Below are 72,089 nucleotides of genomic sequence, written 5' to 3'. Positions count from 1 at the left end.
TAACAAAGCTTGTAGGGCTAGCGCACACGCCTGCTCATCATCTTCTTCATCCAGGCCTCTTTCGTGCTCCAATTCGTCTTCAATTGTGGCTGTGTAGTGGCGTTTGCCACCTCCACCTTCGCCTTCTACATCGCCAACTCTTAATTCACCTTCTACATCACAACTCTAGAAATCGTCCGTTAAAAGCCATTCATCCATCACCAACATCTTTCTCGCCATTTTCAGGCTCTTACTCGAGTTCCTCCAGTTGGGGAGGGAGGTGCAGTCGAGCTTCAACAATGGGCTCAATGGGGTGAAAAGTAAAAAATGGATAAAGGGAAAAAAGAATTAAAAAAGATTAAAGTAAAAAGGGAGAAAAGTTATAAAACAAAGGCAGTAAAAAAAAATTTGTACACTTGTATAATACTATGCACAATATACTTGGTATTTCTTTTTATTTTTTATTGCACAGTACTTTTTAGTGATGTAAAGGGACCACCCCGTTGTATAAACCCCCCGTTCCGTTCGTTATGCATTTGTTCATGCATAACGAAACTTCAATAATACTTCCCCTAAAAAAACATGTGTTCTTAGTTGATTCAAGTTTATCGTGTAGACACATAGGCTAAAACAGTGAATTGAAACTAAAATTGATTATAGTTCCAAGTCCCATTTTTGTAAATGCAGAAGTCAGAACTATCATAACAACCGAAAATGGGTTCTACAACTCCAGCAATACTGAGTACTCGTAATGGTTTTGTATCAACCTCACACTTTTCAATCATCTCTTTCCTTCCATTAAACCCCACTAAATCAATTACACTCTCAAATTTTCATCATCAGCAACAAAAACACCATCATTTTCTCTCTCTTCACTTGAAAATTCAAAGAAAAAATTTCATCACTGCTTCATCAATGGCTCCCACCAGGTATTTTAGTATATTAATTAATTAATATTGTTTTCATATCATTGGGTTAATTGAATTTTTGTCTCAAAATATGTAATTAGGAAATTTGAAGAAATTTTGTCTCCACCACTTGATTCTACTTCAGACCCACCTTCATTGTTTGATGGCACAACAAGGTTCTACTCCTAATTTTCCACTTTTTTCAAACAAAAAAAAAAAAAAAAAAAAAAAAAAAAAAAAAAAAAAGGGGGGGTGAAAATTCCATTTTCAAGGTGGATTATTCAATTAATTGTGTTTTGATTTTTTTTAAGGTTGTATATTTCATACACTTGCCCATATGCTCAACGGGTTTGGATTACCCGTAATTGTTAGGTACTCTAATTTTTCTCATTGAGAAAGAAATATTTCCATTTTTGGCATGTTTTTTGTTTTTTCAATAAAATTTTTGTTTTTTTTTTTTTTTTTTTTTTTTTTTTTTTTTTGAGAAGGGACTACAAGATAAAATAGAATTGGTGGCCATTAATCTTAAAAAAGGCCTTCGTGGTACAAAGAAAAAGTCTACCCATCAAATAAGGTACGGAGTAATCTTTTTCATTTCTACCTCTTTGCTCTGGAGGGCTAGTCTTTTGTCAATTGGACTATCTATCAATCATCATTACGTGCACTGTAATGCTAGTCTCCTAAATTTGCAAAACTAGTCTATGGCCCGTGCCATACATGGTTACTAGTAAAGCTAACAATATACTTGTAATTATTACAGAGTATTTATTTGAAGACACTGTTAATATAATTAACTAGTGTGCGGCCCGGGTGTTGCACCGGGTTACCACTTTAATTAAATTGTTTCTTTATGAAATATATTATCATCTATTATGTATGTTATGCATAAATGTTAAACATAATATTACTAATTAACAAAGAGTATAGAAAGCAATTTTTAATACTCTATTGTTTGAGAAATGTTGATTTTATTCCTCTTAATTTTTTTTCAAACTGCTTATCTCGTTTTCATTTTAATTGGTGCGTGTCATTTATAGTTATATTTATTTGTATAGATAACATGAATTATTATTAGATAAGATGGTAAAGAGTTAGATCTTGTATCTTCAAGGTCTAGTGTTCGAAACCCATTAAATGCTTTTTAATATTAATCTATCAATAATAGTTGGAATGATTCGTTAATTAGTAATGACATGTCATTAAGTGATAATGTGGCACAACGCTATGAGAGGGGAATTACGTGACACATAAACGATTTTAGGAACGCTTTTTAATATATAAGTATAGATACTTCTCCATTTTGTTACATTTATGATAGTATAATCAATCCATTAATAAAGACAAAATTACAGATGTACTATGTTTATTTATTTATTTTATTACTTCATCCATTTTGAGTAATTAATACTTCATCCTTTTTGGATTAATATCTTTAGTTAGTTCAACACTAAATTAAAATATATGAATAACATATAATTCGTATTTTATATTTATACTATAACAAAGACATTGTTAGTATCCATATAATACTCTCTACATCCCTATTTAGTTGACAAACTTGAGATAGTCTCCTAAATTTGCAAAATTAGAGGATATTTGTGCTAATGCACGGGATATGTTATTTGCGAAAGAAAATAACAAAAAGCAAAATGTTGGTAGTTATTGGAGTTATTTGCAAAAAAAAAAAAAAAAAAAAAAAAAAAAAAAAAAAAAAAAAAAAATAGGAAAATTAGGAAACTATTGGACAGGTAGGTACTGGTGTGAACTGTGAAGTGCATAAGATTTGTGTATTAGGGTTTTGGAGGATTGTGGTGAAAAATTATAAAAATGACTTTGCAATTATAATATAGATTATTATACTGTACTCTATATTAGGGGTGTTCAAAAACCGGAAAAATGGACAATAACAAACCAAAGTAATTGGTAAGTTTTCGAGTCGAGAAATTAAAATTTCCGGTCTTTAGTCTGGTCAGGTCCAAAATCCTTTGATAACAGTCTTGGATCAGACCGATATTACGGAGTACATTACAAATTTACCCAAGATGATAATCCGGGGCTCCCTCCTTTAAGGGAATGACTAAAATGCCCCCCTACAAGCGAAACCAGCTAGTGCCAAGTGGAGATTGAAAAATTAGAATCCTCTTGCCAAACCAATCTACCCAAATCCCTACTCTTTATCCCTTTCACTTAGCTTGCTCAGTGCCACAACCTGACTACCTCGCCGCACCAAGGTGTCGGACCACCTCATCAGCCGCCTTGTCAGTCGCCGGAACTCCGCCCCATCGCCAATCTAAGCTTTTCTTACCTCCATTTTTTCAACGGCATGTTTTTACCCCATTAATTCCGGCAACTTCGCAATTTATTTTCTTCGAAAATTAGGGTTTTATCATCCTCATTTGATTAAATCCTTAAAACCCCAGAAAAATTAATGCTCATTTGATTAAAACCTTAAAACCCCAGTAAATTTTCCTCATTTTAAAGTTGATTTGATGCATATTCGCCTCACTATCATGCCCAGGCTACCTGTTTTGATGAGCTTGCCTCGATTCAACTTTGGTCAATGCCGCCCAATTTTCTCTCTCCTCCATGGAACCTGCAACAATGGCGGTAATACCCATATTCCAGCTTCTTCTTCTCTTTCTTTCATTAGCAAGAAAACCCTTTTCAGTTATCCCTTTTCCTCCACCTTTGCAGTTTCTGCTGGTGCGGCTTCTTCAACCAAACCTGTTTCTTCGTCGGATGTTCCGGGTAAAAGGATGACATTGAAACAAAGAAAAAATGCTCGAGCTGTGACGCCTGAATACATACTTAAGTGTAAACTTGATATGTGTTCAAAGTTTAATAAGCTTGATGAAGCTCTGCGCCTTTACGATGCTGCTAGAGTTGATGGTACAGAACTATCTCTTCATCATTATAATGTACTTTTTTATTTGTGTTCTAATCATGCTTTGAATGGTATTAGTGATTGTGGTATTGATAGTTTAGAAAGGGGATTTGAGATATTTAGACAAATGGGTATTGATAGAGTTGTTCCGAATGAGGCTACATTTACTAGTATGGCTAGATTAGCAGCTTGTAAGAAAGACCCGGAAATGGCTTTTGATTTAGTTAAGCGGATGAAGGATAGTGGTAATGTTCCGAAGCTTAGATCATACGCGCCAGCATTGTTTGGGTTTTTAGATAAGGGGGATGCCGATGGGGCATACAAGGTGGATGCACACATGATAGAGTGTGGGGTAGTGGCTGAGGAGCCTGAGCTTGCTGCTCTTTTGAAGTTGAGTGTGGATGCTAGGAGGGGAGATAAGGTTTATGAGATGTTGCATCGATTGCGAACTAGTGTGAGGCAGGTTTCTGAAGAGACTACTAAGATAGTGGAATGTTGGTTTAAATCTGAGACAGCTAGTGGTGTTGGGATGGAAAATTGGGACGTGGGCAAGGTGAAGGAAGGTATAATGATGGGTGGAGGAGGGTGGCACGGGCAAGGGTGGCTTGGTAGCGGTAAATGGGGGGTGGTAAAGACCAAGATGGATAAGAAGGGTGTGTGTAGTTCCTGTGGTGAGAAACTTGTGTGCATTGACATTGACCCTAAAGAGACTGAGAATTTCGCTTGTTCATTGAGTTCTTTGGCATGCAAAAAAGAAAAACTGGCTGACTTTTTGAAGTTCCAGCAGTGGCTTCATAGTAATGGACCTTTTGATGCAGTTGTGGATGGTGCTAATGTTGGCCTTTGCGACTCAGAATCTTTTGACTTTAGGCAGCTTGCTAATGCTGTAAATAGGCTACAACAAATTAGCCCTACAAAGAAATTGCCTCTTGTCATTCTTCATCAAAATCGTGTTTATACTGGCCCAGCTGAAACTACTAATATAAAGAGAATGTTGGGGAGCTGGAGGAAGGCTGGTGCCCTTTATGCCACCCCACTAGGTTCAAATGATGACTGGTATTGGTTATACGCTGCTGTTAGATGCAAGTGTTTGTTGCTTACAAATGATGAGATGAGGGACCACTTGTTCCAGCTGCTAGGAAATACTTGTAGCATTTTCCCTCGATGGAAGGAAAAGCATCAGATTAGGATGACAGTCTCAACAAGTGGTCTTGTCCTCCACATGCCTCCACCATATTCAATTGTAACTCAAGAATCTGAAAGTGGTAGTTGGCATATACCTACAGTGACAGGTGATGACCTCGAAATACCTAGACAGTGGCTCTGTGCTACTAGAGCTACTAAGATAAAATCCAAAGTTAAAGCTCAATTGTCCAATTGAGTCTTTAAAGGTTGATCACTTAATGGATAGAGACTAATAAAGAGAGAATGATTGAATTTATTTCTAGTGGTTAATATCCTGGGTTTCTGCTTCACAATGCACAAGCGGTAGTATGTTTGAGATTGATAGCAATGTAGTCTTTGTGATCATATTTTGGGATAGAAATTCCCTTGGCTTGTATTTATTACATCTATGAAGTACTTTATATAAAGAAATTATTCTCCTATTTTTTCAAGCACCACTCTAATATGTGACATCACCGACATGACAATGTCAAGAGTGTTATCATACTTTTGTCTAAATTCTTCCTTCAAATATATTGTTCCATTTCAGTACAAATTGGCCTCTATAGTGGATTATAAAAATTGTTAAGATATGAATGACAAGTTTGTTTTGAAATCATCAAGGGAACAAAGATACTAGGAGTCTAGGATCTTTGATCATAAATCATGGTTATGGGCACTGTGACTGAATGTTGAAGTAGTAGCTCTGTTATACGTATGATTCTTCCAACATTTATCAAAATTCTTTATCAAAAGCCGGCAAATTTCATGTCATAATCAAAAGCAAACCCAACTCTTCCTTCTGACTGGTGTCCAAGTTATAATAGTGAATTTGTCAGTTTCTCTTCTTTAAAATATATCCAATGGGACAAGTTTTGATTATAACAAAAACGTAGTATTAAAATGGTTTCTTGATGAAGCTATTTCTTCTTACTACCACTGTTGCCATTTAAATTAATGTCAGGTTCCATCATTAGAGTACAAAAATGAAGTTAGAGGTGAGAGCCTTGATTTGATGAAGTTTATTGACAGTCACTTTGAAGGGCCTTCCTTATTCCCCAGTGTAAGCTTTGGAAGACAAATCCTTGCGTTTATTTGCAATTAAGTTTATATCTCTCTCTATTAGAATAAATTTTATCTTGCAGGATCCTGTGAAGCAGGACTTTGCTGGCATACTATTTTCTTATATTGACTCATTCCATAAAGCTGTAACTTCTTCTTTCAAGGAGGATGGAGCGAATGCAGAAACTGGTATATTGAAATCTGAACCACGTGTTTTTAAATCATTGTTTATGGCTTTCACAATTTCCTTTGTCATTGACAATTTGACATCAGGTGCTGCCTTTGATTACATTGAAGATGCGCTTTCCAAGTTTAATGATGGCCCCTTTTTTCTGGGTCAGTTCAGTCTGGTATGGATTTATGCTTCAAGTTTACACTTATAATTTGACGCAAATACTTGACGAATGCTCTTCCTCACACTCAATCACTTATAGCAAATATGAGGGTTGCTAAATTAACATCTGAAGAAGCATACTCTTGCAGTCTTGCTATTCACTACTGAATGAACTGTAACCAGATATAAATTTTTGTACCTTTGGATAGTTTACAGGGTCAGAATTCTTCATTTGTATTGACTCTTTTAATGACTTCCACCACAGGTTGATATTGCTTATGTCCCATTCTTTGAAAGATACATCCCCTTTTTGAAAGATGTGAGGAGCTATGATATTACAGCCGCGAGACCTAAGATTGCTATGTGGATTCAGGTATATTAAATTATTGGTGAAAGACAGTTGTATAATTAAGTTTAGAAAGAAGAGAACGCTAAAGAAAAGCTTCTTATACTCCATTTATTTAAAATTTTAACTGCCTAGTTTGACTTGTGAAAATTCTGATGGGGATAAAATGTTATTCTCTGTCATTTCGAGGTAAGAGGTTAATAATTTTCTGTTACAATGTTTTCCTATCATTCTATGGTGGTATTTCATTGGTCATCCTTTACATTGTAGTCATGGACAAGAAGTTTGAAATAGCTTTTAGAGTCATGCCAGATTTGGGTGAGGTAAGTTTCAAGCTAGGTATGGGTTGGGTCCATTTGGGTGCAGGTCATATTCGGGTAAAGTGAATTTTGGTCCGGATTTGGGCTGGCTCTAGTTCGGGTCATCTAGTTTAGGGTACGGGTATTGTCTTTTTTGGGTATGGGTCGCATTGGGTTGGGTATTTTTTGCCTGGTCTACAAGCAGCCAGAGGTTAAACTGGCAACTTGGCAAGAGGCTCACAACCAACTGAACACTGAGGCACTAACCTTGCTAACTTCTTCACTTGTATCTGTGCAAACAATTATTAAATTTATCTCACATTCACAGTAGTTACTAGTTACTTAGTTAGAGTAATATCTTGCTGCATTTCCTGGAGCTTCGTAGCATTCCTTTCTTTCCATATAAGTGTGCTCGGATACTGTTATTCTGTGCACACTATGGTCACCTAAATCTCACAATGCCAGTCACTAGGGTTTCTTTAAATACTAAGTCAGTTGAGGATATAACTCCAATTCACCCCTGAGCAGTTCTTTCATCTTCCTTGTCACACAGACTACTTTTAATCTTTGCATTCCAAATAAGCATATTCCAAATAAGAAGAACCAAGGATAAGATGGTGGACCCTAAGGGATGCAAAAGCTAAGGTTTTTACAGAAAAGGTAATTGAAGAAGCGGATTGGGATGGAGAGGTGGATCCGGACATGACCTGGTTACGAATGAAGAACTGTTTCCTAAGAGTGGCCAAAGAGGTCTTAGGGGAAGTAAGGGGAAGAACTTCGGTACAGAGAGATACTTCGTGGTGGAATGAAGAGGTGAAAGCAGTAATTAAGCAAAAAAGGGAATGCTATCAAGCCTTAGGAAAATGTAGGAGTGATGAAACCTTTGCAGCGTATAAGGAGGCTAAGAGTAAGGCAAAGGCAGCTGTTCGCCAAGCAAAAGAAAAGGCATATCAGGAGGTTTATGAAAAGCTTGATTCCAAGGAGGGAGAAAGGATCATTTATAAGATGGCAAAGAGAAGACAAGAGGCAAGGAAGGATATTGGCATGGTGAAGTGTGTCAAAGATAAGAACCAAATGGTCCTAGTGCAAGAGGAGGGCATCAAGGACAGGTGGAAGGGGTACTTCGATGAATTATTTAATGGAAGTAATGGAGTTGTGATAGGAGATACCTCTATGAGTGATGAAGAAATCAACATGGAGTATGTGCGAAGGATTAGGAGAGTAGAGGTGGAGATTGCACTGAGGAAGATGAAACCTAAGAAGGCGGTTGGCCCTGATGGGGTACCGATAGAGGTGTGGAGGTGTTTGGGTAAGATTGGTATTGATTGGTTAACAAACCTTTTCAACAAGATATGGACGGCTACAAGGATCCCACAAGATTGGAGGAAGAGCACCTTGGTCCCGGTTTATAAAAACAAAGGAGACGCTCAAGATTGTTCTAACTATCGAGGAATTAAGCTTATGAGCCATACTATGAAGTTGTGGGAAAGGGTGATTGAACAAAGGTTGAGGGCATGCACAAGCATTTCAGATAACCAATTTGGTTTTATGCCTGGGAGATCTACTATGGAGGCAATCCATTTGATAAGACAAATGATGGAGTTTTATAGGGTAAAGAAGAAAGATCTTCATATGGTCTTTATTGATTTAGAGAAGGCATATGACAAGGTGCCAAGAGAGATACTTTGGTGGGCAATGTTGAAGAAAGGTATCCCACGAAGGTATGTAGACCTAGTTAAGGATATGTATCGGGATGTGTCAACAAATGTGAGGACATGCGGAGGGTTGACAAAAGATTTCCCTATTACAATCGGATTGCATCAAGGGTCTGCATTAAGCCCTTTTCTTTTTGCAACGGTTCTAGACGAATTAACTAGACCAATTCAAGATGAGGTTCCATGGTGTATGCTGTTCGCAGATGATATCGTTTTGGTGGATGAGACTAAGGATGGGGTTAATGTCAAGTTGGAGCAATGGAGGCAAAGGTTGGAATCTAGAGGGTTTAAGCTAAGTCGGAGTAAGACTGAATATTTGGTATGTCGTTTTGGCACTCAGAGGGGGACAAGCAATGAAGTGGTGAGTTTGGATGGAAAGGATTTGACCATGAGTGAATGTTTTAAGTACCTAGGGTCGATCATCCAGAAGAATGGTGACATTGATCAAGACGTGACCCACAGGATTAAGTCAGGGTGGCTTAAATGGAGAGCGGCCACGGGAGTGCTATGCGACCGCAGCATTCCCTTAAAGTTGAAGGGAAAATTCTACAGGACTGCCATAAGACCAGTGTTGCTCTATGGTACAGAATGTTGGGCTTCTAAGAAAGAGCATATTAAAAAGATGGAGGTTACGGAAATGCGCATGTTAAGGTGGATGTGTGGAAACACTTTAAGAGATAGAATCAGAAATGAGGTTATTCGCAAGAAAGTAGGTGTGGCGGGCATTGTAGATAAATTAAGGGAAAATCGTCTGCGTTGGTTTGGACATGTAAGACGGAGACCCGAGGGTGCACCGGTGCGAAGAGTGGAAGAGTGGGACCATGGAGGGATTAAACGAGGAAGAGGGAGACCAAAGATGACTTGGTTGGAAGGAGTGAGGAAGGATATGAAGTGCATGGATTTACGTGAGGATGAAGTTTTGGATCGTAAGGGATGGAGGAGAAAGATTTATGTTGATGACTACACGGAATAATCAAATTTGGTTCATGTTAGCCGACCCCACTTTTGGGATTAAGGCTTTGATTGATTGATTGATTGATTGATTCCAAATAAGCATATTATCACAAGTAGAAAGTTTGCCTAAAATGGCTGGCCAGGTAATGAAGTTACATTTGGGAGGTGTAGGAATGCAGGGTTGTTGCAATCATTTTACTCCCAAGGAACTAATCGTGATATATCCATCTCTTTTTAGGATATGCTGATTGTGAACAGCTGTAGGCCTTGTTTCTGTAAGAGATGAATGAGCTGCACTCTGAATTTTCCTTACCATTAATAAAGCCTGTCTAGGCACAATCATAGTAACAACTAACAAGGTCCCTGTCCTTCACATAGTACTCATGAATCCATTTCAACCATACCTTTTCTTTTCTTCTATGATATGCTCCATAAAAGGTTAGTGCTGGTTTGTCCCAGTGTCTAATATATATACTACGTATAATGTTCCAACCCTTGCTGCTACTCATACCCAACCTTTTCCAGGAAACAGAGTCCTTTTAGACGCCCTAGAGCTCCCAGTCCAAAGAAAGGTCTTGCAAGCTGCTTGTATTGCCTTTATTGCATTTTGAGGCAAAAGGAATACTTGGCTCCAGTAAGTTTGCCACTGAGTTATTATGACGTGACGCTTTCAGTCAATTGAGTGGTTTCCTGGCAATTAATATGAATTCATAGTTTTTTTTTTTTTTTTTTTTTTTTTTTTTTAAAACAAAAGAGGCAGGCAGGTAGCAAACCCCCCCCCCCCCCCCAAGTCAACCCAAAAAAAAAAAAAAAAAAAGTGAGTAACCTGATTTGTGAAGGGACGCAAACTGATTGTATAAAAAAATCTTGGTAGTAAGGTGATTAGACTATTTGCAGGACCTCCATTTTCTGTTCGAAATATTCTGGATGAATTTATTTCATTTTTCTGTTGGGAAGGCTATCTAAGCTATTTTCTTCACTATTTGGCCAATAAGATACCCTTATTCTAACCTCTCTTATTTATACTTTGTGTGTACTTCATCAATTGTTATTATGAAGTATAAATTATCCTTTATGTGTTTCTAGAAACTCCTGTACCTGTTAAACTGTTACATTAATCTATTAAATCAAGGCATAAAGTGTGTGGTAGGTAGTTATTTAGCTAAATAATACATCTACATTACTGTTGCATTTTTGCATCTTTTACTTTAGGCTTCAGTCATCTTTAATACACTCAAATCAGTAACACAACAAAACCAATATAACAGCAATGAAAGCTGTACTAGGCTGGTTGTCGGACTTGTAATTTCTGATTTTTAATTAGTGAATTAATAAAGATGGAAGCTTTAATGTTGATTGATAATGGTGGAGGGGTTACAAAATTATAGGGTTAATAGCTTTAGGCTATCACTCTCTAATAATGGCTTGACGCCATTACTCTATAGGTTTCCCTAATACAATTTTCTGCCTACTGCTTCCCCCCCCCCCCCCCCCCCTCCTCTTTTCTATTTATACTAAAGCTTAAGACTAACCTAATAGTACTAGACTAGAATACCAATTTTGCCCCTCCTTAGGTTAGTCTATTACGTCATCTTATGACGTTTAAGAACAGAAAAATTCCAAGATTCAAGACACATCAAGCCCATTTGTGCTGCTTCCTGTGAGTTCTTAAGCAACCCTTCACTACAAGCTAACAAAACCAGTGGTTAATGTGGCTATGTGCTCATGAAACAGACCAAAGTCTAAGACCAAATTTCAGTTCATTTGTATTAATCAAAACATGTGGACTAGTAGCTTGGAACGATTTTGGTGCTTAGTGATGATTCATACATTGTGGATATTTCAAGAAAAACTCTGCTTATATTTTGCAAAGGGTTGAATAACGTAATAAAGTAGTCTTTAAATTTTTAGTCCAAATAAAAGTGTCTTACAAGCTGTTCAAGCTGAACCATTCTGTGTGATAATGTCGCAGGAGATGGATAAAATAGAGGGCTATAAGCAAACACAAACTGATCCAAAGTTGCTTGTTGAAAGTTACAAGAAACGTTTCTTGGTAATGATTACGCTTTCTATCAACTCGTATATATTTTTATGCATGTATTTTTCATACATTATGTTTTATACTCTGTAGCACATAATTTTCGAACAAGTTTATATGATACTCCAATTTTCTTTGCAGACCAAGCTTTGACGAGAGGATGAAGCTAAGCTACGTAAAGCTTGTTATTTTATTTATAGAAGGTGATAATGGTATCGATAGATTACATGTGAAATGGATTAGTCCTCTAAACTCAAATAACAGGGGTAGTTGTCAGCTTAATAAGCCATGCTTGTTAGCATGAGGAATGCCCTTATATTTTCTGATACTTCCTGTATATTCTCAGTGAAAGCTTTAGCACTTTTACTTTTCAAACTGTGATGTATTAGAGCTTTTACTAATATAATACAAGTAATAGCATTTCTTGCTAAACTGTATGAAGTATTTCCCTGTGATTGCAATATCTTTACCAGAAATATACGAAGTATCAGGTAAGTATTATCCAAACTAAAATTTTTGGTATCATTTTGAAACTTTGGGTAGATGACATTCATGACAACCAACTTGATAAACTCCTTTTTGCCTATTTACTTGAAGAAATTTGGGATTATTGAGGGTAAACCATCCCCAGTACTCTCCTTTCAATATACCATGTCATCTACACTCAAAATGCAATCAGTAATCATGCAAAATATGCTTCAATCAATGCAATTCAATCTTAGCTTCAAGAATTGTGCTAATAGTAATACAATGTTTCTTATAACTTGTACAAATTATACAATAGGTAGGACTAATAAAGGTGGGTACATATAGGCCCACGTGCCATGCCAGCATAGTTTGAGCTCAAACGGGGTGTGCTCAGAATCGGCCTAGTAATAGTTGTTGTGCTTAGAACGAGCCTAGTAATAGTTGTACAGTGCCAAGCCGTGTCAACCTTTCATAAATGGTGCTTATGCAAGACTCGAGTCATGTGCCATGCACGTCTAGTTATACCATCACATCCCTCATTAATTTTTAAATTTTGATAAGAGGGTTCACATGCAAAACATCCAATGTATTTGTGCTAAATATTAAAAATAATATCCATGCACGACTCATGTGTGCCGACATACGTTTTATGCCGTTACAAACTTTACATAAGCTTGTTTTGTATTGGACTATTTTCTTGTCCGGCTTGATCAACCCTTGTATCAATTTGAACTTTGTCCACTTTTAAGTACTTGAATTACACTCCTTTTTTCACAATAATTTTTTATTTTTTTTTATTTTTTTTTTTTTAAAAAAGAAGGGCCTCATTTGAAGGGAGCACAATAATGCAATTGAGTCCCAAATAAAACATAGGCAAGTTGCATGTACTTGTACCAAATTTTTTTTTGCTAATATCAGTAATTAATTAATTAAATCACACTTTCACAGTTGCTAATTTTTATCCTCTATTTAAAACTAACATGCCACATCAACTAGCAACCAAGTCAAGTGGGTTAACAAAGTTATTTCCGTACCTCTATCATCATCATTCAAATTTCAACAAAATCACAAAATCATTCAATTCAACTCATTAAAAATTTCCCTTTTCCAAATTTAGCAAATCCAATTTAATCAAATTTCTCCCTTAAAACCCACCTAATTTCCATAAAAATATCTCTACATAAATCTCACAACTTTTTCCAATTTTATTATTTCCATTTATTTATTTATTAAATTCCCAAAAAAAAAAAAAAATTAAAAATGCCACCTTTACAACTACTCCTCCGGCGCACAATAGCCACCGCCGGCGGTGCAAACCCACCATTAATTCTCTCTCCTCCGGCATCAATAGCGAAGCAATCAATCCCAAGCACCATTGTTTATTCCTCAAAGAGGAGCACGTTAGCAAAAAAGAGGGGCGCGTGTTATGGAGTTGCGTGTGCGCACGTTAAGGGGTTAACTACAACCACTACAAAAATAAAGCAAATGATAACATACAACATCCCTAACAACATTAATAGGAAAAGGGTATTTATGCTTTCTTCTTCATCTTCCTCTTCTTCTCCAATTTCAGAGGAGAGAGAAACTAAGAGTAGTGAAGAAGAAGAAAAGGGGGGTGATAGATTTACTAGGGTTTCTGATTTTGGGGTTGGTTCGTTTGGGTCTGAAATGGGTTTCAAGGATAAGCGAAACGATGATGATTTGAATCGAAACGGCGTCGTTTTGTCTACAAAGAAAGATCAGGAGGAAAAGCGGGATGCTTGTTCTTCTACCAAATTGCTTACATTGCCTACTGTTTTAACCCTTGCTCGTGTTGCTGCCATTCCTGTTTTTATTGGAAGTATGATGTTTTATTTTGTTTTTTGGTTTTTGTTTGGTTATGAATCTGATGGGGTTTTTGATTTGTTGTGGAATTAGTTTTGTTTGTTGGGTTTTGGGGATTGGGATTGATCTGATTAGAATTGGGTTTTTGTGGGTTTTCATTGAATTGTTGTAATTTAATCTTGTAATGTGGAACTCTGATGGGTTTTTGTGATATGGTTGATTTTAGATTATGATGCTTAATTTGGGTGTTTTCATTTATGTTTGTTGATTGGTTTGTATTCATTATGAATTTTGCTAGTTTTGTGAGCTAGAAATGCAAAAAAGGTTGTGTATTTTTGTTGGGATTATAGGTTGTTTATGTTAAAGTTGAACTAATACTGGTTTTTTGGGGGCCAGAGTAAATCTTAAGCCTTTGGCTTGTGTTGGGTGATTTATCTCTTGTTATTGCTAAGATATTTTGTTGATTTTTCATGGTGGAATTTTTTACTCTTTAGGAAAGTGCCGTGCTTTTTTTTTTTTTTTTTTTTTTTTTTTTTTTTTTTTTTTTTTTTTTTTTTTTTTTTTTCTTGTAAGGAACTAGGAATTACATACACAAAAAATCTGAATTGATCTTAATGGCAAGATAGGTACCCATATCTTGGACTCCCCCGTCCTTCCTTGGGACTTGGACGCTTATTTTGTTGCTCGTCAACAGCTGTAGAATGTTTAGACTCTTGGAGTTAATTTACATCTTCGGTTTGTAGAATATAGAGTTGCTCTTGCTTTTTTCTCATTAGTATCGGAGCTATTCCTTGATTGTTGTATTTGCACTGATGCTGTGCATTTTGTTTTAATCACAACTCGAATACTAAAGCAGTAATACAAAGGTTGTTTTTTATGGTGATAATTCTGCTCACCAATAATTGCTAACATTTAGGCTTCTGTTGCCAGCATTTTACGTGAATAGTTGGTGGGGAGCTGCTGCCACGACCAGTTTATTTGTTGCTGCAGCAATCACAGATTGGCTTGATGGCTACCTTGCCAGAAAGGTATTTATAGAATAAAGTTATATGCTGAGATGAATTTGTTTACTTCCCTCACTTATTGTTATACTTGGGCGATTTCTTTCAGATGCGTCTAGGTACGGCATTTGGTGCTTTTCTGGATCCTGTGGCTGATAAGGTACTGCCTTTAGGAAAAACCTTTGTAATGTTGCTGATAGTTGAAGTATTTTCTTAGTAATTTATTGATTCATCTTCTTGGTTGATGCAGCTTATGGTCGCTGCAACATTGGTCTTATTATGTAGCAAACCACCTGAAATTGCCTTATTTGGAGATATTCCTTGGCTATTTCCAGTACCAGCCATTGCAATTATTGGGAGAGAGGTTTATTTGCATGCCCTTTGCTTCAAAATTCTCAATTTTTACAGATAATTTATGTGATGTAGTTGATTCTACCTTATGCTTGTGTGTTCTGTTGACAAGGCTGAGTTGAATATTGGGAACCCATACCATGATTTTAAAGCCAAGCATTTGTTTATTTGAATTAATGTATTCTGGACTGTCTAACCTGAAGATCCTTGAAAATCTTAGCTGATGATTTGATGATAAACTAACAATTTAGTGTTGTCTGAAACACAGTATGGTAAATTGAATGGGTACAAAATCATAGTTCATGGATAGGAAAAAAAAAAAGAGGGTGGGGGAGGGGGGGAGGTTATGGTGAGCAAGTTATTTAGAGTCAAAGGCTTCGGCACATTCCCTGTGTATATATTGCATTTCCCAAACACAAAGGCCTTTACAATTTGTGCAATTGTTCTAGTATATGATCTAAGTACTTTGCTGACAGCAATTGAACTCTTTATTAGCTTCTTTATTTTACACCTTTGTTGACAGTAGTATCCTTTAGAAATTAGAATGGCTGCTCTGTTGTGATTTGTGACTTTGTTTACTGGCACAAAAAAAAAAAAATTATTTCCATACTCTTCTATCCTTTGATTCTGATCCAAAGCAGTTGCTTGATTAAACTCCTTAATTTCCACTATAAACTTTGTTACTATTTTGGGTTATCCTAAAATATACTTCACATTTTCTTTTGTAAGAAGTTGCTTATTTTGAATTTTAGTATTTCCTCTTTTCTCACCATCCCAACAATTGTATTTCTTTCTTATTCTTAACACTATCTCTCTTTATCCACATTCAACCTTTACACTACACTCAACAGCTATTCTTAATCTTTGTGCCCAATCCTTATGTGAGGTCTATTATAGGACACAGGGATCATTGCAGTTTCAGTTGGGTTTCTTGTTTCAAAGAAAATTACTGGGGCAGGGTATAGTTTTTGATCCTCGCAAAGTTTGACTTTTGTGATCCAAGTTTTATAAGTGTTACAAGTATCATTACTATTGTTCTATATTTTTCTGAAATTAATAATTTGTAATGAAAAAACTCATTGCTCAAGTATATCCTGAAAGACAATAAAAAGTTTAAACGTTCACTAGTTTGCGAACTGAACATCAATCAAATATATATTGAAGAGTTCTGTCAAAAAATTGGCCATCAAATTACAATTTTAGGAATCCAGCTCTTTTCTAGTCAAATACTGGTAGGAAGCATCCATGAAGCTACTTTACTTAAAATCATATCGTTGAAATTCTGTGAAGAGAAAGAATACATGTGGGAATCAAATAGGATGGTAAAAAAGGCTGAAGGAGGAGAAGGGAAGATTGGGGTGTGTAGTTGCTTGCATTTGGCAAATATTTGTGTTTATATAACCTGTCTGCGTTGAAATTTGCTGAGTTGTATTCAACATCACCATTTCCATGCCAGGACAAGGCACTCTGTGCTCTATTTGTATTTAACAGCCAAGGGAGTAATGCGCATAGCAAAGCAAATCTCATCTATTTGGATTATTCTGTTACATTGAAAATATATGCCAACAATTATGGTTTCTATGTTTTGTGGAGACTCCTGTAAATGATTGCTAGTATTTAATCGTAACTGTGTCTTACTATTACTAGTTTTACTTTCTAGGAGAGATTGAGGTAACATTGGTTGACCGATGAATAATGCTTCAAATTAATTGGTGGTCATAATTATGGTCATAGCGAGCTGAACAAGTGAAAGTGAGAGGAAAGGACGGTTGTTCAACTTCTTGGTCACCAATTAAACACCCTTTGTGATGTATGGTTGAACCTGGCTTTAATAAGAAATTTTGATCACGTGCTTGTATTGTTGGATAAAAAAAATAAAAAATAAAAGCCTCTCTACTGCTTCCTTTTATTTGGCTATGCTTCTACTCACATCTACTCTATTCCATTTTATCAACCCCCTTTTAGTTACTTTTTCCTCTATCTATAAAATTTATACCTTACTCTCTCTTTATGTTCCTGTTTCTTACAAATCACCTTTTTCGTATACCCTCTTGTTTTTTTCAAAATTTTCTTAATATATGTATCTACCATAACTATGAACAACAAAGTAAACATACATAGTCTTTTTATTCACCTGATGAATCTTTTGGTTCCTCGGTACCACATTATACAGTTGTATGTTTTATCTTGGCTCTATGATTCACCCATTCTCGAGTTTTTGTTGATTGTTTTTTTCCTTCATAATTAAGTAGGCATTTGCATTTTCAGTGCCTTATTTATTACACACTTCAAAAATTGCTTTTGCTTCATGGATAACCTATAGTACCCCCTTCATCTGGGTTGGCACGGATATTAAGAATAATTGCTCAATGTCGAATAAATATTGATAGAGGGAAGATAGAGAAATCAAGAGATTGAGTTGGAAAGAAGATTGTTAGGAATAAATATTGATAGAGGGAGAAAAGGAATGTGGAGTTTTCTTTAGGATATGCCAAATAGATAGTGTGAAGTTAAATTTTGGATGGAGGATGAGCTATTTTTTATAGAGCAGAGACTAAATATAATGATATCTTTTTCAGATGATTAGTATATGTATTATGCTTTGTGATTTAATTACTTTTGCATGTTCTTCAAATTTAATCATCTAGTTAACAAGCAGGCATCTCGCTACTAGCATTATTCATATTCTACATCTGTTGACTACCTAATTTTTCTTAATTTTTATACTCTTTCTAGATAACCATGTCTGCAGTTAGGGAATGGGCTGCCTCTCAAGATGCTAAGCTTCTGCAGGTTTGATAATCTTTTGACTTTGCTCATCTGTTGAATACATGGATTTTTATACAGTGAACTGATATATATGATCATATGATTGTCACTCTTCCTAGGCTGTTGCTGTAAATAATTTAGGCAAGTGGAAGACTGCAACACAGATGACTGCACTTACTTTTATCTTGGCTACTCGAGACAGCAGGTATTTTCTTGCTTGAGTTGCTTCTATCTTATATATACAAGTTAAGAGATACACGCTACGCGTGTACGGTATAAGAAATTAGATGGAAAAAAGATAATCGACTCAAGATTGGTTTCATTTTTTATGGGGAGTGAGAGAACAGTTGAAGATATTAATTTATGTGGAGAAAAGGTAGCGGTTATTATAGGGACATAGATAGGGTAGTTATGATAAGACTTTTTTTAAAAAAAAAAAAATAATAATTAGTAATTTTAATTGTAAGAAAAAAGTAAATTTACAACTTGAGAGGTAATTTGGGGATAATGAAATTTATCACCCAAAGAACCCTTTCACTTTATATATAGGATATATAATAGTGTATATGCTCTAACTGTCATATTTCTGCAGTTTTGCTGCTAGCCAAGGGGCTCTAGCAACTTCTGGTGTTGCTCTGCTCTATATATCAGCTGGGCTTGCAGTATGGTCACTAGTAGTATATATGAAGAAAATTTGGAAGGTGTTAATGAGATAAATAGTGATACGTCCAGAGCTTGCATTAGTTGCTGCCTCTTTGGTAAGTTCTACACAGTTATGTGGATCTGAATTGGTCGGTTTGTTGCTAGAGACATCCGGACTTGAGATGATGGATCCCCATCTTCGTGATGCTGAGAATGAAAGATACTGTGCTCCTCTGTATAATGCATTCTGCTGAATAATCTTCGGCCGAGTAATTGAAATCGCTTTTTGCGGGAATTCTTGTTCATATTAGTGGAGTTTTTGGGGGATTTGTCACGGATTGATTTTGAAACTATAACACAAGCCTAATCCCAGTATATTATTTTATTACCTGGAGATTCTTACAGCAACAAGCACTGGTTCGGATGGTGATAGGCAAGGGTTATTAGTTCTTGTTTGATGGTAGTAATTTTTTATGATATTATTTGTTTAACTTCAAAGATACAAACCTGTAATATACTTATATGCTGACTGAACAAAGCATGAGCAGCTTTGTCTTATAGAATTTTCAACTTTGTCATATGTTACTTCCTTTGTTCCTTTTTGTATGCTTCACTATTTACATTTATTTGTCCTCTCTTTTCAATGAGAAAATTCATGTTCATCAGGCTGATTTACAGCTTGTGTAAATCAGGGGGCAATTTCGTCTTTACAGTCATAATAGTAAGGGTACTATTGTCAGCGTAGAATCATAACTTGGCAAACGTTGGGCTAACGCTAATCTAACACCAAAACCAGAACTCAGACATAGATTTCCAAGTTTTCCCTAATTCGAAACCCTTATTTAACACTAGAAACCACTTCTTCCTCCACAGTACCACCACCTATGGCAGTTTAAAATGCCGCCGCGGATGAAAGGCTTTCCCTAAGGGGTTGATATGACCCTAATTTACATTTTTTTCTAGTAGGGTGTCTTTTTGTTTCGCCACGAAGCGGCCATTGTTGAGGAAGAAGAGGAGGACTATGGGAAGAAGAAGAGGACGAAGAGGAAGCTTATGTGGGTTTGATCGGCGGAAGGCGAATAAATGGTGGTGGCTGTTAAGGGTTTCGCGTTGTGGTGGAGATGATGGTGGCTATGGTGGTGCTGCCGGCGGAAGATTGGAGAAGATGGAAGATTAGAGAAGGATGGTAAAAAAAAAAAAAGAAAAAAAAAAAGGTTAGTAGTTAGTTTTAACACCGTAACGTCTTAAAATCCCATCAACAATATAAACTTAATCTATCTGGCAAGGGGGGCCCACATAAGCAACTGATTGACGAAATATTGTCAATTAGGCTGATTGCGTGGGGCGCCCTCCTTTTCAATTATTGGTTTCCTTTCAATTTTTGGATAACGTACAATGTTCTTGGCTCACCTTTCTTTGCTTTACTTGATCTCTTTTCTCCTTACTTCATTCGTTCGTCTTTGAATCTATTAAGTTTATTTCTTGATCTCTAGGGTATATCTACCTTCTCCATGCTTCCCTTCCATATCGGAATTATACTTTTTTTTTTCTCCTTTTCAGATACTTTTCTCTCTTCTCGTGCAATCAGTTTTTTGTCAAGTTGGATTGGTAAATTGTCTATTTTTTTGGGAGTAAGATTCTCATATCCACAAAACCGACGGCAAATTCTGTTACTAAACCATTGATTCTCATATCCTCGGAGGTACATGGTAACAGATGATGATTGACATAGGCCCTGTTCTTTTGAGCTTCTGGGTAGGGCAGAGCAAGACAGAGCAGAGCAGGGCTAGGCTTCCACACGCTGCGGAGCAGAGCAAAGTAGATTTCAGCAGAGCAGAGCAGGACAGAGCGGAGCAGCTCTAAAGAACAGGGCCATAATATAATTAAAAATTATTGAGTGAGAACCATTCATGAATTTTATTATATTCTCAAAAGTTTCTGATTAGGGCGCTTTTGGTATGTAATAGTTGGTAAAGTCGAAAAGGGAAAAAGGAAAAGAGAAAGAAACAAAACTAGTTTGTGAATTGTAATGCCATTTTAATCATTTATTTAACAAACATGATGAAGGTGAGTTTATTATACATTTTCACACTTTTTGCTTACTCTCTCGTTAATATTAAGGGCCTGTTCATATTTACTGAAGTGAGCTGAACTGAACTGAACTGAACTGATTGGAGCTGAACTGAACTGAACTGAAGTGAACTGATTGGAACTGAATTGAGCTGAAATGAATATTTTATGTGAGAGGGAAATTAAGAGCTGAACTGAACTGAACTGATTGGAACTGAACTGAACTGAACTGATTAGAGCTGAACTGAACTGAAATTAAGTAAATGTGAACAAGCCCTAAGTTGTAAAACACACTATAAGTGGTCATTTGAATAATATAGGAAGGAAAAATTTCCATGAAATTCAATTTTATGAAAATTAAATTCCGTTATAATCAAATTCATAGGAATTTCCTATACTTGTTTGATTAGCAATAGGGAGAGTAACTCTCTACATTAATTTCTATTTTGGCAAAGATTAGATACATAAATCATACATCTTATACATAATGAAAATTCCTATGTAGTGCTACTCAAATTTAATTCAATCAACAACATATAACTTAAAATTCCCTAAAATATCCCAATTAAGTTAGCAGTGCTTTGTTTGGAAGAGGTGAAGATGTCCCAATTAATGTGGGTAGAATTCTTGCGAAGTAGAGTAGAGGAAACTTGGAGGATCTTTTCTGGTGATGATGGCAGCTCGTCCCACCAAAATCACCATAATCATACTTGAAGAGAGGCTCTAATTTGTTGGCAAGCTCCGCAAGTAGGCTGGGTAGCATTGAATACTGATGGCGCAGCAAAGGGGGCACCAAGTCTAGCAGGAGGTGGTGGTGTGCTTCGTGATGCTACTAACAAGTTCTTGAAGTGCTTTGAAGTGAGCTATGGTATATGTACAGCCTACAGGGCAGAGCTTTTAGCTGCAGAGATGGGACTTCAAATGGCAGTGGATATACAAATCCCGAAGCTAATGTTACTGATGGACAACCAAGCTTGCGTTGAAGCTATAAAGAATCCAGATTATCATGGTGGAGATTGTGTCCACACCCTAGCTAATTGTCGTAGATTAATTAGTTACTTTAGTAGTTTTCGTATTGGTCATTGTTTTAGGGAAGGTAATAAGGTTGCACATAGGTTAGCCAACATTGGGGTTGTTCTTGATGGTAGGATTGCTTATTTCGATGCTCCTACGATCGAAATAAGGAACCTTCTTTGGGAGGATGTCGTTGGTGTTACCACCCCTTGGCTTATTATCTAGCTTTTGTTTTTTGTTTTGTTTGTAGGGCTTAGCCCACTTTTGCATCATAAAAAAAAAATTAAAAAAAAAAACAAAAAAAATCCTTAAAATTTCCTAAAATATATATTTTTGTCCAAAATTACCTTTATTTGACAATTTTTTGTCCAAAACTGCCTCATAAATTTTTTTTTGTCCACAACTACATTTAAAATAAGTTTTCATTGTTGATCACTACCTTAATTTTTTTTTTCAAGCGTTGACCTTTATATTCAGGTCACTTAAAGACATGTGCGGGGCACATGTTTTATTTCTTTTTTAATAATTTTGTTTAGTTTCCCCCCATTTTCATCCATTTTCTCTCTCTTCTTATTTTACCCATATCATCTATTTCACTTTCTTCTTTGTAGTATCATACCCTAAAAATTTAGATATTGCAAGCACCATGAAATTACACTAGTGAGCAATTGATGATGGGTTCGAAATTCAGGTAACAATTCGGACCTAATTTTGTGAATTTTGTGAATTTTTGAATTTTTTGTGGGTAGTCGAAAGAATTCTAGTTTTACCTCTTTTTTTAAAAAAAAAATAAAATAAATAACTTTGAGGTAATTAAATCTACAAAGTGAGATGTTTGCTCACGTAATTCGAACCAATTAACGTTTTTTGGTTTGAAATTGAATGTTTAAGTAGGAAATTCTACTTTGTTTTTACTTTTGTATGTTTAATTGTTTGAATTATTGTGGCTATGGGTTTGAGATGTATTGTTTTGATTTTTTGTTGCATGTTGTTTGGTTGATAATTGAAGTATTAATTTACTTTTAGATTTATGGAACCAATTAATGTTAGGCTGTATCATGGGGGTCACTTCCAAACTAAGAGATGGAAGACCACTTACAAAGGAGGGGGGTTAAGTTTGCATTTGAATCAAGATGAAGTATGTTACTTTGAGATTGTTGGAAGAAAAAATCAAGGAAACCCACCAAATTGATGAGAGAGAAAGCCATTTTCATTGAATATGAGTTACAACAATTGAGGTTTTACGGGGCATTGATGTTTTCATGTGATTGACAAAAAATAAATAAATTCAAACAAAATTAATTGAGGTAGTGTGGGTTTATAGGGGGGATGGAGTATTGAGATTTAAGAGGGATGGAGTATTGAGATTTAAGAGGGATGGAGTATCTGATTTGTGGAAGAAAGAGAAAAGGAAAAAAAATATGGGGGGGGGGGAGGGGGATTAACAAAAAACCATAAATAAATGAAACATGTGCCCTACACATGTCTTTAAGTAGCCTGAAAATTAAGGTTAACGCCTGAAAAAAATTTAGGTAGTGGTCAACAATGAAAACTCATTTTAAAGGTAGTTGTGGACAAAAAAAAATTATATGGCAATTTTGGACAAAAAGTTGTCAAATAAAGGTAGTTTTGGACAAAAAATCCATTTTTTTAATTTACTAGTTATTTCAACGCGCATGATGCGCACGTTATGGTCAACCCTTTGAGAAAAATTATTATTGGTAACCTTTCCATATATTTTTCACTATTTACATATAGGCAATAAATGTTTTGGATGTTGTATAGCTGTATAATTAGGTTAGATCCCGTGCCATACACGGTGATCGATCTATAGTTATATATAGCAATAGATTATTGATTGATAAGTAATTTTTTAATCATAAATTAGTCGAGAAATAATAAAAGTAAATGATATGTTGATTTGGTACTTGCATTTTTTAAGTGTAGCTTCTAATACACAACTAAAACAAAAGTAGACAAAAAATTTGAGCAATAATAATTTTTCTAGGTCACAAATTATTTTAAAAATATGACTTTTGGTTTAGTAGTTGTCAAAATTTCTTTTAGAAAAAATTGTGAAATCTTTTTATTTTAAATATAATAATTACAACGTATAAATATGGAATTTGTATAAAAAAATAATATTATTTTGATAAATGATTTGTTTCCTTAATTAACAGATTTTTTTTTAAAAAAAAATAACTAAAGACACACCAGGAGATGACACGTGCCATTGCTGGTGTGTCTTTTAGTATATATTATTGATTGATTGATTGATGATTATTGATGTGCATAACAATAAATAATTAGATAAAAATGCTCCTAGGATTTGAAAGTTAATAATTATGTAAAAATTTATATAAATAAAAAGAATAAAGCATTTTTCAAAAAAAAAAGAATAAGGATTTTTTTAGAAAATAACACCACAAAATTCTCGCGATTTTGATTATAACACCACAAAACAAAATTTTTTATTATAACACCAAAAAAAAAATAATAATAATAAAATTTGGTTTCACCACCGCTTAACGGATTTTTGGATGAAATCTGTTAGTGGTGCCCACAACAAACACATGTCAATAACCTAATGGTTAAAAAAAAAAAAAAAAAAAAAAAAAAAAAAAAAAAAAAAAAAAAAAAAAAACTCTTAACTCTAACCCAACCCAGCTCCACCACGACCAGCAACTGGGACCCCATCGCCGAGAGCCCAACCCCATCCAGCGGCACCATCTGCCCCCAAAGAAGCTCCATCCCTTCCCCTCCCTTAAAACCACCCCAGTCCTACCTAGCCTCTTAGCATCGACAAAATCAACAACACTAAACCAGCCCATACAACCAACTCCGCCACTCCACACAACCAATCTGTACCCAGCCCCTTCGAACCACCGAGTTCGACCTTGCACCAGCCACCACAATCAGCCCCGATGAATTCGACCTACTAGATGCGCCGCTTTGACCTCCACATTCTGCGACTCGCAATACCCTAACCACCACCAAAACGGCCACTAACGTTTGAAATAGGTCAGTTTAGGGAGTGGGTGGTCAAATTCGACCCTACATCGGTCCATAAATTTCGATTCCGATGGCTATGGGTGTGTCAGAATCGAAAACCATAAAGTTTCGGCGAGGAGGGGGTTGACCGGTGGTGAGCATGGGTGGCTGAAGTTAATTTGGGGTTTTAATTTTTTTGTTATTTTTTCTTACCAATAATATAGTGACATGTGGCAATGTGGACCTCAGTTAACGAATTTCATCCAAAAATCCGTTAAGTGGTGGTGAAACCAATTTTTTGGTGTTTTTTTTTTTTTTTTGGTGTTATTATAAAATTTTTTGTTTTTGTGGTGTTATAATCAAAATCGCGAGAATTTTGAGGTGTTATTTTCTAAAAAATCCAAAGAATAAAGCAGAGTGAAAATTCCCTCTTAAAAAAAAAGATTCTGCTGTAGTATAAAGTAATAAATTAAACAGTGTTTAAATTCCAAATAGGAAAAACAAAAGGAAATGGAAAGAGTAAAAGATGACTTTAAATGTTGAAATAAACAAAACTTTTTATTTACAAGTAATTAATCAATTTAGGGAATTAAGAGACAACTTTAAACTTTTAAAATCAAATGAGAGCAAATATGTAAAAGAACATTTTTAGGATTATAAATATCCATAAAATTTTGTTAAACTTTTTATATATGCTGGACTACCACATATTTGAATGGACTTAAGAGCATTTATACAAGCAACACCAATTATAAATACGAAAATTTGTAAAAAAAAAAACCTTTTAAAAGTACCATTTTGCGGAAAAAAAAGAAATAATAATAAATAAAATTTTGGCGGTTAACAAAAACCACCACATTTTTTTTTTTTTTGTGAAATGGGAGAACATCCATGATATCATCTATTGCCGCAATATGCTCAATGACTCGAGGTGGGAAGTTAAGGTGGCGCATGTGTACCGAGAAGGAAATTGAGTGGCGGATTGGTTGGCCAATCGCAGATTCATTTAAGACTCTCAACTTGTCTTCTTTAATAACATTCCGGTAGAAATTAGTCGTATTTTAGAAGAGGATACAAGAGGTGTGGCGTTGCCTTGCTTTGTCCCTCCATAGCTAGGTGTTTTTGTTTTCTTTAGCTGTTAGTTGTTTCTTTGTTTTTTTTTTGTTGTTTTTCTTTCTTCTTGGTCTTGTACCTCATTTAAATGAAAAAAAAAACTCTAATTTCCTTCCATTTCTTCTAATTAACCTCTTGTAACACCCCATTAATTCTCCCTTTTTCCAAATCACTTAATTTAAATAAAATAGTGGAGAACCATTGGCATGTTACCGCCACGTGTTAAAACGTTAAGGCTTTATCAAAGTATTGCAGCGGAAATCCAACTTAAATCTTAAAATAATATAATTTAGAAAACCAATAAGTCAAAGCTTACAAATTGGAACCATAAAGGCCCTTATTAAACCAAACTAATATTTAAAATCCCAAAACATAATTGAAATAGTAAAACATAGATAAGTTCAACACAAATAATGAATACTCTCAATCACACCAATCCCTTGACAATGAGTATGTCAAATCCCCGAACCTCACATCATCAAGCTAACTTGTGCAATACTGCTCCCCAATAATACAAGTGTAATAATTGGATCGTCACAGGGTCATTGAAAGGCGAAGGCCATGACCAAAAGAAAACACACACAAAAGCACACAATCAGCAAAGCTGAGTACATACAAGCTACAACGTTCAAAACCTAACATGCTCAATTAATTAAAGTAAATAAACATACAAAACGAATTCATTGATCAAGACTCCACACTTAAACAATTCAATTGACTCAACATACTTAGTAACCAATTCCAAACACTTGACTCTTTATATTTAGTTTGATTAATTTAATTTGGAATAAGCAATAGACGAGGTTGTCCAACCCACCAAATCATTTTGGTCCCAAATGACCATTTAAAATAAAAGTTTAGCGCAATGCAAGAATGGGCGCGACTCCATTCTCACAAAGTTAGTCTAGGATCCCATCTAACTTTCATTATAAAATAAAAATGTAAATACCAAAAGAGAAGAGGACATGTTGATCAAACAAGCTTCGAAAAGCCACGGGCTACCACCGTGTACCCCAACCCATAATTGTCAATACTCTAGAAGTGCACACTTTCCAGAGTTTTATTGCTCATCCTTGTTTCACTTTACGTGATTACAATTTTAATTAATAGCCGACTCATTCAAGTAGACCATACATAACAATCATACATCAATTCACTTTTAATCTTATTTAGGACAATGGTGATCACATCACAAATTGACCTTTAATTCCTTTAAACTTCCAAATTATCCAAAATTGTTGAACATAGTCAACCCACCTAGCCATTTCGGCCTAATCCACTTTTACTCAACATACTAACAAGTCATGCTTGATTAATAAATAAAATAATAATAACCTTGTGGAATAATTAATAAATTCATTCCACTTAAACCATTCAACTCCAATCCTTCAATAATCCAAATGTAGTTAATAAACCAATCCAATAAAAATATGCTTGTATCAATATTCCATACAAACAATTAATCCAATATAATTCAACATGCTTGCATCCATAATTCCATACAAACATAATCAATTCACCAAAACATGTCTCATAAACATAAGCACATGAATTAATTAAATGTATAACCAAACAATTTCCATCCAAGTGTTCTCTAAACATGAAACTAAGTTCTTTCTTTTTGGTACCTAAACATGATACTACTTACAACGAAGTAGACATGTACGTACCTCGTATAAACAATCCTTTGTGCCACTTTTAATCACTTAAAAGTCTCCTAGGGAATAATCACTTCCTAGAAAACAACCAATAACAATAAATTAATACTCAACCAAATTTCCAGCAACTTAAATTTACTTTAGACTACTTAAAAAAAATCTGAAAGTTATTTAAAAACTCCTAATTAAACTCCTTTTTAATGGGTAATCACACCCTTTCATTAAAATCACAATTATACTACTTTAAATAAAATTCCAGCATTTTTAAACTAATAAAAAACCCTTTAAAATTCAAGGATAAAATTTAAAGCATAAAAAAAACTTCGTTAAAAATCAAAAACTGCCCGAAAATCATATTTAGAGGCTGAATTTGGCCACGAGAGGGTGGTGCTCACTACCAAAGTAGTGAGTCTTTCTTAAAACATTGTTTCCACATAGAAAACACTACTTTTTTTTTTTTTATCAAAATCGGATGAGTTCAGAACCTAATCGGGATTAAAACGGGATTAATATTAACGAATGGAAATCTAAGAATTAAAACACGAATTTACATGTTCAAAATATTCTGGGATTAAGTTAAACTAATCAGTAGTTATAATCACCAAAATTTCAAACATCATTACTATAAAAGTCCTAAATCAATTGTTCGTAAAACCCTAAAATCGTAATTTTCAATAATTAAAAACCCTAGGTTATAAAACTTACAAAATCTGAAAATTATGACATTTATAAAATCTGAAATTATAAAGTTTAATCATCAAAATACAATTTGATACTAATTAAATTAATTTCAAACAATAAAATCAAAACCCATAAATCAATAATTATAATTACACAAATTAATAAAACAAAGGAGAAAATAAGACTAACCTTTTGTGTGGGGAAAATTTTGGGGATGTATGGGGTATTTATAGGGGAGAAAGTTGTAGGGTAAGTAGGAGTATTGGGCCTCATAAAATTAATGGGCCAATTAGGTAAATGAAATGGACTAGGCTTTGTTTGTATGGCATAGATTGTAGAATGAAAGCTCATAAAATAATTTGTGCTAAAATAATTTTCAACCCAAATTAATAATTTGAAACTTTTTAAAATAAAATCCGGAAAAATACAAATAAATATTATAAATAAAATAAATTTTCATTTATAAAATATTTAAAAATACGGGGGATTACACCTTTAACCCACCAAATTACTAAATAATTAGATTTTATTTATGTATAAAAAAACCACCACCCTTCCTCTTCCTCCTCCCTTTCAACCCCCTTGGCAGCAACTCCTTCCCCCACTGGAACCGATCCGATTAGATTTTAAATTTGAATCCAATTCAAATTAACAAGTCAATTTTGATTGAATTGGATTTCAATTTTAATTCGAATATTAACACCCTTATTTTGGGTATTCCTATTCCCTACCTAGTATTGGAACTTGGAAGAATACTTTCTCAAATTGTCTATTTATGGGGCGTTTGGTAGGAGGGATGGGGTTAAGTAGAATAAGAAGGTGGGATAAGAAGGTGGATTAATAGATGGGATAAGGATAAAACTAGTATATTCCATTATTTAGTATGGGTTGGGATTAAAATTAAATAACTAATAAAAATATAAAATTACCCTTACTATCCTTTCTTTACTCTTTTCTTTTTTTTTTTAAGGGTAAAAGTGTCTTTTACCCATTAAATTTAATCCCCATTCCTTATACCAACCCTCTTAGTTATTAATTTGAAAGGATAACTTCCTTATTCATCCCCCTTCTAACCCCCCTTATAATCCCCATTTCTCTAAACACATGTTAAATCCCTCAAAACAAACACCCTTCTAAAGCTTCTTAAAAATACAAAGGTATCCTCTGTCACAAGTAAAACCCTCAATCTTAATCAGTTAAGCATACCCATTGAAACATCCTATTTTCCTCACTTTTCACATTTGATTACTATAGAACACCTCTCACAGGTTCGGCTGGTAAGTTTTCTTCAATTCCAGATCTTCCGCATCACTTAAAGATTTAAACTTTATGCTTTTTTTGGGGTCAAATTTGATTCCTAAAGATTTTCCTACTGTTATTGTTAAGTGCAAGAGATTAATTCTGATAAATTCAATTAAAGTTTTTTCTTCAAAAAAAAAAAAAAAAATAAATAAATAAAAAAAAAAATTAAAGCTTTAATCTTTCTTGTATATACTTATATTCATTGTCTAATGTTAGTTTGTTCATTATCTTTTTGCATACTGAATTGAAGGAGTCATAAAGGAAAAGAAATTTATTTATGTTGTAGATTTTGATGACGAATTTTTGTATGTTGTAGGTTTAATTTATTCACTTCTTTTGGGATTTAGGGAAGTAAATTGGAGTTGGTTTTAGCGAGAATGGAGCTCCTTTGTGAGGATCTGATTATTAAAATTATGAGTAAGCTCTCAGAAAAGGATCTGATGAGGTGCAAGTGTGTATCGAAAGAGTGGCATAGAATTATCACCCATGTTTGCATTCCCAAGTTGTCAATTGAGGCTCCAGTTTTTGGGGTTTACTTTCGTATTGCTCGGTTTACTTGTAAGTTGAGTGAAGTTACCTCCAACTCCCCTCCACATGTTAAAATGGAACTTCATAACCGTATGGCCTATGATGATAGTGTGCACAGCATGGATTGTTCCCCTTTGAAGGTGCATCCACGACGTGCTTACCGTGGCAGTGCTCTTTATGATACATCTGCCTGCGAGAGCATGTATTATGCAAGTATATTGCCGTTTGATCATCGTGGTCCTGATTTTTTGGACTGTTGTAATGGCTTGCTTTTGTTTGTTCGTCGTCCTAAACCTCAATTTTACGTGTAACCCTGCCGTCAAACAATGTGTGCCCATCCCTCTCCCTCCACCTACAATCCATCTGCCTTCCCTTTATGCCTCGTTAGCTTTTGACCCTTCCGAGTCCATTCATTTCCGTATTGTCATCTCATCGCTTACAACTCAGCCACAGTGCTTGCATATTTTTTACTCCCAAACTGGAGAATGGATGACACATGAGATCCAAGTAAAGCCACTGGTTCCTGATGACTGCTTTAGGTTGCTGAGGCACTGTGTTTACTTTAAAGGCATGTTATATAGATTATCCTTGTATCATAGGATTCTATGTTTTGACCTCGAAGCTAAGACAGCCTGTATATTTGCTTCCCCAAACAAGGTACAAGATACACTACCAGGATGTCTTGGGGTGTTAGCTGGCTCTCTTTCATATGCAAAGGAAAAATGTGGACATTTGTGGGTCTGGTTGCGTGATAGCCACATTGAACCGAGTGTATGGATATTGAAGTATAAAATCTCCCTTGCCCACATATGTGATCTTGCATCAAGAATAAGCATCAAGTGTTTCAATGTATGGTTACATCCATATGCATTTCATCCGAAATCTGACATCTTACTTGTGGGCTCTGCGCGTTCACTTATGATGTATCATTTTGATTCTGATCATATGGAAATTGTGCGAACCAATGGAATATGTAATATGATTTGTGGATCCTTGTTCTCTATGTTCACATATACACGCACTATAATCACGTTGAAGAACTGGTGCAAAATTCCCTGCGAACTCGATGTGAGTATTGACAAGATCAGTTCCTTCATGTTGTTTCTTGCAATTATTGTTTGCGGTCTTAGTTTTCATGTTGAGCTTACAGTCATTGTGTAAATATTTTTGCTCAAGACTTCTTTTCTTTTCTAGTTTCTCTAAGTTCTTGCATACAGGTGTCTTGTCTGATCCTTGGCTTTTACAGTTATGACTAAGAAGTAAGAACATGATTTCCAACTTAGATGGTGTTTGAAATTTGAATTGATATTGATTGCATGTTTGATATAAATGAACTTATAAACTAAAAAACTTAACCAATTTCTGATGAGTAATTGCATTACATTTTGTGACATCCCATTAACCATTAGGAATCTTCGATGTAACTTATATGTGAGATTTCAGGTGTGAATTACTTTTCTCTTTGCGTCCTTGTTTGGATTAAACTCCAACATAATAGTGAACCATGTATCTGACATGAGTTGACAATTGTATGACCTGTTTAGTGGGAAGAGTTGCTACTAGTGAGTCGGTGAACCAGAGGTTATGGTATATTACAAATTCATTTCCGTTAAGGTACTAAAAAATTCACACTTCTGGTCTTTCAATCGTAGAATTTTTCAGTTGTGAGAGGTTGATTCGTGTGTAGTGTTATTATGCTTTGAACTTAATTTTGGGTGTTCAGAAGTTCGGAAAGTTGGGCCCAATGGTCACTTCTGCAAAGGAAAGGACAATGCAGTTCGAGTTTGTGATAAGGTCATGTCCTTTCCTTTGGTGTTCATTGTATCACTTGAGCTCGGTATTAAGGAAGATATGTTTTGGTGGAATTGAATCGTATAGAAATGGAGGTTGAAGAAAAGGAAGGGGAATTGTATCCGGATAAGTTACATAGTTACCTCCAGAAAGTAGGGAGTAGGTATGGAACCGTGGAAAGTAACATTCATTAACCCTTGAGAAAGGGAACAACAGGTACTCACATTGACGATAGGACAATCCGACAAAATAGAGAGGCTGTTTAAGGATATGTTAGTAGCTGGAATGATCAATATTTAGTGCATTCTCCTGCTCTGGGCTCTTAGAGAAGTAAATGGACAGTTTTGGGTGATTATGTGTGGATGGTTGTGAAAGTGGAATGTGCATGATAATTATCCAATATCCATGATTGATGAATTGATGGATGAAATTTATAGGTTAGTGTTTGCGAAGCTTGATTTCAAATGTGGTTGTCACCAAATTAGAGTAGAGTGTGAAGATACTCAAATGTAAAACATTTAGAAACATAAGTGGATATATGAATTTCTGAATATACTCGTTGAGGTAACCAATGCACTGGCCACAATTCAGCTCTTGATACATGAGGTGTTTTACCCTTCTTGCCCAAGATTATGCTCATCTTTCTTATTCCCTATTTAGTTTTCCATGTATAGCATCATCTTCCTACTTTTTCTATGCATCTTGACATTTGTATGCCAATGTGGGAGGGATATCTTCTTTGGATGTGGGAGCAATCTGATGAACCTGTTGATGTAAATTACAATTTTGTTTCTTGGATTATCTAGTTGAAACCAAGCTGTTATTCTGATCTTTGAAGCCACTAGGACAAGAATTTAATCACTGGTTTAATAATTATTGATCATCTCGTTATAATTTGACTGTTACAAAGTGTCAAGTATGTTTATCCATTGTGGAATAGAGTTTACCTTGAAATGAAAAGCTATCCACTTCTGATTATACTGAAGCTCATGTTTGCTTTTGATGGTCAGAACTCTGAAGAGGTGCTAGATGATTGGTGTTTCACTGAGCAATGATTGTTTATAAAGCTGTGTGAGAGCTGCAGCTTGTTGTAGGCAACCATTGTCAGATGCTGCACTGTGCTGATTCTACAGCATGTACTGTACATTAATGAATGAATAAAGGAAAAGCAGATGTCTGCTCCCTTTTTAATTTATGGTAATCTGGTTGTATGCTTCAATAAGAGTAGTACCAATTAGGCTTATTGTTACGCAAGTCTTCTGTTGTATTTGAACTAGCAGCGGGTTTTAATCCCACATTGGAAGGGGCATAGGTGTCAGACCCTTCCAAATACTGTGAGTTGGTCGACTGTTGTCCGTAAGCTCGTCGACATTAGACCATGGTACATGAAAGGTTTGAAGATCCTGCCGATACAATGCTGGTAGAGTAGTTGTATTTTGTTGTTAAAGATCTCATTAATATATCACTGAACTCATAAATTATATTGGCATTGTGAACTCAAGAGTTTTGTATTTTTAATGTTTGGTTAAATAAATGGGATATCATTTACTCCCTCGTTCATCTTATTATTAGATGCTATCACATGTAATGCCTGTGTTATCTATAACTCAAGCCAAATTGGAGCAAAATGGGTATCTCTTATGAACAGTGATCTTCCCATTTTATCCTCAAAAAAAGTATATTTACCACATTATCCTTTGTTGCTAGATTCCATATGGGCGACCTCCTCGCACCGGTTAAAGGCCCACTTCTCTATTTCTTTCATTTATTATTCCTAAAAAAAGTCATCAACCCACCTCATTTCTTTTCCTCGAATCAAGGTAATTCCTCCTCTCTAATGCTATGTTTGGATAGAGAGAAATGGAGGGAAAAGAAGAGAAGAGAAAAGGAGGGATGCATCATCCTTTGTTTGGATATCTAATGCAAGGATGGAAGGGGGGGGGGGGGGGGGGGAGGGAATTGGAAGGATCTATTTTCCTTCCCCTTTTAATAAACCAAATCCTTCCATTGTTGGAGAGATTTGGAAGGAAAATGGAAGCTCACCTTCTCCCTCCCCCTCCCCTTCCTTTCCCTTCCCTCTTTTTCCTTCCCTTCCCTTTCCCTTCACTATTGTTATCCAAACATAGTGTAAATTTCAGCTATAATTTTTGTTCAGTTTCTTCAATTATACCCCTTTTCTTCGGTCTATTATGAAATTGTATTTCAATTCACCAAGAACCCTAGGTTTTGTAAATCCAGAAATACACCTTTTTTTCCCGGGTTTTGCTTTGTTGGTGATCTTATTGTTTGTGGAGTGTTCTTTGATACCTTTTTAAGGTTAGATCAAATACTCAATTTTGCTGTTGTTTTTTGTTTGCCAAATCATTGGAGAAGCAGAAAGGTTAAGAATTGTTTCTTGAATGATTTAGCAAATTATGGCTATGGAGTATGTAAATTTTGCAGATTTTTGATGAATTATTTGTTTATTTGCAGAAATGAAATGAGTATGAGATGAGAGCTTCGCTGGCTCTTAATTTAAACGACCTCTTCGTGCTTCTTGAGGAGAATCTTGTGTGCTCTTTCCATAATTATCAGAACAATGTCCAGGATTTTTTAGTAAGCAACTTTGGGTTCTGTAGATTTTAACATCTAAAATTGTTGTTATCTGGGTTTTTTTGTAGGTGATTGAAGAGCAGCTGGCAGGTCTTTTCATCAACTGTTTAACAAAGAGAAAGCTGTTGTACGTTCTTCCCATGTAGTTTAACCGGTTATGATTGATGTGATCAAGTTCAGTGAATTGTTTGAACTTTAAGGTAAGCTGTCCATGCTGAAAGGAGCGTCTAATCAAATCCCTGTAATTCTTATCATCTAATTTATGGTTGTTGATGTGATTTCTGCTTGGAAATATGGTTTTGATTTATGTTGAATTGGGGAAATAGGGTCTTGGTTTTGGTTTTGTTGAAAATGAGAAATGGAGACATCTGGTGTTAAGTTTGTCCTTTTGATGATGGTATGAGCTTTTTCGATGCTAAATTATGATCCTTGATGTGATTTCTCAGTTGGGACTTTGGTTTATATGCAAAATTTTGGATTAGTATTGTTGACATAAATAATATGCGGGAAAATGCTAAACGCCCTTCCGGGAGTGGGTTAATTTTGTATAGTAACTCCAGCTACAAGATTGGTGTGCTTGTGTTTGTTGATGTTGTACAGTGTTAATTGGTGTCTATGAATTAATTTAAGTACCCATGACTAATCGTAGACATTGTGATATGGATATGTACACTTTCCACTTTTATGGAGTATATTTTTGTACATTTGATTCCGATAATTGCATACCTATATTTGATACCAATACCGGAGCCACTAATATAAGTATGATTGTTGTCTTTCGCCAAAGTTGGTATCGGATAAGTTCTGTCGTACCTAGAAGTAGTAATAATACTAATAAATCATTCTATACTAGTACAATGATATCCTATGCAACCTTCAATCTTATGATTGACAAATTGGGTGAGCTCTCGGTGTTTTAGCTCTTTTTTTTTTCGATTGGTGTCAAAAAATTGAGGCATTGAAGTTAGCATTTTCTATATTTTGCTCAATTAAGTCTAATCTAACCTTTGAAATTTTTTACTTTGTTGAGTATGATGGTTTGAAAGTGTGAATACAAGGAGCAATCGTTCATGGGATTAAACTTGAGTAATAATATATATTTTTTTTACTGAGCAAATTTTGTCTTTTAGTAGCTTGTAATTATAATGGCATTTGTTTCCTTTAGTTAAGATGTTGACTTTATAGATCTTTAATTTTGCAGAAAATCAGCTGATGTGGAATAACATACTCAACAATAGCAACAGATGGTTCCATTAGGAGACACTTATATGCAGAGCAGAGCTGAAGCACTTCAGAATGTGGAGTCTACAATTCACAAATTGAGTAATATATTTACACAATTGGCAATAATGGTATCAACAATTCACGAATTGAGTAATATATTTACACAATTGGCAATAATGGTATCACAGCAAGGAGAGATTGCAATCAGGTTTGCATCCTGTAGCTTAAGATGGCTGTTTTGCAAATATGTGTTATTGATTTACTTGTCTTTGTAGTTGACTCTCAAGTTATTTTTAATAGTATTTAAAGCATTTAATATTTGCTTGTATTGGTTTATTGGATCTTTTGCTGAACCTTGATTTAATGATGCCGTAACTATCAAGTTGATTGCCTTTTCAATTTGATGGGATTTGGTTATAGCACAATCTTGCTATTTAGCTAAAAATTTCCAACTCTTCTCTATAATTAACAAAATTATATTCTGTTTTCTTCTGCTCTTCAATATTGGAATAAGTAACTCCTCTTAATCCTATAGCTGGTGGGTAAATTAATATCATTTAAGTTTATCATGCCCTTCAGATACTCGTAGATTTTTTTTTTTCTTGATAAAACTTGGTCTATTGTTGTTTATAAGGATTAAATTGATTTGACTGCCTTTGCTCTTTAATATTAGTAAGGATTGAATATAATATAATGAGGGTTTTTTTTTTTTTTTTCCACGTAAACTTTAGAATTCTTGAAATCAATTGATAAAAAAGACTGGTTGTCCTTTGTTTTTTATCTATGCTGATCCTATTACAATAACTTAGTTTACTAGGGTGAGCTAACTCAATATAATATATCCTTTTCTATGTAAAATATTATGGTTTGTGAGCTAACTCAATTCAAATTAAACTGCTTGACCTCCTTGAAGAAATGAGTTAGGAATGCTATGGTTTTGTAATGATAAACAAAGATGAGCTTCTGAGTCCAACATCATTTTAAAAAAAACAAGGGGTGGGCTTGGTAGGGAATGTACTCGGTACTTATGTGGGTGGGGGTAGGTGTAGGACCTCACGTGACTCCTTTACTTGATGTTTTCTGTTTAATTTTTAGGAAAAATTACCACCATTAATCCCAACTTTGCTCCATCTGCCGATATTAATCCCAACTTCAGTTTATTCCCTATCACTCACAACTTTACACCCTATTAATTTTTATCACCCCCAACCGGTCATCCAACCTAATATAACAGGTTACAAGACACGTGTCAGCGTATAATTGACTTAAATAAATTTTAATTGTTTTTTTTAAAAAAAACAAAAAACAAAAAAACCCAAAAACCACCCATGTCCAGCTCGCTGCCACCACCCAAATTCCCCCCAGAGCGCCGACTGCCGTCAGAATTCCTTCCTCTCCCCTGGTGTCGGCGCTTACCCGGCCACCTCCCCTTTTCCTTTCGATTACCCATCCCCTTTCCAGCTCTTTCCAGCCCCGAAAAACGCAACCCATCCCCTCTCCCTAGCCCAGTCCACCGGAACCCACCCACCTCCAATTCCCGCAGCCCTAAACCGTCCAAAACGAAACCACTTTCCCTAAAATGGCCACGAAATCGGCCACTAATGGCCGAAATCGGCCGGTAAAGGGTTGAAATCAACCATTCAGCCCCACCATCGGCCGATTTCGGCCATTTGTGGCCAATTTTGGTGGTCGTTTTTGGGGAGAGGGGGTTGTTTTTTGGTGGGGAAACGGTCGTTTAGGGTTGGGATAGATTTTCCGGTAGTCATGGGCTAGGAAGGGAGTGCGTGTGTGTCGGAGGTGGCGCCGCGCTGCCGGTGGTGGTGGTGTGGTGGCTGGGTTAGTTTTAGGGATTTTAATTTTTTTATTTTTTTTTACATTCTTCTTTTGTTTTTATTCTCTTTTTTTGAACCAATTAAATATTGACACGTGTGCAAAAAAAATCTAACTCACAAATGTTAACCTATTAACTGGTTGCAGGTGATTTGGGGGTGATAAAAATTACTCCCTCCGTTTCACAATGATGTTCCTGTTTACGTAAATCGATGCAAATTTTTACCTATATTTGATCGCAAATATCTTTAGTATCACATTAGCAAAAATTATAAAAGTTAGATATTAATAATTTACTCATCAAAACGAATCAAAGTAGATCCCACATGACTATATTTGTTCTTATAGATTGAGAGAAATTTAGAAGATTCTCTCTTATTTTTAAAAAGTCAAAGATTCCAAACAGGAACATCATGACGGAGGGAGTAATAGGGTGCAAAGTTGGGAGTGATAGGGAACAAACTAAAGTTGGGATTAATATCGGCGGATGGAGCAAAGTTGAGATTAATGGTGGTAATTTTTCCTTTTTTTTTATTCTCTTTTTCTCTTAAATCTAATCAATCAGAATAGTTAATTTTCTTTTTCTTTTTTTTAATTCTCTTTTTCTACATTAACTTTTCTTACTTTGTTTTTTTATTGCCATGTCCCCGTGTCCAAAATTTGAATTTGGACTCTTTTAAAACGTGTCAATGGATCCTTAATTTGTTAATTTTCCGAGTCTGACACTCGGACCCATACCCGAGTGCGAGCATCTTAGATTGGCATGATGCACACATCTTATGACTTGTCTCCCTGCAATTTTCCTTCAATTTTTATATAGTTGATGCTTGATAGTTCGTAAAGCAATGCTTATGTAATTGAGCATAGCATTCATATCGAAACTGTGTGAGTAATCAAATTTAATTTGCACTAATTAGCTTTAGAGTGATGGTGTGTTGACTTATTGCTCTCGTCTTGCGATTAATTTTTGTTTTAGACTAAGACGTTATTTTAAAAATGAATATTTGCAGCCTAAACAAGATAGGATAAGTATACTTTGATCTTCAATTGTCTTTATGGACTTTATCTCTGACTATATATTTTCTGATTTTTTTTTTTTTTTTTTTTTTTTTTTTTTTTTTTTTTTTTTTTTTTTGCGTTCATTGAATATAGGTAGACCATAGATATACAAAATAGAATTTAACATATGCGAATCAAGTGAGAGCTCAATAGTAAAGCTCTTACCTTTAGGTTGAGCTATTGAGACATGAGATGGCTCAATTTTCTCAAATCTCTTCCCAACCTTATATTGGGAACTTGTCCGTATAAAATACACCGCTGATTTTGAGCATTCTAGAACACAATAATTTCATCTTCAATTTATATTGGGTACTCGATAAACTATTATTGGTGCATTTTCTTGCATAACAAGAATATCCTTACGACCCCCTTGTGTAGTTGAAGGAAGTTGAACATTGACTATTATACAACTCCAAATGGCCCACATATGATTTTAAAAATTTTCATGTCTAGCAGTAAGACTGAAGGAGCTTTTTAATGTTGATGGCAATGCAAGCGACACACGGATTAGGTGATTGAGTTAATATGATTTTATGGTTATCTTGTTGGGGTTTAGAGTAGGTAGAATGTAGCAGCAGTTGTTATGTCGAGGGGGAGAGGTCACTAAAATGTTTGTACATTTATGCTGAATGAATATGACTCAACATTGTGAGTTTACAAAGGAAGAAAATAAGTGAGTAGGGTGGGTGGGCATGGAACTCATTGATAGGTATGTAAATGTTACAAGTAGTAGGGTTTTGTTGGATCCTGAACCTTGAAGTTTATGAGACGCACTAGTGGAAAAAGTCTCTTTACCACTCTACAAATGCTTCGGTGAAATGGAAAACCGTAGCATTTTTAATAAAATACTACGGTTCGATAGCTAAACCGTAGCGTTTTACTAGTAATAATAAAAAAATAAATAAAAAACACCGTACCCTCTTTTTTTCTTTCTCTCCTATGTTACGGTATTCTAGAAACCCTCTCTCTCGACTCTCATCCCTTTCTTCTCATATGTGGCTTCAAGGGAAATCAAGAAATGAAAGTGTTTCTTTCTAAGATCTTGAAAAGGTATTGTTCTCTGATACAGGACAATGGGAGAGCCATCCCCAAAAGCTAGCTAAGGGGAGGAGAGCCCGTTGTCCTATATAAATCCCACATTAGTCCCCCATATGACCGATGTGGGACTCCAGTCCCATACCTTGCAATGGATCATTAGATCCGCAATCAAGAGCCACCCTCATGTGGCCTCAATGAGAGGATCGTAACATTCTCTGCTCTCTTTTTTAAATAATCTTTGAATTTAGTTCTTCTCTTCGCTTTTATTGATTTTTTTTTTCACTCTTTAATCTCGCTTGGACAGAGCGTCTGCTCAAAATTTGATCTGAAATTGGGGCAAAAACTGCAATTATAGTTTTACGTGTGCTGCCATTTGAGTTTGGGTACGGTTGGTGTTGATGTTACGGCTGTGGGTTTGCATGTGAGGCTCTGAATTTTTTCTTCGCTTTGTCATTGTTTTGATTTGTTTATCATTGTTTCTTGTGATTTAAGCTCTAGTTTTAACGGTTTTGATGAAGTTTTATGAATTTTGCTGCTATCTTTTGGGTTATTTTTGCTCTGATTTCTTGGCTTTTGTGATGTTTCTGATTTGGTGCTCTTGAATTGTATCTCGCAATCTTTAATAATTGTGCATTTGTTGATCCAAATATCTAATCTTTTGAATTTTGCCACCAATTTAGGTATATTTTCTATTTTCTGGCAGCATATAGAATGGATATACTCCTAAAAGCTTTATTCATCTTGACATTTGGCAGTAATATTGATACTTATAATATGGTCTATGGGTCTTTGATTTATTTCTAGATGCTGGAGGTATACTAAAAAGTTCAGATGCTATAAATTATTTTTTATAAATGACTGCACGCTGTGAACATTTGTGGATTTATCCTTTATTCCAATCCAAACCCTCTTTTTCCAGTATCCATATGCAGCTTTCGTCCTTTACATGAATGTGAATGCTTGATATGGGTGTTGGTGATGCTGATTTTTCACTTCCAGCATTAATAATTCTTTGTTAAGTACATTTTATCTTGTTCAAGTTTGTCCATACTCCAATTGATTGTCTGTGCATCTTGTCCTTTGTTTTGTAGAATGAATGGGAGGTTGTGAAGCAAGGATGGGATGCTCAAGTGCTTGGTGAAGCTTCATACAAGTTCAGGAATGCAGTTGAGGCTGTCAAGAAATTGAGGGAGGATACTAAGGCTAACGACCAGTATTTACCCTCTTTTGTTATTGTGGATGAGAATGTAAAGGTTGTTGGTCCGATTGTCGATGGAGATGCTGTTGTCACATTTAATTTTCAGGCTGATCACTTGACTATGCTTGTGACAGCGCTTGAATATGAAAAAATTGATCAGTTTGACAGAGTTCACTATCCTAAAATCCGTTATGCTGGTATAGCGGTATGCTTCAATATGATGGGAACTGGGAAGTTGAAGCTTCCCAGTCATTACCTTGTTTCTCCTCCGGAAATTGAGAGAACTTCTGGGGAGTATTTAGTTCACAATGGTGTGTGAACATTTGCTTGCAGGTGAGAGTTAATGGTCTGATGTTGCATACCTGCTGATTTGTGTGTACCTAAGTAATGTTGCTATACACGTGAGAAGGATTAATGTCATTGTTATGTCATGTTATCTGATTGGATCAATGCAGAAATGATTCTACATGCTCATGAGAGCACAATGTGCTGAAGTAGTGTTGCACTTTGATTAATATGATGGAAGATAAACCTTTTCTTCACCGCCTTCTCTGTTTTATTTGTCATTGACCTTTGCTTAGATAAAAGTATGCCCTGTCAAAATCACTTACCTTCATTTTCTCCAATATAGACAAGGACAGAAGGACTCCTGATCGAATTTGATGGTTGTTTTTTACTTGAGGTTTAGCTTAAGATTAGCTTGCTGTAATGCTCTTTCCAGTTCAGCTGCAATGTAATTGTGAATTCTCTTTTTTCAAGTCTTCTTGCGGCCTAGCTTCGGCATGATATATGAATCAGTAAAGCCTAGACTATTATAATTGGAGATATGCTGAATGTGCTTTAAGCTGTGGTTTAACTGTTTAAAGCAAATACTTGTAACTTTTTCAAATGATCTCTTTTCCGTGTTACAGTGAAACAGTCAAGTTTGGACATGTTACCTTTTTCTGGAACGGGAATCACTCAGGTTTAACTAATCAACTATTATATCATATTTGGTCTTTATCCTACTACTTTTGCTCAACTTGAATCTTATTACTAATCAATTCTGCATCATTTAATATATGTATGAAAGCAACTTACAATTTGTTATTTTATGCTGTTATTTTTCTATATTCTTGTACACTGTTTATTTCCCTTTCAAATATCTTGAATAATATTCTTGCTCCTTGCTTATGTTCTGCAGCGTCCTAGAAAAGCAGAGGACAAGTAGCAATAGTTGCCACTTCCTGAAAAGCTAACTAAAGAAGTGAGTTAAATTCAGGTTCCCTGTCTTTATGTCCAACTTTATTTGCCTTCAACTTTATTTATGATTGTTTTCGGAGGCTCGGAGCTACGCATAATCGTACATGAATTTTGTTTATGATTGTTTTTGCTAAAGCTTGTCTTAATGTGTTGCCACTTGCGACGAACTAGTGATTTTCTTAAACCATCAATGATGTTATTAATTGAAAGTATGATGTGTAGTGCAGGCGGTGCCTTAGAGGTTGTATACTCTCTCTTGCCACCTATGAAGGTGCTTGTCTCTGGTCCAGGAGGAATAACTGTTGTTGACAATGAGTTCCTCAAGGAAGTAAGTTATTTTCTCTATGACCTCTGAGGATTACTCTTCCCTTTAATTTGCAGACTCTAATTTGTGACTGTAATTTGCAGACTCTTCCCTTTAATTTGCAGACTGTAAGACTCTTTCCTGTAATTTGCAGGAAAATGTCGTCTATGGTATGGTCCCTCCTCATGGTATAAGCTTTTGGAGAGAAATAGACATGAAACTGAGATCAGTAGAGGATCTGCTTAAGAAATCGTAAAAAATAGTCATTTGCCTTTTTTCTACTAGTAAGATGATGGAGCATACTTGTGTTCGTATTCGATCAAACTGTAGAAAGTCCATATGTTATTGATGTTCCTGTTTTCGTTTGTTGAATAGGCTGCTAGCCTTATTTGTTAAAAGTTTACTGTGTATTCCTACCTATTCAAAAGCATCACTCAATTCTTATGAATAGTGTAGTATACCACTCAATTCAAAGACTAATATTTGACTAAAAAAATTCATTTACGTATTTACTCTTATATTTATTTTTTAATTTTTTTTTACATTTGTAATAAGCATGATGTAGTAATTAAAGAAGACTAAAAAACTTGGTTTAATTGCTTGATAAAACTAGTCTTCTGGCCCGTGCAAATGCACAGGTTGTTCATAGAAAATTACATTGAGAGATGAGTAAGGAAATACCAATAAATCATTATGGGTGTAATGTGTAATTGAAATCATGAATAAATTAATTAAATTTTTGAGACTTTGATTCGAAATTATGCTTGAAAAAAGGTGGAAGGACTAAATTAAAGAGAGAAAAGAAAAAGTTTGAATTGAAGAGGGGAGCTAAAGATGAAGTGTTAAATAAGAGAGTTAAAGATGATGTAATAAAAAAAAATTTAAAAATTAAAGATGTAAGAAGACATGTGGCACATTAAATTGGAAAAGAGTATAGGAAAGTGTAACAGGAGAGAACATGTGTCGATTTGGGTGTATAGATTAGCATTTAAGTTGCTTTTGTTAATTTGTTTGCTTTTTTATGAAAATTGTAATTGTAACGCTTGATTGTAGGCTAGGGTGACCAACCCTTTTGTATATCAAAAGGTAATTCAAACGTTTTTATATATACTACATATGCGCTTTTAACTTTCTATAATATCTTGCAGAAAACTTTTGTATATCATTTTATTTGATTCACGTGATTGTTTTCTTTAATTAAATATTTAACTATAACTATTTTTTGTTTTAGACTAAAGACAATTAATTTGTATAGTTAGATCTTTGAATCAACCTTGACCATATGATAAATTGAATTATACTAGTAAGAATAGATTAGTTTGGTGTTGATTCCTACTTCAATTAGACAAAAATAAAATTCATCTACTTGTAACATTTATACTGAAATACAACTAGTTTATACTTACAAGACGTTTATACAAATTTATACAGTTAAAAAATCATATTCTTGTTCTAGTGCTCTACATTTGGAATTCCCTAATTTCTAAATTTAATTTGGTCCAGCCTTAACTTGAAACCGCCATAGTCCACATAGCTGAATTACAACTAGTTTATACTTACAAGACGTTTATACAAATTTATACAGTTAAAAATTCATATTCTTGTTCTACTTCTGGAAAATCTTCTCTAATTTCTAAATTTAATTTGGTCCAGCCTTTACTTGAAACCGCCATAGTCCACATACGGGCGATAGGCCTCACAACTCAATCACCTCACAATACCTGCACATCCAAATAAAAAGTGAATTATCTATTAAATCTCAAGTAATGGTATAACACGAGCTATGATGCCTCTTGGTGGTTAGATCTAATCTATGCACACATAACTCCAAATAGGAAGAGCTAAATATTGTAGCATTAGTTCTAAGACCTCATATCTGATCTTTACAAGAACACAAATATAATAGTAGCAACAATAACAACACAACATCAACCATAGCATCAACAATGTCAATAAAAACAGCAGCGACAAAAAAATAAACAATAACAGTGGTAACGACAACAATAACAGTAGTAACGATGACAATAACAGTTGCTATCAAAAAAAACCTAACTACTAATTAGCCACTTTAATCCAATTATCAGACAATTGAACAAAAGCTATCATATATGTGATTATATCTGTAATTAAAAGTAATTAAACAAAACTAACACTTTTTCTAACTACAAACTAATTCACTAATCTAACATAAGCAAAAGAATTCCGGCACCAAATCTGATGAAACGGCACAGATTTCGTACCCAAAAACACTTTGTTTCCGTGTAAAACTTGGGGAAACAAACAACTAGTAAATAAGGATACCAAACAACTAGTAAGGGTAACACTATATATTAGCCTTCCCCCCCCCCCCCCCCCCCCCCAAATTTGTTTCCAATCCGTTACCTTTACTAATTTGATACCAAACGCCCCCTTAGTGTTAGATTAGTGAGTGTTTAGACCTTTTATTCATGTACTCAGTGTTTATTAAATAAGGATTATCATTTCAAACACAATTTACCCAGAATACATTAACCTAAAAAACTAAAATCTGAACTTTGATTATGGATCAATATGGCTTACCAAAAAGGAGAGAAACTCTGAAGTACGTTGCATCTATCCACAACCACCAAGATTTCATCCTAGGTGTCTTCCTTCAAAAGCTGGCAAACAATTAAAAATTAGAAATGAAAACAACAGTAAGAATATTCATTGAAGATATAATGCAAACACACTTCTTTCTTCTCTCATTCTTTCGATTCTTTCTCTTTATATTTTGCTCTATCTTCTTCAAAGAGTTGCAGTAATATTAAGGGGATCATTATCTCCTATATCAGAGTTAGATCTGTGGCATATAATTTGGAGCTGCCCCCTACAGCAAAGATACATCCCACATCTCATGTGCCAGTGCTAATGGCCCTCTGAGATCAGCCGTAACAGACCTCTATTTTAAATTATGATGTGTTTAGTTTTTTTTTTAAATGCGTAGCTATCTTATACTTGAAATTGTCTTTTTACTCCGCTTCATGCCATATCAAGATTGATCATGATCTCATCCCAAATTCATGGGAACTGTAAAAGAAAACCCCCTCGGTCTCTTTCTCATTACCATCAAGTCTTATATATACAGTACATTAGGAATTTAGGATAGCAAGGCCTAAATCTAGGAACAATTAAAGTACTCTAGTTAAGGCTACAAACAAGAAACCAAAAATATTACAAATTAAAAAAGTAAAAATAAAAATTGTACTGCCCTTGTGAAACCAGAATATTACAAATTCAAATATGAGATATGCAAAATAAATCGTTTACATATTTGTTGTCAGGAACCAAACAAGGCAATATCATTATAACATTTCCTATTTGCAAAATTAATAATGTGCTCCTAAAATGTAATCGGGGGTCATTGCCTGCATATAATAAGGAAAAGGACCAGAGCACGATAAATTGAAGAGGGATGGAACTTTCACTATGATAATGTGCTCCAAACAACATCAATGCCATTTTGTTTGTACAATGCACTAGTAATTGGTGGGATATAAGCTTCCTTCATAGTTTTCTCCTATTTCAAATGTTATGTTTTTGCTTACTTAAATAGTTTGTATCTCTTTCTTTATTTTATTAAATTGTCATATGAAGTACCATTTACAACTTCTGTTTTGCTATATATATAATGCTTATTGCTCAATAAATTCAACAGCCATCCCCCTCAATTGAAATTAAAGTATTAGAATTATATTTGACAGTTATATAGACTACCGCACCAAGAAAACTAAACGGACTATAAATTTTTAGAGCTCATATAGTCTCCAAGTATATAGATGCATTCAAAATTCTACATCAATGGATATTATTCTCAGGTTGTAAGAGAATGACACATGAGTGCAAAACAAAAGTCATACCCTAAAATCTTATACTGACCATTAATTAATTTTAATTTTTAATTGCCCAACATTAGTCAAGGTTGCATTGTGTGCCATTTGTTCATATTTGTCTTTTTTAACATAAGGAAACTAAACGACCATTTGTTCACACAAGCTAATTATGCATGGATCATCTTAACTAATGAGTATTTTGAATTTTTTATAAATAATTCATCAAATGAGTTACCAACATTAGTCAATTGAAGTTGAAAGTATAACCCTATATTTATGGGCATATTTTGTGTCGCCATTTTATTAGTTCAAAATAATTATATATTCAGGTAAAATCAAGTCAGATACATTATGATAGTGATACGGAGACATTAACTTCAATTGTTCAAAATGAGAGCAACATTATAAAATAGATCTATAATCTACATCTATGGACATAAATTGTGTTTCCATTCAATTTTTTTTTCTGTTGAAGTGAAGGTAACAAGCAATACGAGGCCCTATCTCAATAGCTGCCACATCTCATTGTGTTACTGATTTTACCTTCTTAACATGGGTTAATGTTATAAATTACAACATCCATTCAGAAGTTACCTTTCCTCATATAATATTCCCTTTTGGGTTCACCCAAGAAAATATTTTAAAACAATTAAGCAGATTGAAAGATGTTGATTACACACTTATAAGTTATAACACATACATGCTAAAATTACAGGGAGCACAAGATTATAGCTGAGGCAAAACATTAACCATCTTTAAAAAGCATTAACAATACAACAGCACACGTTTAAAGTTGTAGATAGTATTTAAGTAGCAGTGAGGTACAATGCTTCTTTAAGAAATGAAATACAAACTTTCAATTCAAAAATAGCAGCAAAGGACATACCTCAAGAATCATTGAAGTGTTAGGCCTTTCATTAAAATCCTCATTAAGTAGACTTCTGATTATATCCTCCTTAAAGTCATCCAAACATGCTTTCACCAAGTATTCATCTCTCTAATTAGGATCTCCGAGAACTTCAAATTTTTCTTGGCTTGTGCCAAAGCCAAATCCAGCTAGCATTTCAAGTAGGATCACGCCCAAACTGAACATGTCAGATTTTAGAGTGAAAGGTTTTTCTGGCGATTTCAATTCTGGTGCTGTATAGACACCCCTTGCAATAGGAACATTTGCAGCTTGTTTTAGGGAGCATGCTGCAATTCACACATTCAAATCTTAAAAAGATTCTATTGAAGATCGGGTATTTGGGTATAAAAAGACAACCTATTAACTTACATACCTGATCCAAAATCACCAATTTTAATCACCTTGTCTTTAAGAAAAACATTGGATGGCTTAAGGTCACCATGCCTTATCTTTCTTGAATGGATGTGGTCCAAACCACGAACAAGTTGCTCAAAAATGCCCCATAGCTCTTTAACCTCCATTTTCCTTTCCTCAAGGAGCTTGTCTAAAGATGTGTTACACAGCTCTAACTGGATGAATAGACAAGGAAAATCTGATTCAACTTCAACTTCAACGGATTCGTCAGAATCCTCATACAAGCCCTCAATTGATGGCTCTATCCAGGCAGAATAGTATCTAACAATATTATTGTGAGATATCTCTGCTAAGCAGAGAACCTCACTGCACAAGTTTAAAAAAAATTAGATATTAGAGATTATAAATATTAAACTTTGTACTTCTTATTATATACACAAAATTATTTGAGAAAATAATTACTTTATCACGATGTCGTAGCAAGCTTCACCAGCATCCAAGATAATCTTTTTTACTGCATATTCTTTCCTATCTAATTTATTCATGCACTTAACAACCATGCCGTATCCACCGCTCCCGATTTTCCTAATTTCATCAAATTCAGTCAGGAGTCTAGATTCTAACCCCTTTGATCCAGTTTCCGATGTTCTAATAGATTTTCCGGATTTAGGACAAAATATCATCATCTCCTGTTCATATAATAAAAGCATAAAATAAGAGGAAAACTAAAAGAACGTTTAAGGATAAAAATCATAAAATAAAGCATAAGAGGAATGCAAACCTTTCAAAGCTTCACCAATTAGAACCACAAACCAGAAAATTACAAGAATAATATTCAAATCAATTCCAAAAATGCACAGCAAGAATCGTCCAAAACTCATACAAGAATCAATAATCCAGAGAAACAACCCAAGCTAAGGTATAATAAACCCAAATAAGTCACAATTCACGAATAAGTTCAAAGGTAGAGAAGAAATTCGATCACAAAACCTTATTTCAATTGAGAAAATTAGGGTTTATGAACTGTCGATAAGGCCCAAATCTGATGTCAATCCCCTGTATCAATGCTAAAATACAAATCCAAGACTCCGATTTGCTCCAATTTGAATGAAATCAAAAGCCCCAATTTCAATTGAGAAATTAGGGTTTATGCAAAGCGTGTGACTGGGGAAAAGTGGTGAAATGGTGGTGATGGAGTGATTGTAGGGTTGGCGATAAGAGGTCGCCGGCGGTAAGAAGTGATTCGTTGGCGGTGGTTGTGGGGTTCGGAGGTGCGTGATGCTGGGAGAATGAGTGAGCCGTGGGTTCGTAGAAGCAGGCTTTTGATTTTTAAATTTTTTAACATGCAGGTTCCTGATGGGCTTCAAACGAGGAGCCATAGCTCGCTTGAGTCCGCCGTGGACTTCAATGGATGCGAGCTATTGCTCACTTGTCGAGTAAACTCTGGCTCGGGACTGCTATGCACGCCCGGTAGTATTGTCAAAACGGTTTGACATATTGGTTTCGGTTCAGTTTGAATTCGATTCGGTTTGAAAACGGGTTAGTTTGAAATCGGTTCAAGTGTCTTACGTTTCGGTTTACATTATTATCGGTTTGGTTAGGTTTCGGTTTATTGCTGAGCGGTTTTAATTCGGTTCGGGTAGTAACGGGTAGGTGCAGCCGGATTGTGATTTGTTAACGGTTTAATGTAAACGATTTTTCTCCCGGTTCAAACGGTTTTGGGTTGGAAACGGTTCAGTTTTTAATCAGTTCATTTCGGGCAGTTAAACGGTCTTGATTTGAAATTTGACTTTATTATCATTGATTAATAATAGGGTTTTTTTTTACTTTTACCACCAAAAAAAATCAAAAAAATTATTTTTTACCGCCAAAACTTCTAAAAGTTTTATTTTACCATCAAATAAAATTCTAAAAATTGTTTTTACCACCTTCCGTTAAAAAAACCGTTAAATCTAACGGTTTAAAAAATAAATTCTTCGATTTTCGTGCGCAAAATATGTTTTTCATAGGTTTAGGGGGCAATTTTGGTCCTTTGGAACCAATTTGAGGTCAGAATTGACAAAAAATGATTGAAAATGCCTCGTTTTGCAAAACGAGGCATTTTCAATCCGTTTTTGTCAATTCTGACCTTAAATTGGATCGAAAGGACCAAAATGCCCCCCAAAACCCCTAAAGACCATGAGTTTGGCACGAAAATCAAATTTTTTGATTTTTTTTTTTTGTGGTGTTATAGTAAAAGTTTGAGATTGTGTGGTGTTATAATCCAATTTTTCAAAAACTTGTGGTGTTATTTTCTAAATTTTCCAAATAATAATAGTAATAACAAACTTTCTCAGCGTCAGGTTGCCTTATGGAAGTGTCAGCAGAGGGATCACACTTTGGCCTGGTTGTAAGCCGTCCCAATATCAGGTTTGGGTCAGACTATGAATGGTAAGACTTACCGTTGTGTTCTTTGCTACCGATAGGGTGTTCCTTTGTTCTCCGTTTCGACACCGTGTTCTGCTTGCTCAAAGGTTTTTGTTGGGGATATTTATGGGGATCATGCAGTGTCTTGTGCTGGGATGGTGGGTATTAAACATCGGCACAACGTTGTTCGTGATACCCTTGTTGATATTTATTTTCGGTTTGGTATTTTTACAAGAAAGGAGGTTAACGTTGGGTTGACTGGAGGGAACGACGGGGCTCTTCGACCAGCACATGTGTTGCTTTATTCCTAGGATAGAGGCCTTGATGTATGTGTTAACTTGACGGGGGCTTCTCCTTTGACACAATCTGGGTTGTCTACTGACTTCGTTCCTGGTCTTGTTGTGTCTGTTGCGGCTCAGCGGAAGCGGGACAAATATGGACGCGTTGTAGGGCTATTGGCTGTGGGTTTCTTCCTTTCTCCTTTTCTGCATTGGGGGAATTAGAGAAGGATGTTGCTGCGTTGTTGACATTCGCTAGGACTCAAGATATTGGTGCTCGTGCAACTGCTCACATCTTCAACAGGATCGGATTCGCTATAGTTAGAGGGGTGGGGGCCCAGACTGTATCTCGGCTCCCCACTAATTTCTTGTAAATTGATTGATTTTGCAGGTTTTTGTTATTTATAATAATAATAATAATAATAATAATAATAATAATAATAACAATAACAATAATAATAACAATAGTAATAAAGATGATTTAGATCTTACGACCAAGCTTCGATTGCTTTCCACTAAGTAATTTCACGAAGTTTTAATTTTTTTTCAAAAAATTTTGATAATTGAGAGAATTAGATAATTAAAGATTATATGATATTAGAGAATAAGATATTAAGAGAATAAGAGGTTAAGAGAATAGAGCTTGTTCTCTTCAACTTAAGTTCAGTTCAGTTCAGTTCAGTTCAGCTCCAATTAGTTCAGTTCAGTTTAGTTCGGTTTATCTTTATGTCTAATGATATTGCTAATGATAATTTAAGCCAAATTTCATACTTTTTAGCATATATTACAAAAACGATAATAATAATAATAATAATGATATTATTATTATTATTATTATTATTATTATTATTATTATTATTATTATTATTATTATTATTATTATTATTATTATTATTATTATTATTATTAGTATTCATAAATATTTTAATATGTATGAGAACCTATTGCGTGCGGACAAGCTACTAAACAAAAGCCCAAAATGAACGTGGGTTTTAAACCCGGTATTAACGGTCTTTGCGGGTTTAAAACCCAATTTCGAAATAGAAGCTCAAAATTAGGTCACACAAAATACTCCGTGTTACGCAAGATCGATCGACAAATTTCGAAATTTTGTTTCGCAAATAGAAAAAAAAAAAGAAAAAAGAAAAACACGATCGTGTGATTTCGAAATTTAAAACAATGGAAGCAGAAAATCGAAAAGAAAAATCAATAAATCATCAAAATGAAGAACTTGATTAACAAAACGAACCGAATTTTCAACAATTTGATTTAAATCAAGAAAAAGACAATTCAAATTCACCTAATTCATCTACAATCACATTGGAAAATCCTGGTAATTTTATTTTTATTACTTTATTACTCTTTCTACGATTTTTAAGTAGTTAAAAATATTCTGATTATATGTATTTTGTAATACAGAAGAAAAAAAATCAGAAACAAACACAAAAAATTATGACAAATAAGCTGATACTGGTGAGTTAGCTTATAACAATATTAGGTGCTATGCTTAAATTGTAGGCTGATATATATTTTTTGTTGGCTGTTGTGTATTTTGTGTTGGCTTATAACAATATTAGGTGATATGTTTACTTTGTTATATATGTTTGCTTATATGAAATTATTATTGTCTGTTATGATTTTGTTGTTAGCTTATATGTATTTATTGATGGCTCACATGACTTTTAATTTGGCTTACATCATTTTTTCCTTGGCTTATATGAATCTATTGTTGGCTTATGTGAATCTAATTTTGGCTTCTGTGTTGTCTATGTAGGCTAATATATATTTTACGTTGGCTGTTGTGTATCTTGTGTTGGCTAATATGTTTCATGTGTTATATGAATCTATTGTTGTTTTCTTTGTTATCTGTGTTTGCTTATATGAAATTATTATTGTCTTTTATGATTTTTTTGTTGGCTTATATGTATTTATTGATGGCTCACATGACTTTTAATTTGGCTAATATCATTTTTTTCTTGACTTATATTAATCTATTGTTGGCTTATATGAATCTAATTTTGGCTTCTGTGTTGTCTATGTTGGCTGTTATGATTCTATAATTGTCTTATATAAATCTATTATTGGCTTATGTGAATCTAAATATGAATTCTATATTATTAGTGTTAGCATATACATTACTTATAATAATAATTTGTTGTTTCTGTTAACTGTTAATATCTGAAATGTTTTTGTTATTGGCTTATGTATTTCATATTATCTTATACGTTTTTGTTGTTTATTATATTCTTTATACATATACATTAACTATCATGCGATACAAATTTACTTTACTGCAGATTTGGATTATTTCAAGTATGATGGTGATAAAGACATAAATTTATCTTTGATGGGAAGAATGGTTGAAAGTCATAAAGATGCATATCGTTTATACAAAGCTCATTCTAGAGCAGTTGGATTTAGTGTAAGAAAGAGTACACTAAAAAGAAATAATGATATACCATCTGATTTTTACTTTTGGTGCTCAAAGGAGGGATTTACAGATGAAAAAGGCAGAAAAAGGATAAATAAATTATATTTGTTGGTGAAATGCCTTCAGAAATATAAGGACAATCAAAAAAGAAGAGGAAAAAAAGAAGTGTCAATGAGACTAGAACTGGTTGTAAAGTCAATATCAGATTCAAGGTAAAAGAAAATGAAGAATATTGTGTTATTCAACATAACATAGAACACAATCATGATTTTGTTCCATCGACAGAAAGACATCATATGAAATCTGAAAGAAATATAAAGGAAGAAATAGGAAAAGTGATTGAAAAAATGATTGAAAGTGGTATAAAGCCAATGGATATATATCAAATTTCTATCAAATGAGGCTGGATCAGAAGAGGCTTTGGGACACACAAAGAGAGATCTGTTAAATTATGTGACTAGATATAAAACAGATATGATTGAAGGTGGAGATATGCAAAGTGTTTTGGATACGCTCCAAGAAAGAGTAGATTCTGATTCCTCATTCTTTTATCGATTGAAATTTGGTGAATGTGATCAAATTGTAAGTTATTTTTGGCGTGATTCAATGATGCTAGAAGATTAAAAAGCCTTTGGTGATGTAGTTGTATTTGACACAACTTATAGGACCAATAAATATGGTTAAATTTGTGCACCAATAGTTGGGGTAAACAACCATTGGAGATCAACTATGTTTGGTTGTGCGTTTATCACTGATGAAACAACTTCTACATTTGAATGAATTCTTGAAACATTCAAAAAGTCAATGGGAGGATCAGAGCCAAATACAATATTTACAGACCAAGATCAAACAATGAGTAATGCAACTGAAAAGGTAACTATTAATATAATTAGTTGTCTTATGTATTTCTTTTTCTCTTTATTTGAATTATATGTTTACTTATATCAATAAATTAATACCTTACATAAATCTATAGTTGGCTAATATGTTGTCTTTATAAGAATATTTATTGCCTTATCAATAATTTTTTAGCTTATATATAAGTATTTCCTATTGACTTATATCAATAATTTATTGGCTTATATAGATGTACAGTTGGATGATATGTTATGTTATAAGATTTTTTGTTTATATCAATAATTTTTTAGCTTATAAGTAATTTTTGTTAGCTTATATTAATAATTTGATAGCTTATAATTAAGTTTTTTGTTTTGAATTATATAAATGTACAATTGGATGATATGTTATCTTTGTTAGCTTATAAGTATTTTCTATTTGCTTATATCAATAATTTATTGGCTTATATAGATGTACAGTTGGATGATATGTTATATTATAAGAATCTTTGTTTATATAAATAATTAGTTAGCTTATATCAATAATTTTTGTTAGCTTATATCAATAATTTGGTAACTTATAAGTATTATTTGTTAGCTTATGTAAATAATTTGTTAGGTTATATAAATCATCCTTTGTCTAATATCAATAATTTCAGGTTTTACCAAATTCAAGATACAGATTATGTTTATGGCATCTTCAAAAAAAACTTTGTTTCAAGGTTTGGTCAACTGAAAAGTAATGAAGAATTCAAACATATGTTTGATAAATGTTTATATGGCTGTGATGATGATAAAGAATTTGATGCATTATGGACTGAAATGATTCAGAAGTATGATTTGGAAGAAAAATCTTGGTTTTACAGATTATATGATCTTAGGGAGAAATGGTGTCTAGTGTTTAGTAAGGACATATTTTCTGCTGGTATTCTATCAACACAAAGATCAGAGTCGACAAATAAAGCTATATCTTTCAAAGCAAACAAGAAGACTTCATTGTTTGAATTCTTTCATATCTTTGAAACAGTCAAAAGATGGAGAAGCACTGAAAAAGAAGGTAATTTCATAAATAAAACAGAGAAGCCAAAAACAAATTGCAAATTGTTGAAGCAAGCAGCTGAAGTTTACACTTTGAACCTTTACAAAGACTTTTTAGAAGAATATGAAACAAATATGAGATCTTATATTCGAGATTTAACTCATGAAATGATAACTGAAGGTCTGAAGATGTTTGAAGTGTCAATAAATGAAGATTTCAAGGGCATCCATCGAGTGATTTACTATGAGAATTTGAAAGAATTTGCATGCACCTGTTTATGTTTTAGTGAGACAGGAATGATATGCTATCATATATTGAGAGTAATGCATATGCATAATGTGTTTACTGTACTATTCCATCAGTATAAATCAAAAAGAGATGGACAAAATCAGTAAAATCTTCAATTTGGGAAGACAGAGAAGGTACCAATTTGTCTTATAAGAATCTTTGTTAGCTTATATAATTCATTAGTATGCTTATATGATATATCTTAACTTATATAATAAACTTAACTTATATGATACCTTATATAATTTATCTTAACTTTTATAATGGCTTATATGATATGTTTCTTATAAGAATATTTGTTGGCTTATAATTTTTTAGGAAATGTTCAAGAAGTATTGGATCAAAATTCAATACTTAACACACCATGGAGACATACAATATCAAGAAATTTCTACAATCTGGTGTCTATTTGTCAATCAAATGAGAAAGCTAAAAAAGTATGTAATGATGCACTTGAAAAGATGTATCAGTCAGTGAAGAAGGTGTTTCAAACAGATAAGGAGAAGATGAAAGAAATTAATGAAGAAGAACAGAGAAGAAAAACAGTACCTGATCCTTTAAGAACAAAAACAAAATAAAGGAAGGCCACTTGGAAGAAACAAAAGGATTAGAGATCATTTTGAAAAAAGAAAAGCTGCTACAAGACATCCAAATGAATTTGGAACTAAAAATCCAAATCCTCAACTTATTTAAATGTAATGTAATTATAGATATGAAATAAAACAATCTAAATATTTAGGTTAGTATATTTCATGTTTTAGCTGATATGTTCAAATTGTAAGCTGATATATATTTTGCGTTGGCTAATATATTTCATGTGTTATATGAATCTATTGTTGTCTACTTTGTTATCTATATGTTGGCTTATATAAATTTATTGATGGCTTATATGACTTTTAAGTTGGCTAATATCATTTTTTCCTTAGCTTATATGAATCTATCAGTTTATATCATTTGACATTTCAGCTAACTCAATTAAAGATGTAAGCCAGCAATTACAATATATCAGCATTAAAAAAAAACGGCAATATCATCAGCTTATTATTTATAAGCAGAATAAGATAACATATAGCTAAAATAAAATCAATATAAGCCAACAAAGATAAAATATCAGCAAAGAAAGAAAACGTATTAGCCAACAAAAAATCAATTTAAGCCAGCAAAGATTTACAAGATTACAGTTTATTTTACACATGTAAGCTAACAAACAGTTAGCCAATGAAACGTGTACTATATCATATCAGCCAACAAATTAATTTATATAAGCAAACAAATATAACATATCAGCCAACAAATCAATTTATTCCAGCAAACAAAGATAACATATCAACCATCATTAACATCAAAATAAACAATTATATAGTAAAATTTAAAACCAAATATTTTAATATATACATATATTATTATATAATTAAAAATAAAAGTACAAAACTGTTGCAAAATTGAATTAAAAATGTTCTAAAAAAACATTATATTGATAAAATATTATCCTAACAACTTTACAAAAAGAAGTATGATAAATATTTGTTTGAGATAATTATTTTGAGGATACCTCATTCTTTTTTTCAGACAATTTTGATGGAGGATGAATAGAAAGATTGATAGTAATAGGAGATGGAGGAGGTATAATAGTATCAGGAATATTAGGAGTAGGAGGAGTTTCTTGATTATCAACAAGATTAAAAGAGGGTTCAAAAGCATCAGCCGTCTTTTTCGATAATGAAACATCCACAGTAGGTTGATTAAGGGTAAAACTTTTAGCAGCATTAGCATTAGTCCCAGTTTCTTCAACAACAATAGATCCTTCAACATTACTCTTATCTGGATTAGCTTCACTGATAACATTGTCACCATCAACCTCCTATATATAATAATGAAAATAGAGTAAATGACTATGAATAAATGTTCAATTAAATCAACCAATTTTATTAGAAGAAAACTAATAAATATGAAGCCAAATTTTTAACTCTATCAGCCAAATCATCCAACTAATAATATCAGCCAAAATTTAAAATCTATCAGCCAACAAATTACCTTATCAGTAGAAACTCCTAAGTTTGAAGACAGAATTTCATCTTAAGGCGGTTGAACATTAACTTCTTTCTCATTATGTACATCTTTATGCGAATGATCATCTTCAACCCTCTTTGTTTCCTTGTGTCTCCTATTATATACAGTTTCTGGATCATCTGATTATGTCATCTCTGAATCATCTTCTTTATTTGTATGTACATTGTTCAGATCTTCTTTTTCAGTCATATTTGGACCATCATTGTTCGCATTTTCATCTTGTTCATTATTTACATTAGTAACACCCTAAAAGTTGAACATAAAATTAGTAAGATCTGTAATAAAATACATACAATTCATTAAAAAAAATAAATATTGTTACCTTTATATAAAAATCTGATTTCTCCAAAGTTGTTGACTGCTTATTAATTTTGTCAATTTTCAGAGGAACACTTTTGCCTTGATCAGCTAATTCTTTCTGTTTCATGAAATTCTTTTCAATTGAATCCAACATCTCAAAGAATTCTTCGTTCATATCAAAATCTGATTCTGGCTATATGATGATTTATCAGAATCTTCTTTAAGGTCTTTAAGTAGTTCCAAATTCACAGTACAAGCTATCTGCATATTGTGTTGAAGAATCAACACTTTCTTATCAACTTCTTGAAACATATTAAAATAATAATAATATCAATAACATGTAAACCAAACTATATTAATAAATAGATGAAGTTATTGAATTAAATATACTTACTGAAATATCCATAGCCTGAACTTCCTTGTCAGTTTTAACTCCTTTTGGAATCTTGTATTGAACATAAAGCTCTGAATCTTCGTCATCAGACACTTGGAATCCTTTATTGTATTCAAGAGTTAAAGGAACTTCTTTTTCAATTTTTTTAGGTGATGGAGATTGTTTAGCAAATAATACAGTTGAAGATAGAGTAATATCTTGCTTAAGCATTCCTAAACCATAAACAGAAGTGTCTTTACTCTGTGCCTTAATTCGAGCATTTCAAGACTCAGAATCCCAATTGCTTGTGAATGGTAGCTTATCACCCACTTGCCTCTCTCCAAAATGAACTTTTGGAAAAAAATGTCACCAGCAAAGCAGGAAGACAACCACCAATATTTTTGATCGTTTTTCGAGATTTTTTTACCTCACTTTTGCCTTTGTTCTTCTTTTCAACTAGAAAATTCTGAAATTCTTCAATTGAATGACACATCACCTTCATAATGTAACCACACCAATCAAAATCCTTAATCTTGTGAACATTTGACAAGCACTTAACAACATTAAGATTCAGAGATTTGTCACTCAAAGGTGTAAGGAAATTTGTAAGGGCAAAGAGAACAAAATTCCTCTTAAATTCATCTCCACCATCTTTGAATTCCATAAGCTTCTCCTTCCAAACATCAAGAGAAACATATTTGATTTTATTCACAGATTTACCTATAAAATAAGAAAAAAATTTAACATATGAGCAAAAAAAGATAACAATTAGACTATATATAAATAAATAAAACAGGACATGTCAGCCAACAAAGAGAACATTTCAGCTAATAACATTTGATATTTCAGCCAACATAAAAAAGATGTAAGGCAACAAATAGATCATATAAGCCAAACAAAATAGAATAATATATATAAAAATATATAATTCAAACAACTAATAATATATACAAAAACATGGAAGCCAACCAAATAAAACATATAAGCTAACTTACATAACAAATAAGCCAACTTAAATCAAATGTAAGATAACAAATAGAGTATATCATCAAATAAAACAGAATATATCAGCCAACAAAGTGAACATTTTAGCTTATAGCATATGATATTTCAGCCAACTTAAAAAAGATGTAACTCAATTGATAAAATATATAAGCTAACTTACATAACAAATAAGCCAACTTAAATCAAATGTAAGATAACAAATAGAGTATATCAACAAATAAAACATAATATATCAGCCAACAAAGAGAACATTTCAGCTTATAGCTTATGATATTTCAGCCAACTTAAAAAAGATGTAATTCAATTGATAAAACATATAAGCTAATATAGATAACAAATAAGGCAAGTTAAAAAACATGTAAGATAATAAATAGAGTATATCAGCAAATACAACATAACTTATCAAAACAACAAAGATAACATCATAGATTAAAGTATTTGTGTTTTAAGCCAATTTATAAAATATGTATGTCAAAACAACATGTAAGTTAATTTAATAAACCATATAAATCAAATGAAAAAGAATTCAAATAAATAAAATATACCATTTTTTTCTTTTGGATCTTTATTTTTTTTCTCAGCAGCAACTGATTTTTTTGTACCTGAAATAGATAATAAAAAAAAGGAAATTATTATTAATTAATATTACAAGAATATTATCAAACAAATAAAACAAATAATTCAACAATAAAAACAAGTAAGCCAAAAAATAAAATAAAAACCAAGCATATTATACATAATTACCTAATCCAATGCTTTCAGCTTGATATTGAACTTGTCCAACCTTATAATCAAATTTTTTTTTTCCTTGGCTTCTTAGCAAGGGCATCATCAGTTTTTTCAATAGACCGCACCTAAAATAATCCCTCCATTTCTTCATTATATCCTTGTCAGGATTTTTTTTATTTTTAAGCTTAGACACCTCAATCACAGGAGTTGAGGTGTAAGGAAACCCAAGCACATTATGAATCTTAGCACTATTTAATGATATCCTCTGATCTCCAACAAATAATATCATTGCTGTAGGATTGTAATGTAAAACCAAGTATAGATACAATTTTCTGTTGAGATCTTTTGATAAATTAATCTTCAACAAACCACCAAAACCAATATCAGTAACACCAGCTATTTGTTTTTCAGTGAATAATTTAACCATCTTGGTGATTGTTGAAGGACAAGATTGGGTTCCAATAGAAATATCTGACAAATCATCTTCTGTAATATTGCTGAAAAATAATCAATTAAAAAATGTTAAATAAAGAACAACACATTTCCATTTTGAATCAAGAATATGAAAAATGAAATACCTAAAATCGAATCGTTCTTTTACAATTTTTCTCTTCTTTCCAACCTTGGGAACATATCACTAGAACTGCCACTGAGAGAAGAAAAGTATTAAAAAAAAAGGAAAAGTACACTCTGTAACACCCCCAAATTATCTAATATTAACAATAATAATCCAACTTTAGGGAGTAACTTGGGAGTATTACCGCCACGTGATTACGTAAGGCTTAACAGAGTTTTGCAGCGGAAAATAGTACTTATCTTTTATTAATAATAATATTAATAGTTTTGAAACACTTCTAGAGCAACTAAACATTGATACTATGTTTACTAAATTAAACTAGGTGATCATCGCCCATCGTTCCCAATGCAACATGTAATTCACGTCGTCTGGTCGCCATCAACTATCTACTCATCGTTAATGATAAGTAGGGAAAACAAAACAAAACAAATACGTATTAGCCAAAATGCTAAGTACATACAAATGCTAGACATGTAAAATCAATTTAATTAATTAAACATGCTTTCGAAGAGATTTGACTTCAATAAATCATAATTTATCCGAACCATTCATGAATAGAAATTCATGTTTTAAAACTTTTCAAAAGAACCAATTTCCGAAATAACCAACTTTTCAAAGATAATTTCGAATAGGATGGATCAATCCATATTTTCGTAAATCATTTTCCCATTAAAGTGTGCACACCCCCCAAGCTAGTAACTCCTTACATAGTGTTATCAAAGGCAAATACTAGGTCTCTTCAATTTTTTATCTCCGCATAGTGGGAGTCATAAATTAAAAATCCAATATCCCATACTCGGGATAATTTGAATAATAAAACTTCCCTTTTTAAACATCTTGAATAGCAATACAGTTTATAATCAACCTGTAGGGAATATTTCAAGCATCCCACACTTGAGCCCCACTGTAATCATATACTTAAGCATGGTGGTGTCCAAAGGGAAGGAAGCTAGAGTAAAAGAGTCGCCAACAAGTTTTAGGAACTTGTAAACCGTTCACAGGGTGAAGGTTACACCCCTTAACGATCCAGGAGATCGTTAACTCCAATAGGTCTGGAACCATGACTGGAAGTTCGGGGATGAAGGTACAAATCCAACCTAAAAGAGATTGAACTTTCCCTAAAAATAGGCCTCTACTTTATTCTTCTCGTATTCATGTGCGCTTTCTGACTAACATGCAATCAATAGGTTTACCCTAAACCTGTTTAATCTATGTTGGTTGAATATTAATGCACAAACAAAACTATTATTGGCGATCACTTGAATTATAATCATATTAACCTAAACAAGATTATTAATTATCTTATTAAGAGTGATTACAAGTACAAATTCCCTTTAAACATGCATAAAAGGCGTGATCAAGCAATAACAATAAAAATATGTCAAGCAACATAATAATCATCATCATAATCAAAGCTTAATAATAATAGCAAGATCCTAGACATGATACTAACAAGATTAATAACAAACCCTAGCATGTCACTAAACATTAAAGATCAGTTAGCCCTAACATGACACTAACATGCTATTAGGAAAGAAATAGGAAGCATCATAATAAAATATACATGATATTAGAAATTTTAGTTAACCCTAAACATGATACTAGGAAGCAATAAAACATCCTAACATGATACTAGGAATCAACAAAATACTCTAAGAATTTCTATATCAAAAGAGCAATAAAGCAATTAAATTACTTACTTCGATGCCTCGTACCTCTTTCTAATAACAAAATACACACGTTAATAACTTCAATGAAAATATAAAATCAAACAATTAAATTAAATAATTGAAATAGAGATTTGGGACCAAACCCTCCGAAATTATCAACCTTTCACGTCTAGGGCGAAGGCAATTTCGAACTTGGCTAGGTATGACTAGAACTAATGAATGTGAAATTTTGTGAGGGAAGTTTTAGAAAAAGAATAGAGAGAGAGAAAGCTTCTAGCTTTTTTAGAGAGAGAATAGAGTGAGATGATTGTTGTGAATGATTAAAAACGGGGAGATACGACCCCTATTTATAGAAAAAATAGCTTGGGATACGATAGAAAAGAGTTCGAGTCCCATTCAGAATAAAAGATCTCCTGTCTTTAACGACAGGAGTTAGCGCCAGACGACAGGAGCAGCGCTAGGCGACAGGTATTAGTGCCAGGCGACAGACCTGTCGTTTGGCACTGGGACAGTTTTTTTACGGATTTTGTTTTTATCATATCTTTTGATCCAAAAGTCCAAATAAGTCATATAATATGTCTTGGAAAGCTCTTGAAGTCTACTTTACAACCCAATTGGAATTAGATCAAAATTTTTTGTATATTAAAAGATATGGCCGAAATAGTGGAAGGGTGTCAGTTTTGGATAGAGTTTTGTATTCCATTCATATCTTTTTCGTTATAGCTTGGAATTAATATTATGATATATCATTGGAAAGATAATTTCAAGATCTATCCAATCATATAAGATTTGGATAAAGATTATGAGGCACAAAAATTATATCTGACTGTCTTTGAACATCTTTAAATTCGAATATAATTAGGACTTAAAAAAGGAAAGTTTTATTTAATTTCAAATTCTTTGATTTTATCTTTTCAAAAAGGATAATTAAGATCTTTTAGAAACTCATAGAAGCTTCTAATTAATCCTAATTAGTTTAGAAATAGGATTAAACCTTTGGACCCTCCACATGATCATTGGGTCATAGGTAAAATCCGGTTTGGGCCCAGTTTAGTATTTAATCCATAACTTCCTCATTATTCATCGGAATTGGACTTATAATATATCGTTGGAAAGGTCTTTTCAAGCCCAATTCAACTACACTATTATTGGACCCTTATCATGGACCAAACTAAATTGGATTTGACGTTTTTCATGAATAGGGTACGAAAAGGAATATTTTCGAAAATAGAAAGAAGTATTTTTATTAAAAACAACCATATCACTAGACTTTTCACATTTTACCTTGTTCGATAATCAAGCGACGTGAAGGATATTCATCACTGGGTTTGGATTTTTGGGAGACACATTTAGGTGTCTACACAACCCTATAAAGTATTTAAACATTTAAGATCAAACAATTAAAAACATGTTTCACCGAAATATATTTCGTAATCATTTAAACATGGCTTGAAATCACTCAACATATAAATCACGTTGCATATAAAAGTCACTTTAAAAGATCTAGCCACATGTACGTACCTTGATCTTTGCATACAAGTACGGGACTCTTACTTACGAACTCCAAATTCTTCCTACAACAACCAATAATTCTAATCAAATACTTTTCAACTTATGGACACAAGAGTTAACATACCGACTTTACTAGTTGTGCATGGGCAATTTATTATTTTAACCGCCTTTTTAAATTTATTACTTGATTTTATAAACTAATCTTTAATAACCCATTAAAGATAATAATAATAATTCTAATAATAATAACAATAACAATAATAATAATAATAATAATAATAATAATAATAAAAGTAATAGGAAGTACGTAGTAGTAGTAATGATATGTAGTTAGTAGTAGATAATGTTTAGTAGAATATAGTATAGCCATAGATTATAGTAGTAGTACGTAGTAGTAGGCCATAATGAAAAGTTTAGCTTACCTTTCTACTACTACCAAAGATCAAAGACCAATTGGTCTTTTGAGTGAAACAGGTGCACGATAAGGAATAGGGGAGCAGGAGAAAGAAAGTGAAAAGAGGAGTTTAGAGAAGGAAATGGGGTGAAGCATGTAGTCCACCTCTCATGACTATTTATAGCTCTAACTTAGCACTATTACAACAATATCCATTAATGCAAGGAGTTGGACTTATTAATACAATTAGAAGACTTCTTAGTCTCCTACTTGCCGACATAAGTTTTTTTATTTTTATTTTTTATTTTTATTTTATTTTATTTTATTTTATTTTTTTTTTTTTTTTTTTTGTGAGTAGTATTGAAGAAGGATGCTAGGTTGACATATACTTTTGTGTGTAGTACTAGTGTACTAAAAATATGAATTGGACTTGAGAATATTAAGAATTAAATTTGATACTTTGTTGTTTGAATTGTGTACAAAGTATAAGTGGTTGAAAATCTGATTTGGATACGACAAATTTTAACTCAACTCGTATAATTAAAACCTTTATAAAGTATTATTATAAAAATATCTTCGTAAAATCATATAAATATTTTTGTATGATAATAAAATATTTCGGAAAAATCCATAGATAATAATAAGTAAGTGGCTTAAAAAATACGGGGTATTACACACTCATAGACTAAAAAAGAAAACAAATAGCTCAACAATGAAACATTTCAGACAAACAAGTTAAATAATATAAGCTAACTAAGATAACAAATAATCCAAGTGATATGTTTTATTTGTTGCCTTATGTGTTTCATGTGTTAGCTGATATGTTTTATTTGTTGGCTAATATAATTTTTGTTTTGGCTAATATGTTGTTATGTTTAGCTGATATATTTTTGATAGTTTCAATTTATTAGCTGATATTAGACTTCATTTGGCTTATATATTTGTACATAGATCATATAGGCAAAGTACATTGACAATATCATATCAGCCAATCTAATAAAACATATAAGATAAATAAGATAACAAATCAGCCATTTAGGAAACATATAAGCTAACAAACAAAGAATATCAACAAATAAAGAAAATCATATAAGCATCAATATTAATATTATAAATATATCAGCCAAACAAAAGATATCAGCCAACAAAAGATACATATAGGCCAACAGATTGAACATATCAGCCAACAAATGAAACATAAAAGCCAATAAAAGTAACAGGTAACTGTAGACACCTAAATGTATCTCCCCAAAACCAAACCCAGTGATGAATACCTTTCACGTCATTTGATTATCGAACGAAGTGAAAGTGTGAAAAGCCTTGTGATGTGTTAGTTTTTAATAAATATTTCTCTTTCTGTTTTTGAAAATATTTCTTTTTATATACTTTATTTATGAAAATAGCCCGTCCAGTTTAGTTTGGTCCATGATAAGGGTCCGATAATAGTGTAGTTGGATTGGGCTCAAAAAGAGCTTTCCAGCGATATATTATAAACTCAATTCCGATGAATAAGAGGAAGTTATGGCCTAAATACTAAATTGGGCCCGAAATGAATTTTATATGCGGCCCAATGATCTAGAGGAGGGCCTATTAATTATTATTCCTAAAGTTATTAGGATTGATTTTAATCTTCTAGAATAATCTAGAAGGTTCTTTTAAATTCTAATAGTATTAGGATTGATAATTATATTTTAAAGAGTTTTATTTGGAATAAAATAAGTGTTTTATGATAAATACGATTTTAATTTGATAAACACGAAATTTGCTGCTTAATCATGTTAAGAAAAGGATTCCGTACAAAGCGCGTTTTATCTTTTAATTAGCGTCAAACGACAGAGTTTGTCGCCTGGCGCTAATGTCTGTCGCCTGGCGCTAATGTTTGTCGCCTGGCGCTAATGTTTGTCGCCTGGCGATAGATGCCAGTTTTATTCCTTATAGAAATTGAAGTATTTTCTATCGTTTTCGGACTATTTTTCTATAAATAGGGGTCGTTTCTCCCCGTTTTCATTCACCAACAATTATTAATAATTATCTAATTCTATTCTCTTCTCTCTCTTTAAGCTTATTCTCTCTCTATTCCATTTCTAAACCTTCCCTCCTACAAAATTCCACATTCACAAGTTCTAGACACACCTAGCCAAGTTCGAAGTTGCCTTCGCCCTAGACGTGAAAGGTTGATAATTTATGAGGGTTTGGTCCCAAATTCCTATTTCAATTATTTATTTGATTGTTTATTATTTTCCTTGAAGTTACTAACGCGTGTATTTTGTTATTAGAAAAACATACGAGGCATCCAAGTAAGTAATTTAATTGTTATTATTTTGGTATAGAAATCATGCTTTGATTGTTATGATTCCTAGTATCATGTTTAGGATAATAACTAAGATTTCTAATATCATGTATGTTTATGATGCTTCCTATTCTTTCTTATATCATGTTAGTATCATGTTAGGGATAAAGCTTTGATCTTTAGTGTTTAGTGACATGCTAGGATTTGTTATTAATCTTGTTAGTATCATGCCTAAGATCTTGCTAATATTATTATGCTTTATTGAGATTATTATTATTTTGATGATGATTTTATTATTATTGCTTGATCTATATTATTGTTATTGCTTGATCACACCTTTTATGCATGTTTAAAGGGAATTTGTACTTGTAATCATGCTTAATAAGATAATTAATAATCTTGTTTAGACTAATATAATTATAATTCAAGTGATCGCCAATAATAGATTTGTTTGTGCATTAATATTCAACTAACATAGATTAAACAGGTTTAGGGTTAACCTATTGATTGTATGTTAGTCAGTAAGCGCACATGAATACGGGAAGAATAAAGTAGAGGCCTATTTACGGCGAGTTCAATCTCTTTTAGGTTGGATTTGTACCTTCATCCCCGAATATCCAGTCATGGTTCCAGACCACTATAGAGTTAGCGATCTCATGGATCGTGAAGGGGTGTAACCTTCACCTTGTGGACGGTTTACAAGTTTCTAAAACTTGTTGGCGACTCTTTTACTCTAGCTTCCTTCCCTTTGGACACCACCATGCTTAAGTGTATGATCACAGTGGGGTTCAAGTGTGGGATGCTTGAAATATTCCTTACAGTAACCCAACAAAACAAACATATATAAGCCAACTAAAAGAGCATAAAAGCCAAATGATGTTTGATATTAGCCAATAAAAGAGATAATAAAACATATCAGTCAACAAAAAAAAATATTATATTAGCCAACCCAAAAACCATATCATTCAATAAAGGATAAATATCAGCCAACAAATTATACATATCAGCCAACAAACTGAGAATATCATCAAATAAAGAAAATCATACAAACCATCAATATAAACAAATAAACCATATAAGCTAACAAAGATAAAAAAAAAAAAGTCAACTTTAAAAACATGTAAGATAACAAATAAAGTATATATCAAATATTAAACAGGACATATCAGGCACAAAGACAACATTTAAGCCAACTAGAGGAGTATATCAGCCAATAAGAGATACATAAAAGCCAACAAGAGGAGTATATCAACCAACAAAAAATACATATCAGCCAAAAAAAGGAGTATATCAACAAACAAAAGATACATATAAGCTAACAGAAAGAACATATTGTCCAACAAATGAAGTGTATCAGCCAACAAATGAAGCGTATTAACCAACTAATGAAGTGTATCAGCCAACAAAAACAAAAGTCAACCCAACAAATTAAACATATCAGCTATCAAAATGAAACATATAAGCCAACAATTAAAATATACATATCAGCAAAAAAAATAAAAATATCTGTAGACATCTACTTTTGGCCTCCCGTCCCGACAGGAAGTGCAATACAATAAATAAAACAATCTTCGTGTTGGATCGAAGTGAAGAATGCTTATGGATGACTGGCTAAACCACAAAGACACAAAAAGACTAGCTTAACCCAAAATAAATACAAAACAAGGTCCAATTCACTAAACCCGATCATAATTAGGCTTAGGCCCGTGCTTAAGACCCAATAATTACGGATTTAGAGGCGCCTAGGTTAAAATTAAAGCTGCCGCAGAAAAATCTGCACGCATCTCAATGAGTCGCGCTGGTCTGGCGCGCGCAACTAATTCAGTTGCGCGCAACACCCAGCGCAACTTCTAGAGATGCGCTCACGGAAGATTTAGAATTTTATAAAATATAGAATCGAATCTTACCATAAAACCGCGCGCAAGACATTCAGTTGCGCTGCCCATAGCAGCGCAACTAAAGCACTTGCGCTGGGATGCCGCGCGCAACTCATCCAGATGCGCGCGACACCTGCTGCGACAGAATGCTTAAAACCCTAATTGCACCCATTCCCTATAAATAGGGGCTTAATACGAGGCTTAAAGACACAGAAATTAACCTAAAATCCTGGTAGAAACTCTTGTGAACTTGTGACACTCACCCCTCTTAATCTTTGTTACTACAGTGGAGGTTCCCGAACAAGAAGGAGTCCATAAGTGTTCTAAACGGAGATCTAGCAAAGAGAAGTGGTAAATTCCCTAGCACTTAGATAAATCACAATTATTTTTCTTGTTTAAAAGAACTTTAATCAATAAAATAGTGTTGTTTGACCACTTTAAAAGGACATTTAATTAATCGATTCCACGTAGTATCTTGTGTTAAATAAGATTAGAATTGAATAATTAATTGATTGATTGATCACCTAAGCCAAGGCGAATCTTGTTCATTTTTTTTTGCTCCTTTCACGAATTTGAATTAAATAAAGAATAACGACTTTGCAATGTAATTCCTACGTGATTAATGCTTGTAAATAAAATCAACTAACTTAGTTTTAGGTATCGCGTTGCATATATTGTTTGGTGATGAAATTGTAAAAAAGGAAGAGCTAGTAGAGGCCGCACTAGGGCTAGAATAACGATTCTCCTTTAAAGGGAACGTTATTTTAGTACCCTCGCTCCCGAACTCATTTCTGGTTTATGTAGATCAATTTGGGCATGGGTAAACTTATGATTTGTGTTAAATATCCCATGAACTCCACATGGGAGAAAGGCATGAACGAGGTTTATGGGTTTTCCCAAAACTCATTAGCAACTCCTACTTGTTTCTTACAAAAAAGCGTGATGATAGAATCAATTCTAATTCAAGGTCCCCCAAACAGTCAGGAATTCAAATCCTAATACACCCTAACAAGTGTAAAGTCCTAGGTTTTTAAACGGCCATGGGCATTTAAGGAAGGACCCCCTTACGATGGGATCACCCTCCTTACAGTGGCGACTCCACTGGGGACTTAGAGGTTACATGATTAGTTCTTAGTTATGGTCCAAGGTTTCCAACACCAGGTTGCCTATGGGTTGTAACGGGAATTAACTTGGATAATCTCTAGTTAGAGAGCGAGACTTGAACGCATAATATCTTCCTTTTGCACAAAAGTAAAAACCAAACAAGCAACATTGCATCATGCATAATCAAAGCACACTTTAACCTTTGGGGATTGGCTCATTTACTAGGGGCTGCCAACACCAGGCTTCTATCCCGAAATCAATAACAATCATCCCACCCATGTCGTCAACAAAATGTTGAGAGAGCGATGTCATGAGTCAACACGTTGAGTGATTGATTTGTGCATCATTTCTTAAGATATGGTACCCTTAGACACCCAAACCTTTGACCTTAGAATGGCATTATGTGTATCTTGGCTTATGGTATGCTTATGTGATTACGCGACTATGTGCGACGTGTTAGGATAGCTTTCTTTTTTTTTTTCTCTTTTAGTTTGGTTTAGGTTCCCAATTACGAAGTTGTCTCTTCGTAATTTTGAGTCATATTCGAAGGGTAACATAAAAAAAAATCGAAAAAATGATGGCAAATATAAAAAAAGCGCTCGAATTAAAAAAAATAAAATAAAATAACTTTACGAGCAGGTGGCGCGCGCGACCCCAGCCAGAGCAAGTGATTCGGATGCGCGCGCCTACTGTTACGAGCCCTTTTGATTTTTGCGAAAACAAATTGGCTCGTTCAAACAATATCTTCATTGAAGAATTGTTTAAAGGTGATGTTATCCATTCGAATATATTTTGCGTTCTTTCTCCTTCTTTTTCTAAAACAAGCGTATTGATTTACTTATCCTTTCGTACTTCTTTTAGGCCCGATTTTCAAGCTTGGGAATGAAGACTCCCGGGCGCTCGCATTCTACGTTTACCATCAAACAATCCACTCCTTTCAAACCACCTTCCCTCGACATCTAGTCCTAATCCAACGACAATGTCAACCATTGAGCAACTACAAGAAGAGATTGCTCGCTTGAGAGAAGAAAAGGCTCAAGAGGCCGAAGAGAGAAGAATTAAGAAACTTAAAAAGGCTGAAAAGAAAAATGCCGAGACTCTAGCCTTGCAACAAAAGATGGAACAATTATTCGTCAAAGAAAAGTCGTTGGAGAAGCTTGTTCCACCATGGGGAACAAGTACTTCGACGCAGAAAAGTTTGCTCCTCCCCCAGGACTTGCTTTACCAGAAAAGTTTGTCGCTACGGACTTGCCAATATTTAAGGTGACCAATAATCCACAAAACCACTTAATGTGTTTTACTGGCACCATGGCATTAAAGGGAGTTAATCCTAAGCTTTATGCTTTGACTTTCCCTTTATCTCTAGACCCAACCGCGAGAGAGTGGTACTATGGGCTAGATCCGAAATTCAAACAACATGGGAAGATGTAGTTTCGGCTTTCATTACCCAATATGAGAGTAGCGTGGAGTTCAAATCGACTCTATGTGAACTTGAAATGCTTAAGCAGGGCGACGATGAAGGTTTCCTTGCCTTCTATGGTAGATGGCGAGAAAAGGCGGCTCACCTTGCCCAAAGGCCACCTGAACTCGAGTTAGTACAAAATTTCATTGACAATTGTCATGAAAAGTACAACAAGCATCTACGTTAATTTGGTTTAGACACTTTTCAAAAGGTCTATTCTGTGGCTACTAGGATTGAAGATGATCTTGCTAAAGAAAAAGCAAACAAATATTATCATCATCAACCTAGGAATAACTACAAAAAGGGGAATGATAATACTTCATCCTCTATTGATGTATTTACGACTTCCACGCAATATAATAACAGTAATGATCCACGAAGAAGATGGACAAAAGAAAGAAAATTTACACCATTTCCTGTGAGCTATAAAGAATTATTAGAAAAATTGAGCGAAAATCTACTTACACCAACAGGGCCAACACCACTCACTCCACCAGAAAAAAGGTACGCTCAATGGGATGGTAGTGCTTATTGTGCTTATCATAGGGGCGTTGGGCATGATACCGAACGTTGCTATGTCTTAAAACACAAAGTACAAGATCTAGTAGACGATGGGAGAATTCCCACGCCTAGACCTAACAACAATGTATCCCCACTAGGGGTATTTCACATTGATGAGGACCATATAGGAAATGATACGTTCAATCCTTTGGACTATATCACACCTATAGGGAAACCTCTAACCACAACACTCATAGGGGCAGCTAATGAAGTGTGTGGGTTATGGGACGACGACTTTCAAGACTTATATGTCCCTAAGTATGCCGCTGTCCCACCTCCATCTTGTCTCCAAAGTGAGACAAATGGAGCGCTTGATTGGGATCAATTCTTGGGGAAGTCACAAGACTTATCAAATATCTCCTTGGATGAACAATGGCATCAAGCACAACTCATGGAACATCTTGAAATGGAGGCACATTCAAAGCCTCTAGAAGAAAGTTGGTTCACGAGTCCTATAACTAACCCAAACGAAATAGATCATCTAACTCGTTCTGGGCGAGTTTACCAAGCACCACCAAATGGATCTTCGACTACACATAATTAAACTCAAGGTCAAATACAAAACCCAATACCACCTCCACTTGAGGTGGAAGATCCATTGGTCAAACAACTTCACCAATCCAAGGCGAATGTTAGCATTTGGGAACTCCTAAGTACTTCTAAAGAACATAGGAATTCTCTTATGAACGCTCTAACGGCTTTCTCTGTAAGTACAGACACAACCCCCCAAGATCTCTTTAGCTTGCTTACTAGCGAGAAATCCGACAAATCAATCATTTTCACTAGTGATGACTTGCCTTCAAAAGGCACTACCCATAATAATGCATTATACTTAACTGTGGGGTGCAAAGGGTACAATATCCCTCTCACTTTAGTAGACAATGGGTCAGCTGTAAATGTGTTCCCACTACAAACAACAAAATATCTAGGCCTCAATTCAGAAAAAGATTTTCATTCAACAACACAAAGCATTAGGGCCTATGACAACTCGAGGAGATCGATGTGTGGAACTGTTAAGCTACCAGTCACTACAGGCCCAATTCAAAAGATGGTTGAATACCATGTCATGGATATTAAACCCACATTCAACCTTCTAATTGGACGTCCTTGGATACATGAGCTTGGTGCAGTACCATCCTCACTTCATCAAATGATTAGGTTGAACTATCAAGGGCTTCCTATGACTTTACATGCCTCTCCTCTCAAAATAGCTATAAATGACCAATCACTTCTAGAAATAAACCATGATAATGATGAAGAGGACATGGGGGGATTTGCCGCTGAGCCAATCTACACAATCGAAATGGAAGAGAGCCTTGAAGGATCATTCAAGTTTGATCCATATTCCACCCGGATAGTAAACAACATCTTGTTTAAGAGTAGTTACTTTCCTAGGATGCCT

The 72,089-nt window shown here is 34.0% G+C and overlaps 3 protein-coding genes, 2 long non-coding RNA genes and 1 pseudogene across 12 annotated transcripts; 5 read left to right on the top strand and 1 right to left on the bottom strand.

The window, feature by feature from the left end:
• The first annotated feature begins 693 nt into the window (after positions 1-693).
• LOC145591920 (glutathione S-transferase L3-like) lies at positions 694-12,054 on the top strand (annotated as a pseudogene). Its single transcript, XR_014102353.1, has 10 exons — positions 694-908; positions 989-1,063; positions 1,199-1,259; positions 1,376-1,461; positions 5,900-5,998; positions 6,081-6,186; positions 6,271-6,347; positions 6,597-6,704; positions 11,618-11,698; positions 11,825-12,054. The product of XR_014102353.1 is annotated as a glutathione S-transferase L3-like (transcript).
• LOC145591581 (proteinaceous RNase P 1, chloroplastic/mitochondrial-like) lies at positions 3,025-5,371 on the top strand. The gene is made up of 2 exons (XM_081648079.1): positions 3,025-3,494; positions 3,582-5,371. The coding sequence occupies exons 1-2, from the start codon at positions 3,377-3,379 to the stop codon at positions 5,150-5,152; spliced, it is 1,689 nt and encodes a 562-aa protein (XP_081504205.1). The 5' UTR covers positions 3,025-3,376; the 3' UTR covers positions 5,153-5,371.
• A 1,159-nt stretch (positions 12,055-13,213) lies between the features above and the next one.
• On the top strand, positions 13,214-19,336 carry LOC145591579 (CDP-diacylglycerol--glycerol-3-phosphate 3-phosphatidyltransferase 2-like). The gene is made up of 7 exons (XM_081648078.1): positions 13,214-13,991; positions 14,906-15,003; positions 15,086-15,136; positions 15,227-15,340; positions 18,064-18,120; positions 18,216-18,301; positions 18,689-19,336. Exons 1-7 carry the CDS (start codon positions 13,412-13,414, stop codon positions 18,810-18,812), a joined length of 1,110 nt encoding a protein of 369 aa, XP_081504204.1. The 5' UTR covers positions 13,214-13,411; the 3' UTR covers positions 18,813-19,336.
• A 10,068-nt stretch (positions 19,337-29,404) lies between these two features.
• Positions 29,405-33,438, top strand: LOC145593196 (uncharacterized). 2 transcript variants are annotated; one of them, XR_014102571.1, is made up of 3 exons: positions 29,405-29,542; positions 29,915-31,163; positions 32,897-33,438. It is a non-coding gene; the product is annotated as an uncharacterized LOC145593196 (long non-coding RNA). The 2 variants fall into 2 exon arrangements; XR_014102570.1 differs by having other exon boundaries at positions 29,428-29,542; positions 29,884-31,163.
• Positions 33,439-39,917: 6,479 nt separating this feature from the next.
• Positions 39,918-42,881, top strand: LOC145593195 (uncharacterized). Of its 4 annotated transcripts, none has more exons than XR_014102566.1 (6): positions 39,918-40,050; positions 40,721-41,160; positions 41,739-41,791; positions 42,011-42,073; positions 42,297-42,397; positions 42,528-42,881. It is a non-coding gene; the product is annotated as an uncharacterized LOC145593195 (long non-coding RNA). The 4 variants fall into 4 exon arrangements; XR_014102567.1 differs by having other exon boundaries at positions 42,478-42,881; XR_014102568.1 differs by having other exon boundaries at positions 42,292-42,397.
• An 894-nt stretch (positions 42,882-43,775) lies between these two features.
• Positions 43,776-48,874, bottom strand: LOC145593193 (uncharacterized). Of its 3 annotated transcripts, none has more exons than XM_081649700.1 (6): positions 48,476-48,874; positions 47,948-48,174; positions 47,505-47,851; positions 47,111-47,418; positions 44,933-45,012; positions 43,776-44,094 (listed from the first exon to the last, which is right to left on the bottom strand). In XM_081649700.1, exons 2-4 carry the CDS (start codon positions 48,169-48,171, stop codon positions 47,222-47,224), a joined length of 768 nt encoding a protein of 255 aa, XP_081505826.1. In that variant the 5' UTR covers positions 48,172-48,174; positions 48,476-48,874; the 3' UTR covers positions 43,776-44,094; positions 44,933-45,012; positions 47,111-47,221. The 3 variants fall into 3 exon arrangements, with proteins under 3 accessions (XP_081505826.1, XP_081505827.1, XP_081505825.1); XM_081649701.1 differs by lacking the exon at positions 48,476-48,874 and adding an exon at positions 48,267-48,469; XM_081649699.1 differs by lacking the exon at positions 48,476-48,874 and having other exon boundaries at positions 47,948-48,469.
• Positions 48,875-72,089: the final 23,215 nt, after the last annotated feature.

Source organism: Chenopodium album, chromosome 18, assembly GCF_948465745.1.
Source record: "Chenopodium album chromosome 18, dcCheAlbu1.1, whole genome shotgun sequence".
Taxonomy (NCBI): domain Eukaryota; kingdom Viridiplantae; phylum Streptophyta; class Magnoliopsida; order Caryophyllales; family Amaranthaceae; genus Chenopodium; species Chenopodium album.
Note: the sequence above shows the minus strand (reverse complement) of the source record. Positions and strands in the feature narration are given on the sequence as shown.

Coding starts and splice junctions, on each gene's coding strand:
- LOC145591581 (XM_081648079.1), top strand. CDS start 3,377: ATGCATATTCGCCTCACTATCATGCCCAGGCTACCTGTTTTGATGAGC. Junction 3,495..3,581: donor TGGAACCTGCAACAATGGCG/GTAATACCCATA, acceptor CCACCTTTGCAG/TTTCTGCTGGTGCGGCTTCT.
- LOC145591579 (XM_081648078.1), top strand. CDS start 13,412: ATGCCACCTTTACAACTACTCCTCCGGCGCACAATAGCCACCGCCGGC. Junction 15,341..18,063: donor TTGCAATTATTGGGAGAGAG/GTTTATTTGCAT, acceptor TACTCTTTCTAG/ATAACCATGTCTGCAGTTAG. Junction 18,302..18,688: donor TTGGCTACTCGAGACAGCAG/GTATTTTCTTGC, acceptor ATATTTCTGCAG/TTTTGCTGCTAGCCAAGGGG.
- LOC145593193 (XM_081649699.1), bottom strand. CDS start 48,195: ATGCTTTTATTATATGAACAGGAGATGATGATATTTTGTCCTAAATCC. Junction 47,852..47,947: donor TGCTACGACATCGTGATAAA/GTAATTATTTTC, acceptor AAACTTGTGCAG/TGAGGTTCTCTGCTTAGCAG. Junction 47,419..47,504: donor AATTGGTGATTTTGGATCAG/GTATGTAAGTTA, acceptor TGTGAATTGCAG/CATGCTCCCTAAAACAAGCT.